The sequence below is a fragment of the Sciurus carolinensis genome, chromosome 5, assembly GCF_902686445.1.
Source record: "Sciurus carolinensis chromosome 5, mSciCar1.2, whole genome shotgun sequence".
Classification (NCBI taxonomy): domain Eukaryota; kingdom Metazoa; phylum Chordata; class Mammalia; order Rodentia; family Sciuridae; genus Sciurus; species Sciurus carolinensis.
The window spans coordinates 98,880,114-98,952,202 of record NC_062217.1 but is presented as its reverse complement, the minus strand read 5'-3'; the positions used below and the strand labels follow the sequence as shown (position 1 = coordinate 98,952,202).

General features: G+C 38.3%; 1 protein-coding gene and 3 pseudogenes across 1 annotated transcript; 1 reads left to right on the top strand and 3 right to left on the bottom strand.

The window, feature by feature from the left end:
* Positions 1–7,741: 7,741 nt before the first annotated feature.
* On the bottom strand, positions 7,742–16,835 carry LOC124985021 (dual specificity mitogen-activated protein kinase kinase 2-like; annotated as a pseudogene).
* Positions 16,836–21,677: 4,842 nt separating this feature from the next.
* LOC124985671 (TRIO and F-actin-binding protein-like) lies at positions 21,678–51,105 on the top strand (annotated as a pseudogene).
* A 14,032-nt stretch (positions 51,106–65,137) lies between these two features.
* LOC124985670 (protein FAM220A-like) lies at positions 65,138–66,090 on the bottom strand (annotated as a pseudogene).
* On the bottom strand, positions 66,055–66,520 carry LOC124985156 (small integral membrane protein 10-like protein 2A). Its single transcript, XM_047553607.1, has one exon. The coding sequence runs from the start codon at positions 66,331–66,333 to the stop codon at positions 66,127–66,129; it is 207 nt and encodes a 68-aa protein (XP_047409563.1). The 5' UTR covers positions 66,334–66,520; the 3' UTR covers positions 66,055–66,126.
* Positions 66,521–72,089: the final 5,569 nt, after the last annotated feature.

Below are 72,089 nucleotides of genomic sequence, written 5' to 3'. Positions count from 1 at the left end.
GGAGAGTTGGGCCTACATTTTCTTCTAGTAAGTGCAGGGTTTCTGGACTAATACCAAGGTCCTTGATCCTTTCCTGCTGAGTTTTGTGCAGGGTGAGATATAAATGTTCAATTTCAATCTACTATATATAGGTGTCCAGTTTTCCCAGCACCATATGTTGAAGAGGCTGTTTTTTCTCCAATGTATGTTTATGGTGCCTTTGTCTAACATGAGATAACTGTATTTATGTGAGTTTTTCTCTTGGTCTTCATTCTGTTCCACTGGTCTACTGTTCTTTTTTGTGCCAATTCCATGCTTTTTTTATTCTATAACTCTGTAGCATAATTTGAGATTTGGTGATGCCTTCTGCATTACTTTTCTCTGTGAGGATTGCATTGGTTATTGTTGTACTCTTATTTTTCCAAATGAATTTCATGACTGCTTTTTCTATTTCTGTGAAGAATGTCATTGGAATTTTAATGGGAATTGTATTAAATCAGTATGGAAATTTTGGTAGTATGGTCATTTTGACATTGTTTATTCTGCCCATCCAAGAACATGGGAGGTCTTTCCATTTTCTAAAGTCTTCTTCAATTTCTTTCTTTAGTCTTCTAGTTTTCACTGTAGAGATCTTTTACCTCTTTTGTTAGATTGATACCCAAGTTATTGTGTGTGTGTGTGTGTGTGTGTGTGTGTGTGTGTGTGTGTGTTTGAGGCTATTTTAAATGGAATAGTTTTTCTGATTTCTCTTTCAGCTGATTCATAATTGGTGTATAGGATGAAATTGATTTATTGGTGTTAATTGTCTAGCCTGCTACTTTGCTGAATTCATTTATGAGTTCAAGAAGTTTTTTTGGTAGAGTTTTTTGGGTCTTCTAAAGATAGTCATGTTGTTGGCAAATGGGAGCAGCTTGAGCTCTTCTTTACCTATTCATGTTCCTTTAATTTCTTTCTTTTGTCTAATTGCTCTGACTAGACATTCAAGAACTATGTTGAGTAGAGTGGTGAAAGAAAGCATTCCTGTTTTTTTCCAGTTTTTAGAGGAAATGATTCCAATTTTTCTCCATTTAGAATGATGCTGGCCTTGGGTTTATCATATATAGCTTTTACAATGTTGAGGTGTATTCCAACTATGAATTCTTTTAACTTTTGTTTATCATGCAAGGTTTTTATTTCATCATCAATTCTGAAGATTAATTTTTCTGGGTATAGTATTCTTGGCTGTCATCCATTGTTTTTTCAGGACTTGGTGTATATTATTCCAACACCTCCTTGCTTTGAGGGTCTGTGATTAGAAATAAGTTGAAATCTGGATTGGTTTCCCTCTTAATATGACTTTTTTTTCCCCCATCAGCCTTTAAAATTGTATCCTTATTCTGTATGTTATGCATTTTCATAATAATGTGATTTGGAGTGGGTCTGTTGTAATTTTGTTTATTTGGAGTTTTATAAGCCTACCACATTTGGTTTTCTATTTCCTTCTTAAGGTTTGGGAAATTTTCTGATATTATTACATTGAAAAGATTGTGCATTCCTTTAGTTTATATGTCTAAGCCTACATCCATCCTGATACATCTTAACTTGGTCTTTCCATGTTTTTTTGGAAGTTCTGTTCATGGTCCTTTTATACCTTTTCCCCATGGTCAACTTTATTTTCTAGATTACATATTTTGTCTTCATTGCCTGAACCTCTGTCTTCCACAAGATCTAATTCAATGTAAAGATGCTTTACATTCTTTACATTGAACTTTTAATTAGGTTTATTGAATCCTTCATTTTGAGGATTTCTGACTGATTCTTCTTCAGGATCTTTATCTCCTTGTTGAAATTATCTTTCATTTCTTGTATATTCTCTCTGATTTTATTTCTTACATTATCTTTTCCCTTATAGATCAGTTTAACCATGAACTTTCTGAATTCTATCTCTGACATTTCTTCCACTGTGGTGTCAAAGGAGTCTACTGTCTGGGTAGTCTGGGTTATTTGGTATGGTTTATTCCCTTGCTTTTTTCATATTGTTTGTGTGTCTACCCATCTATTTGGATGGATCTGATGCTATAGAGTTTCTACCTTATTTGTTCATAGTGTTCCTCTAAGTTACCAGTATCTCACAGATTATGGGGTGGGAGCCCAATGACAGCAACAATGTAAGCAAACAATATATAGCAGTAGACTAGGTCCTTAGTTCCTATTTTGACATCTAGTGTGAATTGGTACGATGCATAGGGAAGTGGGATCAGCATTTTCCATCAGTAAAAACAGTATATAATCATATATTTCATCTGGCTTAAAATCAAGAAATAGGTATTGTCTATGCCTTCTGCTGAATTAATTATTGCTGTGACATTGGTGGTACGGGTATACATTATGTACCTCAATTAGTATTTAGAAGTGTTAAAGATAGAGTTGAGTATGTGTAAAGAAGAAGGCATAGAAGGGCAGAAAAGTGTTTGCAATTTCAAAGGATGAATAGGGCAGATACAGTGCCTGGGATATGTTGTTAGTTTGAAAAGGGAGAAAAAAATAGAAGAATGTAAAGGAGAAGAGAGAGAATGGAATTTAGTGTCAGGAATTGAGAAATGAGAGAGCGAGACAAAGGAGTTAGAGTAGTGATAAAGATGATTCAAAACAAAATCATGGTAAGCTAATCAGAAATCGTTACCCTCAAAATACAGAGCAAGGGAAAATAACATTTTCAAAAAACAAAACAAAACAACAACAAAAACTACAATAACAAAAAATTGAAAGAAAGAAAAAGAAAAGAAATTAAAAAGAAAGAAAACAAAAAGAAAGAAAATAAGGCTCTACATGAGGAGAGAGAAACAAATATGAATATTTACAGGAGTCCTTAAATCAGTCAGTACACATTCAATTAAAACAAAAATCCAATATGAAAACCCAAAATCAAGCAAAACAGAACTATTGCCACAACAAAGAAGCAAAACAATGACAACCACACACAACAAAAGAAAAATCTTAGTGAAATATTAAGAGACTAAGGAATTGTAGCCACTATGGTGGACAAAATAATCAGTGAGTATATGCATTCACTGACTGTGCCCTTCTGGTTTTCTCTTCATTTCTTCTTGGGGTATTATCTCAGCTTGTGAGTATGGGCCATGATTTTGTGTGTCCTTTTTATTGTTTTACTCACCCTGTTAAAGATTGGGCTTTAAGACTTCTAATTTTCCTTCTTGAGATATTAGTGTGGGTGGGCTGGGTGTAGGCCTGGAGGAGAAGTGATGTGCTGGGTAAGCTGGGTAGCAGGCTGGTGACAAAGACCCTGAACATGTTCAGGTGGCAGGTGGATCAGGGCCTAGTGCTGGATCCTGTGAGTCTGCCACCAAGCTGTGTACTAGACCCAGTAGTTCTGGTAGTGAAGAGGTATGTGGGGCAATTTGGGGTCTGGTCATTTTGGGTGCCCAGCTGCAATGCGCTGGGTGGGTCAGGGCTGACCACTGGGACCTGCAGGCCAGCTGCAAAGCTGTGTGCTTGAGCTGGTGGAGGTCTGGTGGGGAAGCAGCAACCTGGCATACAGGACTATGGGTCGTTGGCTACACTGTGTTCTTAGTCAGTGGAGGGGGCTGGGGATTGGGAGATTGGGGGACTGGGGAACTGGAGGGCCCTATTGGGTGCCTGACTGGTATGGGACATGGCAGGTACCAGGGACTGGTGGATGCCAGACTGGGCCCTCCAGACTAGGAACCAGGGACCAGATGAATGCCAGCTGAGTGGGGCCTGAGAACCTTGTGAGTGCCTGACTGGCTGGCTGTTTAAACTGAGAGCAAAATACTCTCCCATCGTTCCAACCCACTATAGCTGGCCCCATCAGTCCCTGTGAGCTGCAGGACTCACAGAGTTAGTGAGAGCCCTGCTTTCTTAAGCCTCTTTAACCTGTGTTCTGCTAGTAGAAATGCTCCTAACTTTTGACTTTCTATAGGTTTTTTAGGCTCATACAGGCTCATGTAGACCTAGCTGCAAACTCATGGATCTGGGTTTTGAGTTTCCATAGTCTCTAACAAGATGGCTCCTAGATTGACTCCCCAAGGAGGATTGATAAACTCTGGTAGAGAGGTTTTTTGTTTGTTTGTTTGTTTTTCTTTTAATATCTGATTATTTAGTCAAACAATCTCTGGTTTGAATAGGGCAGACTACCCTTTCAGTCTCAGGAGTTTTCATTCTAAACCTTGGAGAAACATGGTATTCACACTTCTTGAGTTCTGGGTAGCTGTTATGGTTTGGATGTAGAAATGATTGGTTACAAGAGCTTTCACCCAATCAGTGAATTAATCACCTGATGGAATTAATGAGTGGTAACTGAAGGCAGGTGGGGTGTGGCTGGAGGAGATGGGTCATTGAGGGCGTGGCTTTGGGGTATATACTTGTATCTCACAAGTGGAGTCTGTCTCTCTGCCTTCTAATCATCATGTGAGCTGCTTTCTTCTGCCATAATGATGTTCTGCCTCAATTGAGCCCCTAGGAATGGAGCCAGTCTCCTATGGACTGAGACTTCTGAAACCATGAACCCTTAAATAAAGGTTTCCTCCCCTACAATTGTTCTGGTTGGGTTCTTTAGTCACAGCAGAGAAAAAGCTGACTAGAAAAGTAGCTGAGCTAAGATAAATGCTGCCTCACACTAATCTGCCATCTTGGATGTCCCCTGTGGTTCTATTTTTGAAAATATATCTTGCACCCAAAATTTAGCATTAATGAATTTCTCAGAATAGAAATTGTGTGTTATAAATTTTGACCCAGATTCAATAAAAATTGATGTTAATAACTCAAAATTCTGTAAAGTTTGAATTATTACAAAGTACATAAATGAATATTTGTTCAAAGAGGACCTATAAACTGTTGGTATTGAGTTGCTAAATAATCACAACCTCTATATTTATACAAAAGTATCCAAAGCTATATTCAGAATGAAATCCATAGCTTAAAAGTGCTTTATTATTAAACAAAAAAGAAAATAAGTGAATTTTAAATTAAATTAAAAAGCAAAAGTGTCCTACAAAATAAAGAAAAACAAAAGAATAAATCAAAGAAAAGAAGAAATTAATATAATTAGGTATATACCCACACACATATATACCCACTTAAACACACACTGACACATAATCTGAATATATTCTGAATATACATAATATGTATCCAGAAAGTGTGTGTGCACATATGTGTGTACATATATATACACACACAGACACACATATATATGTATCTTAAGAAAACTTTTTTTGAGAAAAATAAAAGAAGGAATTATAATAAAAAAAACATTTTGGAAAACTGCTGGAGAAATAGAAATAGAGTCAAAAATATAAACCTAAACAGTTTGGAAGCAGTTAAAATCACATATATATACAAGGGACTGAAATGGATGTACATTTGGAATTAGAGGTATATTTGGAATTTTTGACAAAAGGTAGAATTCTATGAAATTAAACATTATCAGGACTGACCAAAATGGAGGAGTAACCCAGACAGATTTAAATTAGTGCAAGAAGTTGAATTTTAAAATTCTACCTACATTTTCATCTTTAGCAGTTTTAGACTATTGTTTTAGAATCTTACCAAAAGAAAAGAGAAAATAAAGTAACAAAAAGGAGACAGAGAAAATAAAAGTTAATTTTTGGACTCATTAAATTTTCTATTGATAGGGAAATGAGAAGGGATTTTATTTCTAGTTTTAAACATAATGCATAAACACCATTTTACACCTAATAAGTGAGAGTTTGAAAAATGGAATTCAAGTATATGTTAAAAAAAAAGTATTAAGCAATCAGTAAGATTTTTACTTGTAAGGCAAGGAATCAAATAATCCAACTATAAGGATGTCTTATGATATATTAATAGTTATAGTTACTTAAAAAGGTTGCATAAAATCTAGCTTTTATACCTGTTGAGTTACATATGTTTGCAGATATTTTTAATCCTCCCATGTTGAAATTGAGAAATGAAATGGATTTTGAAACAGGGAGTAATAAAGCTCTGCCAGGTGAATATAAAACTGGATGCCATGGAGTTAAAATCACAAGAATGCGTGTTGACAGGAGATAGGTCAAACTGGGGAACAGGAATCCAAAGGTGTAAGAATGTAGATAACACACCAGACAACAGTGCAGGAGTCTGCCTATGCTTTCAGCCTGGAAGCCTAGATAATTCTCCAGTTGATCACATTTTCCCCTTAATAATAACAATTGTTTTTATTAAGTTATGATCACACTGACATTTTCTAATATGTATACTCCAAAACAGGAAACAAATGTAAATACATTTATGAGTATATATTTTTTGTCCTGTGGATTGAACCCAGGGACACTTACCCACTGAGACACATCCCCAACCCTTTTTATTTTTTTTTATTTTGAGACAGAACCTTCATAAGTTGTTGAGGTCGGCCTCCATCTTGTGATCTTCCTGCCTCAGCCTCCCAGTCTCCTAAGTAGCATGCCATTGTGCTCTGATTGGAAAGTTATTTACTATAAGTTTTATATGGACATTATGCAGATTTTATGCAAATTGAAGGCATTTAAAACTTTTATTATAAAAGTTTCCCAAAGGCTTTATGGATTCAAAATAATATTATGCACATCATTGTCATATATTCTTCAGAGTAGAATTGGTTTTGTTAAATGTAAGTTTTTAAGTTGCTTAGTAGGACTAGTGTTTCAAGACACCATTCAGGAATGATAGGGTAAACTCTTCACCAAGTAATGTGCTGTTATAGGAAACTGACCACTAGATGGCGATCAGACATTGACAAGATAAAGCACCCTTTGAATTTACTCGGAAGACTGATGAATTAGTTGTTGAAAGTGATTCATCAGCTGTTGAAAAGGAGTGGAACAATGCAGGGACTGTGCATAGACACTAACTTTGCACTATTAAAAGTGTGAAATGTATAGTACCCAAAAAAAGAAATGTAACTACAACCCAGTCCAAGATAGAAGTCATACTTTAAAACAACCCATGGAGCCAAAATTTCAAGTGACCTGTGCTGGAATCCTAACTTCACCTTTGCTCATCAGTTTTCTCACCTGTGAAATGGGAATAATACATTGTAGGTTAATTTTGAAATTTAAATACTATACCGGAAAACCACAAATGCTACTGCCTGCACACATACACTTAGTAAATGTTACCTACTATTACTTTTTATTTCTTAATAAGAATTTTGAGAACTCAGAGATAGTTCAAAAATTGTCATAAAATTGTTAACCTTTTATGCATTGGGCTAGGAAAGAAAGAATCCGTTGTTATGTCTGAGTTACACCAAGTTCCATTAGAAAAAAATATTATGAAACATAAGTTTGTAAGGTCTATCTCAAGTTATTACTAGGTTAAATGTGGGAAAATAGTTATAAGGTGAAAAACAAATGAGTATAATTAATGTAAAAAGATATATGCTATCCAACTGTTCTTGACTCTTTTTAATTAAAAAAATTTGCAGTGGTATATGAACAGCATGCCTTATTTATGTTTCTAAAGATTGAACCCCAGTGCCTCACATGTACTAGGCAAGCACTCTGCCACTGAGCTGTAGGCCCAGACCAGTTCTTCTTTTTTCTTTTTTTCTTTTTTTTCTTTCTGCTTTTCCTCTCCCTGTTTTGTGTTTCATTTTAAAACTCAGTAAGCAGGTCCCTAGACGGTGACAGGAGTAGTGTCCCTCCTGGGCCAGGCAGCAACCCAGGGGATGTGAGGACACAGATGTTCCCAGGGCAGGAGGGGCCGAAAGCCTGGCACAGATAAAACTGGCAGGTGGCCATCACACGGCAGTGCGTGTGGGTGTGCTGGGCTCGTTCAGATGCAGGGTGCTGCACACCCAGCCCGCAAAATCCACTTCTTCGGCCTCTGAACGTTTTATGAAGGCATGCCCTGTCGCGCTCCCTGCCCGCAGAGAGACACAACACCTGGTTCTTTTCAGCTCTTTATTGCGCGCGTCTGCCGTGGTTTGTTTCTCGCTTCTTCTTCCTCTTTTGGGGGAAGCTACACCTCGATATATGCCCCCAAGCGACCAATCATCATACAGAGCAAGAGGGGAGAGCGTGGACAGATACAGGCAGCATATACAGGCATGCAGTGTCCATGAGGGGGCCTCAACCAATCACTGAAACTTCCTCAAGCGACATCAGTTGTTTGCGCACAAGCTAGCTACACTCAACCACACTGGCATCCTGCCAGGCGCCATCTTGGCCTTGCCACACCTAGGGCCAGGGGTCCGGCCGAAACCCCGACAGTTCCCCCTTTTCTCTTTTAAAAAGAAAAGGAAAGCTCGGGACCGTGCCTGTCTTAGGCGGAGTGGTCAACCACCGTCCTTACCCGTCATCGGATAACTGCAGAGCATGCTACAGCTCCTGTCTTAGGTTGGTACGGTGGTCACCTCCTTCCTTACCCGTCTGGCTAGCGATCCAGCATCGTGAGCCATACTTGTGGGGAACTGCCGGCCTCTAGGGCAGCCATGGCCTGATGGAAAATGATACGATCTCTAGCTTGATCTCGGCGCATGCGCATGATAAAGCATGTGAGGAAGACAACAGCAACAACCATGAACATACAAAAGGCTCCCATACCTGCCCATTGTTTTACAAAGCTGAAAGAGGAGGATAACCAACTTAGCACTTCGGACATAGGGGCTACATTAACTCTAGTAGCATTAAGGCTAACAATTTGAGATCTAAGAATAGCAGTAAGATTATCGAATGTATAAGACCAATTTGTTTGTAGCTGAGCAGACAAGATTCTAGACAAGTTTGCTGCATAACTGAAATTATGGTAAGCTACAGGTGTAACGCACAGTCCCGTCAGACGATAAATACATCCCACGTTTAACAGTTCCTGTAAAATGTCTATTTGTTCTTGAAGCAAGTCCACTCGCTGGTTTACTAAAAGAATCCCTGCTTTTAAGTGTTGATCCACTGTCTGCTGAGTAGATAAAGCAGTAGCAGTCTGTTGAACCACCTTATTGATTGTGGCTGCAGATTGTACAGACGTAGTTAAGGCTACAGCTGCGGCAGTGGCGGCTGCCGCTGATGCAACCACGGCGGTGATGACTGCTGCGGTGATTCCAAAATCTCTCTTATTTCTGGAAAGCAATACTGGCAATTCATCATCTGTAACAGAGACTGGCATGGGCAAGAAAGTAGGGATACGCATAATGACAGCTCGGGAATATTTTGTTGCGTTCCAACACTGAGAAAGATAGCAGTTAGTTCCAGAGCAGCTGAGGGTCGTGCCATTAGAAACATTAGTCAACAGGAACATAAAAGGAGGGTAGACACACACAGGAGTGGGATACAATGTTATAGTATTGTTACAAGCTATCTTACTGGCCTGGGAAGGGCCTGTGCCAGTATGATCTGAAGTGAGATTCCAATAACAGGCCTTAAACGAACCTCCTTGTAGAGCAAACAAAGGCTGAAGATTAGTATATCCTGCTTGGGAGGTAAATAGGAACCAATTATCAAAAGGATTTATACTTTGACAAAAGCCAAAGTAGACGAGGTTTTGGATAAAATTGTTCACAGATCGCTGGTATGTAAAGTTTGGGGTGAAATAAAATCCATGTTGAATAGGAGCTGCTCCTTTAGCATGTTGACAACCTGTCCAAATGGGAGGACTAGAAACTTTGGGGTCACAAGGAGGGAAAATACGAGGTGTATGAAATCCAGTGGATGGCAGTTTCAGTCGCTTTGGAATTAATCCTTTAAGAAAGACAACTTGCCCTGAAGTAGTAATCTTACTTGTCCCTGTATCTTCACCCTGGGTTATAGTCATACTTTCTTGGAAACCATTCCCCTTGGTAGGCTGTCTTGAAAACAACCCTTGCACTTCACGCTGCAATTGAATGCAGGGCCTAAGAGAAGTGTCATTAACAAATTTGTTATTGGTAGAGATATCAAAGCAAAGGGTACCTGGCAGAGAAAGGGTAGAAAAATTATAAGGTTCTTCCTTGGGATCCATGATGACAGTTGGCAATCCAGTCCTAGGTCCTGTAGAAAACAAAGGTGGAAGGGTAGAGGAGGTGTTAGTTAGCGGCAAAGGATATGGCCAAGCCTTAACTATTGCCCACAGGTTTCGAGTCTTCACCGGTGTCATTGTCATCATCAATAGGATGTTTATCAGCACGATGTTCTTCATCGTTGTTTTGATGCACCAGTCTCGTCAACCTTTCAGGTATCCAGATCGGTGTTTGCTGATCCTGCGGGAAAACACAAACAGACCCTCGGACCCACCGAAGAACTGGATCTGGGCCTTTCCATGTTCCTGTGAGAATATCTTTCCATCTTACCCACACTTGAGTACTTGCGGGATTAGCATGTCTTTCTGCAGCCGTATGTCCATTCTTATCCACATTTAAAAAATTTAAAATAAAAAGTACTAAATTTAGTTTATCTTTAGGTGCTCTAAAGTCAGCACCTATTCCCCCTTTTTGTTTTTGTAAGCAATTTTTTAACGTTAAATGAGTGCGCTCCACTATGTCTTGTCCTTGAGGATTATAAGGAATTCCTGTGATAAGTTGTATATTAAAAGTTTGTGTAAATTGTAAGAAACTTTTGGATGTGTAAGCCGGTCCATTGTCAGTTTTAATGATTTTAGGAATGCCCCAGGCTGCAAAGGCCTGTAAACAATGTTGTATGACATCTTTAACCTTTTCACCTGTGTGAGCAGAGGCCATGATCACTCCTGAGGCAGTGTCAACTGACACATGAACATATTTAAGTTTTCCAAACTCTGAAAAATGAGTAACATCCATTTGCCAAATATGATTAGGTAAAAGTCCCTTGGGATTTACTCCAGTAGACTGAACTGGTAATAATGGAGCACAATGTTGACATGTTTTAACAATTTGTCTGGCAGCATCTTTAGAAATATTGAATTTTCTTCTAAGGGTAGTAGAATTGACATGAAACTGTGAATGAAACATCTGGGCTTGTTTGAATGCTGTAAAAGCAAAAACAGTTTTTGTAGTTTTGTCAGCTTTAGCATTTGTTTTGGCGAGTGGCCCCGGCAGATTAGAATGAGCTCTAATATGTCCTATATAAAAGGGATACTTGCGGTCTAAGATTAATGCACGCAAAGTTCAAAAATAAGGAGCAACTGCAGATCCATCAGGAATATAAGGAACAGTTTCTAAACAGGGCACGGATTGTACTATATAATGACTGTCAGATAATAGATTGAAAGGCTGTTCTATCATAATGTTAAAAGCTAAAACTACTGCAGCAAGTTCTACTACTTGGGCAGATGAAGGGGGGAGAATAACAGTTTCTACTTTATCATCAATTATTACTGCTCCCACTCCATTTTTAGATCCATCAGTGAATATGGTTTGGCAATGAGGTAAGGGCTGCGTTTTGGTAATTTTTGGAAATATAATTGGAGTATTTTTACAGAATTGTATCCATGGATGTTTAGGATAATGATTATCAAATGTTGCTGTGGTTGAGCAATACAAAACAGCCCAATCATCATCATGTTGAATCAACCATTGTATTTGTAGTTTAGTATAGGGGATAATAATGACCTCAGGATGGCTTCCAAATATAGTAACGCAGGCTTCTAACCCTTTATATATTAATTGAGCTATTGCTTTAGGAAATGTTTGCAATTGTTTTGTAGGCGATGCTGGGAGATTAATACTTTGTAAAGGTCCTCCTTGCCATATAATTCCATATGGACTATGTTGTTCTGGAATAATGATTAACATTAGAGGCTGGAATGGATCACATCTTTCTGTGTGATCTGACTGTAATCTTTGTTCCACCAATGTAAGAGCTCTTCGTCCTTCTGGAGTAAGGATCCTCAGGGAACAAAGATCAGGATCTCCCTTAAGTATATCAAATAAAGGTTTTAATTCTCCTGTGGTAATTTTTAAATATGGCCTAATCCAATTTATATCTCCAAGAAGCTTTTGAAAGTCATTTAAAGTTTTAAGTTCACTAGTTCTAATAGTTAGTTTTAGAGGCTTTACCATAGTAGCCGTAAGTTTAGTGCCCAGATATTCTTGAGTTTCTCCCATTTGTAACTTTTCTGGAGAGATGTTTAAACCATATTGCTGTAGAGTAGATATTAAGAATTGTAAAGCCTTTTCCAGTAACTGTTTATTGTCATGACAAAGAAGAATATCATCCATGTAATGATAAATCAATAAATCTGGGAAGGTCTCCCTAGTAGGTTTTAAGGCTTTATCTACATAAATTTGACATAACGTAGGACTATTAGCCATGCCTTGAGGCAATACAGTCCATTCAAATCTTTGATCAGGCTGTGCATGATTGAGAGAAGGTAAAGTAAAAGCAAATCGCCAACAATCCTTGGCATGTAATGGAATTGAGAAAAAACAATCTTTTAAATCTAAAATAATGGTGGGCCAATTTTTAGGTAAGGCTGTGACTAATGGCAATCCACGTTGTAGAGGACCCATAGGAAACATCTGTGCATTAATAGCCCTTAAATCATGTAATAGTCTCCATTTTCCAGACCTTTTTTTTTTAATGACAAAGATGGGTGTATTCCAGGGAGAAGTAGAAAGTTGTAAATGTCCTGCCTGTACTTGTTCTTGTACTAATTTATGAGCCGCTTGTAATTTTTCTATAGTTAAGGGCCACTGTGGAATCCATTGCGGCTTATCATCCTTCCAAACTATTGGAATAGGTGTAATAACAGTGGCCCCTACATAAAACCCAGCCCTTCGAAATCGTTTTTTGGAGGAGGAAGGGGGATGGGTTGTGAAGGCCCTTGTTGTTCCTTCCCTAATCCCAAACCTTCTGTATACTTCATTTTTCTCATCATACGTGCTGCAGGTTTAGAATTAATGTTTGTTGTCAACTTAGCATTCATCTGAGTTAAGACATCCCTTCCCCATAAAGAAATAGGTATTTTACAAATATATGGTTGGAACACCCCTGAATGACCCTCATTATCCCTCCAAGACAGTGAAGCAGCACTCTGGTTAGGCGATTGAGCCACTCCCAACCCTTGTAAGTTTTGATTAGCTGTAACTACAGGCCAACCTTTGGGCCAAACTGCCTCACTTATTATACTTTTATCAGCTCCTGTGTCCAGTAATCCTATAAAAGGTTTATGCCCTACTGTTAGTTGCATAATGGGTCTATCTTGGAGGTCCATAGTAAAATTAGCCCAGGGTCCACCTGTAGACCCGAATCCTTTATCTCCTCTTGTTGTCTCCCTACTAGGCCATAAAGAATGTTGGCTGGGCAAAATTAACATTTGTGCTATTCTGTCTCCTGGAGAAATGACTGTAATCCCTTTGGGTGAAGAAATCATAGCCCTAACTTGTCCTTGAAAGTCTGGGTCAATTACTCCTGGGTGGACTATAAGACCTCTTAAAGTAGAAGAACTTCTGCCAAGGAGCAACCCTACTGAGTCTGCAGGAATATTGCCATCCCAGTCTGTGTCCACCATTTGTACACCCATATCAGGTGTTAGTACGAGTCTGGAGGTGGCACAGATGTCCAATCCTGCGCTTCCTGTTGTGGCCCTCTGCTCCTGGGCAGTGTCCCCTTCTCTGTCGGGGGGTACCACTGCCTGGGCACTTGTTGGATTACCCCGTATATTTGTGGCGGGCCCCGGGGCGGGCCCCTCATCACGTTTTTTGTCATCCTGGTATTGGGTGGCAGAATATTACCCTGTTTGTCTCTAACGGATTTACACTCACTGAGCCAGTGTGGACCTTTTTGGCACCGAGGACATAAGCCTGGGGCTTGATGAGGCGAAGCTGGTTTTTGTGGGCATGTTGCTTTTAAATGACCCGCTTGTCCACAGCTAAAACATTTCCTTGGTTCTGGTTTAGATTTCCCTCCAAATCCCTGAGAAACAATATTAGCAAGTGTCTGGGTCTGTCTGTCTATAGCAGCAACAAATGCCGCATTATTTCCTGTAGATTCATTAATATCTTTACATACTCTCAGATAAGTAGTAAGATCTTTATTTTTCCAAGGTCTAATTGCTTCTTTACACCACTTATTAGCCTGTTCATAAGCCAATTGTTTTACCAAAGGCATTGCAGAGTCAGCGTCCCCAAAAATTCTTGAAGCAGTCTGTATTAACCTGTCTACAAAATCTGCATACGGCTCATTGTTTCCTTGAGTAACTTTAGACAACTGTCCCTGTAAGTCTCCAGTTCCTTGTAATGTTTTCCAAGCCTTAGTTGCGGCTACTGCTATTTGAGCATAAACCGCTGGATGATAATTAACTTGAGCCTGTACCCCTTCATAAGGCCCCGTTCCCATTAACATATCTCTGTCTACTTGTGGATTTCCTGCAGCTGCGTTACGCCTTGCAGTATCTGTTGAAAGTTCCTGCCAAGACGTCTTCCACATAAGGTACTGCCCTCCTGATAATGTGGCTCTAGCTAAATTAGTCCAATCTAGAGGTAATAAATTTAGAGACATCATGGTTTCCACCAGAGACACCGTAAAGGCAGATTGAGGCCCATAAGTACTGACAGCTTCCTTTAGCTGTTTGACCATTTTAAAATCTATAGGTTGGTGATAACGTTGTTGCTGTGCGTCCTCAAACACTGGATAAACGCTATCTTCCTGTACTGTAGACCATCCTGTATGTCTACTAGACCCAGTAACAGGAGGGAGATCCATTGGGGGTGCAGAGGGTGTAACAGGCACCAGAGGGCGCTCCTTCCCCAATTTTAATTTTTGTACCCTTTGTTCCAGTTCCTCTCCTGAGAGTTCCCCTTCAGAGTCAGAACCCATTTCACTTCCCCCTCCTATTTCACTTCTCCTTCCTGAAGTACATGACTGTTCCTCTTTAATTTCTTCTAAAACTTGACTTCCCTCTTCTAAAGATTTTTGTGAACTTGGCTTTTTACTTTGTAAGCAAGATCTAATCAAAGACCAGATGGCTAGAGTCCCCACAGGGAGTGATACCTGTTTGTCTGCTACGCGCAGATCTTCTCCTAGCTGTTCCCATTGAGGTATGTTTAACAACCCCTCCTCCAGAAACCAAGGGGATACCTTTTCTATTGTATCTAAGAATGTACGTGCTGTCTTTGCCTTTAATGGAGTGCCGCTGCTCTTTAACAGTTCCCGGAGGGGCTGTTGCATCCTAGTCTTAGATAGTTCCGTTCCCATGATGTAATAATCCACTAGCACTAAGACTTAAGAAGACTACACACACAAACCAAACAAGGAGAACAAAAGAAAAGACAAGAACACACATCAATCGCTTATCACACATTGACAAAGAACTACATATACTTCTGTTTTAGCTCAGGCTCGCAGCCTCTTTCCTGTTAACTCAGGCTCGCAGCCTCTTTCCTGTTTTCCTTTACACTCAGGCTCACAGCCGTTTTATGTGTCTAGAGATCAGGTTCGCAACCTCTTTCAAACTTTATACTTTACCTGTTGATTGCTTACCTATCGTGTTACTGAGCTCCCGGGGTTTCGGCACCACCTGTCGCGCTCCCTGCCCGCAGAGAGACACAACACCTGGTTCTTTTCAGCTCTTTATTGCGCGCGTCTGCCATGGTTTGTTTCTCGCTTCTTCTTCCTCTTTTGGGGGAAGCTACACCTCGATATATGCCCCCAAGCGACCAATCATCATACAGAGCACGAGGGGAGAGCGTGGACAGATACAGGCAGCATATACAGGCATGCAGTGTCCATGAGGGGGCCTCAACCAATCACTGAAACTTCCTCAAGCGACATCAGTTGTTTGCGCACAAGCTAGCTACACTCAACCACACTGGCATCCTGCCAGGCGCCATCTTGGCCTTGCCACACCTAGGGCCAGGGGTCTGGCCGAAACCCCGACAATGCCCTGTGAGCATCTTCAGACTTTCGTGTTCTGCTGGGTTCTTAATGAGGCATTTGTGCATGAACTCCTAGAACTGTGGGCTGAACACACAACTGGGCAGCTTGGGAAGTGGCTCATTGACAATGTAGTCCAGCCACTCCAAGATGGCCATGGCTGGCCTGCTGTTCATCCCAGGTGAGATGCTGTGGGGCTCTCCTTCTGCACATCCACCACGGTCCTGGTCCTGCAGAAGATGGCCTCCAACTCCTTGGCATTGGACGGGATGATGGGGTACCTTCCGATGGACAGCTCTACCAGTTCAGGCCCATGCTCCAGATGTCTGACTGCACCGAGTAGTGTGTGCCCTGCAACCGCTCTGGAGACACATAGGACCACGTTCCCACAAAGGAGTTGGCCATGGAGTCAATGAGCTGCCCGCTCACCCTGAACTCACACAGCTTGATCTCCCCTCTGGAGGTGACCAGGATATTGGAGGGTTTCACGTCTCCGTGCATGATCTGATGCTTTTCTAGAAGGTACGCCAGGCCCCAGAGAACCGCAATGCTGACCTTCCCCAGGATCTCTTCAGGAATCCGCCTGGCTTCCTTCAACACCTGTCCAGGGAGCCACCATCCACGTGCTCCGTGCAGATGCTGATCTCCCCATCGCTGTAGAAGGCCCCATAGAAGCCCACGACTACGGGAGTTGCACTCGTGCAGGACCTGGAGCTCATGGATGATCCATTTCCGGTTGGCTGGCTTGATCTCCAGGTGGATCAGCTTTCTGGTCATGGTGAGGCCCCATGGCCTGTGGCCTGTGCTGGACCTTGGTGACCATGCGGCCATTGACGGCTCCCAGCTTGGACAGCCTCTCGAAGTCGTCCTCCTTGAGCTCGCCAGTTTTGGCCTTCTGGGTGAGGAAGTCCTCCAGCAGCTTCTTATGCTGCTCATCCAGCTCCAACTCCTCCAGCTTCTTCTGCAGGTCCAGCAGTTTGCCTCAGAGATGCCCTCTGGTAGGGACCGGCCCTCGGAGATGGTGGGGTTGATGGTGAGCGCTGGCAGCACTGGCTTCCTCCTGGCCAGCATAGGGGCTCCAAGGGCTGCGGGGGGTGGTGCCTCAGCCGCTGCCCATATGGGGCGGGTGTGAGCGGGCAGGGGGAGTGGGGGATTATGACCGCCCACCGCCCACAGGCGGTGGGCAATCACAACGCTATGCTTTTCTTGATCACAGGAACCAAAAAAGGGCTTTATTCCACAAGTCTCAGACTTATATTGAGAACATCAGCCTATCAGAGAGTAGACTACCAGGAAAGTCAGCCTATCAAGGAACAGTCTCCAGGCAGATACCAGGATCGCCTCATGTACAACAGCCAACCAGAGTTACTTCCTAAAACTTGTATATGAGTGCAGCTATGTCTGGCAAGCTGCCAGGCGCCATCTTAGGATCAGGCCACGGTGCGGCTCTGGGGCCCTCAGAGCCAGCCCCTGACATCTCCCCCTTATTCTTTAAATAAAGAAAAGATGACTTGGGACCATGCCTGTCTTAGGTTGTCCATGGCAAATTACATCCTTACCCGTCATTGGAATTCTGACCTCCAGGCGTCAGAACCCTGTCTTAGGTTGGTATGCATTTCCACGGATCTTACCCGTCTTTGACTACTGGTCCAGCATGCTTAGCCATATTTGGGGGGGTGTGCCTGTCTCAATGGCTGTCAAAGCCTGTACTATAGCCCATCGATGATGTCGGGCATCTTGGCGAGCTCTGATTTGGCTGCGTATAACATAGGCTATCCCTAAGCAGATAATAATCAGAACAGCTACTGTTCCAGCCCACTGTTTTGTCAATCCCAGGACTTTAGATAACAAAGAGAACATCTCAGATACCGATGTAACTGAACCCTGGTGGCGTTGACTCTGAGTATCAAATGTAGATGACCAATTTTTAGATAACATAATCACAGAGCTAAGGTAATTATAAGCAATAGGGGTGACACACACTGCTCTTAAAGGATAAACACATCCCAGTCCCAAAAGTTCTTGCAAGATATCTACTTGTTCTTGTAGTAAGTCCACTCTTTGATTTACAAGGAGTATGCCTGCTGTTAGATGTTGGTTTAGGGTCTCTTTAGTCTGTAAGGCTGTAGCTGTATTTTCGGCCAAGTGATTGACTGCTGTTGCTGTAGGTATGGCAGTTGCTAGTGCTGCTGTTGCAGGAACCACTATTGCAGTGACCATAGCCGCTGTGATGCCAAATTCTCTCCTGTTTCTTGATAGTAACACTGGCAATTCCACATCTGTAACAGAGACTGGGACTGGTAGGAAGGTAGGAACACACATTAAGACTGCCAGCGGGAACCTAGAAGCATTCCAACATTGAGAGAGATAGCATAAATCTGAAGTACAATTGAGAGAAGCGGTTGTTTTGTTAGTTCAGAAACATAAAAGGGGGAAACACACAAACTGGGGTAGGTGGAAAGGTACATAATTGAACTGTTCCTCCTAAGAAACTGAAAAGAGGTTGTAAGTTAGTTCAAGGGGGGAAAGGCTCTTTAGGGGACCTGAAGGTCTCCCCTATTCCCCCTTTTTGTTTATAAAGAGTATTTTTGAGGGTGAGATGTGCACGTTACAAGCATCATGGTCATCAGTACTTGTTGGTAGCGTTGGCACTGGTAAAATAAAGAGGCAAAGAGAAAGTTTATCAAATTTAGTAAGAAATTGGTTAAAAGAGGTTGAAGTATAAGCAGGGCCATTGTCCATTTTAAGTAGTAGAGTTTGAGGCAATGAGCCCTGCACATTCTAAGTTACTGAGAGCTTGAACTACTTATAAACTATCTGAGTAAACATTGAATGGAATATTAGGGAACATTTTAAAAACTTCAAGAACTGTTAAAGAGTTCTGTTTGTTGAGCAGAAGAGTTAGGGAAAAGGAATGTTTGGACTTTATCTTGATAACAAATAGCTCCAGTCCCTGTTTTGGATCCATCAGTGAAAATCACAGGAGCCTTAGGAATAGGTTGTTGTCTGGTAACTCTTGGGAATATTACAGAATTATTACTACAAAATTGTATATAAGGATGTTTAGGATAGTGAATATCAAAGTTAGCTTGAGTGGAGCATCTAACAACAGTCCAAGAATCCATGAAATTACATAACCAAGAAAGTTGATGCTTATCATAGGGAATAATGATAGTAGCTGGATGAATTCCAAACACTGTGATAGATGATTTAAGTGCCTTTAGGATTACTTGAGCTACTGCTTCAGGGTAGGGTAAGAGAGTTTTATTGGGTGAACAGGCTAGATGGACCCAAAACAAGGGACCCTCTTGCCAAAAGACTCCAGTGGGTAGTTTCTTGTTAGGAATAACAATGAATTGTAATGGCTGAGAGAGATCAATACGATCTACTTGAGCCTCATCTAATCTTTTTTGTATAATATTCAAAACTAGACGTGCTTCAGGAGTGAGCTCTCTGGGAGATGTGGGATGGGGATCCCCTTGTAAGATATTAAAAAGAGGAAGTAGTTCTCCTGTGGAAAGCCTCAAATATGGACGAATCCAATTTATATCCCCTAGTAGCTTTTGAAAATCATTTAATGTTTTTAGATGATCTACCCTGATGACAGTTTTTAGTGGCTTTACTACAGCCCTGTTTAATTGGGCTCCTAAGAATTCTTGTGTAGTACCAACTTGAATCTTTTCAGGGGCTATAATGAGTCTCCATAATTTGAGTTGTTCTATTAATTCAGAATAAATATCCTTTAAAATATCTTCCTCAGAGTGGCATAATAATATATCATCCATATAATGATAGATAATAAGTTTGGAGTATTTTTGTCGAATGGGCTTTAACACCTGATCAACATAAATTTGACACATAGTGGGGCTATTGGTCATACCTTGTGGCAAAACAACCCATTCATATCGTTGATTAGGTTGTTGATGATTTAGAGATGGGAGAGTGAAAGCAAATCTCTCACAATCACGAGGATGTAATGGAATAGAGAAAAAACAGTCTTTTATGTCTATAATTATTGTAGGCCAATCTTTTGGTAAAGCAGTAAGGACTGGAAGCCCTAACTGAGTTGGCCCCATAGACTGCATAGTAGCATTAATAGCTCTTAAGTCATGAAGGAGCCTCCATTTTCCTGATTTCTTTTTTATGACAAAAATAGGGGTATTCCAAGGAGAAGTTGAAGGTCTAATATGATTTGCTTCTAATTGTTGTCGTACCAGTTCTTGGGCCGCTTTAAGTTTTTCTAATGTCAGGGGCCACTGAGAGACCCACACTGGTGCATTGGATTTCCAAGTTATTTTTACATACTTTTGTTCAGTGGCCCCAAGGAAAAACCCAAGCCTTGGCGACCTTGATTGCCCTTAACACTAATTGGCTGGGTATTTCCCTGGCCATAGCGGCCAAGCCCCTTGTCCCATTTATGACCTTGTTTTACCATTAGATTTTGAGCCTCTTGGCTATAATGGCCTTCTGTAGTGAGTACTAAATCCATTTGCATGAGAATATCTCTGCCCCATAAATTAACAGGTAAATGGTCTAAGACATAAGGTTGAAATGTTCCCTGTTGGCCCTCATCATTTTTCCATTTCAATATAGAACTACTCCTTTGTGGGCTAGTAGCTACACCCAATCCCCTCAGGGTTTGTTCGGTTACTTGTAGAGGCCATTCTTTTGGCCAATCTTTTAGGGTAATAATGCTAGTATCAGCTCCTGTATCTAGGAGTCCCGAAAATTCTCTATTTTTAATCTTTATTTTAAGCATTGGCCTATTTTTTAAGTCCATGGTAAGACAGGCAAAATCAACTCCAGAAGATTCCAAACCTGCAGTTCCCCTGGTTGCTGTGGTTGATGGAAAATTATTATGAAGGCTGGGAATAATCAAAAGCTGAGCTATGCACTCCCCAGGTGATATGGAGATAATTCCTTGAGGAGAATGTGCAAGAACCTTAATTTCTCCTGTAAAATCAGAGTCAATAACTCCAGGGATAACTATAAGTCCCCTGAGTGCACTAGAGCTCCTACCTAATAAAATTCCAACAGTATCAGGAGGTAAGGGACCTTTTAGGTCTGTAGGGATAGGTTGGACTCCCATTTCTGGAGTTAGTATTGCTCTGGCAGTGGCACAGAGGTCCAATCCTGCACTCCCTGTGGTGGCTCTCCTTGGCTTGTCAACGGTTGGTGAGTCCTGTGTACCTGTTGAATCACCCCGTATACTTTTGAGGGGCCCCGGGGAGCTGGGCCCCAACTCCCGTTTTTTTGTCTGTCCATGAGGGGGCAGAGGAACTCCATCTATATCTATCATAGATCTACATTCAGATGCCCAATGATTACCTTTTCTACATCTAGGACAACGTTGAGGCTTAGGTCTTCTAGGGGGTCAATTAGGGTCCCTTAATTGTGGACAGTCCTTTTTGAAATGTTCAGGTTGTTTACAATAAAAACAAGTTCCTGGAGGCCCTCCTATAGGACCTTGTAATCCTTGTGCAATGGCTGCTGCCATAACTTCTCCTTGAATCACAGTCTCATTGATATCTCTACACACTTTGATATATGTACTTAAATCCTTATTTTTCCAGGGACGAATGGTGTCCATACACCATTTATTAGCCTGTTCATAAGCTAACTGTTTTACCAAGGGCATAGCTTGATCCACATCCCCAAAGATGCGGCCTGCTGTTTGCATCAACCTCGCTACGAAATCAGCGTATGGCTCATTTGATCCCTGAATAACTTTTGACAGTTGACCTTGCAAGTCCCCACTCCCTTGTATACTTTTCCATGCTTTTACAGCGGCTGCAGAAACCTGAATGTACACTGCAGGATTATAGCCAATTTAAGCCTGTTGTCCTGTGAATACTCCCATTCCCATAAGCATCTCTAAATTCCACTGAGGATTTCCTGTTGCAGCATTGCGGCATGCAGTATCGTTGGAATGCTCCTGTCATGCCGTTTTCCAAACCAGATATTGCCCCCCTGACAACGTGGCTCATGCCATGTTACCCCAATCATCAGGAGTAAGATTCATTCCCCCTATGGATTCTACAAGTGATAAAGTAAAGGCTGCTTGGGGGCCATAGGTCATTACAGCCTCTTTTAATTGTTTTACTAATTTAAAATCTAAAGGTTGATGATATCTCTGATTATTTTGATCCTCAAACACTGGGAATGCTGTTGCATCTTGTTGTAGGAAGTCCCATCCTGTTGAATTGGAATTAGGATGGCTACAATAACATTTTTGTCCCCCTAAATGCTCATAATTATATGGTGGGGGAGCAGACGGCATAAGTCTGTGAGTTCTCCTTTTAACTGCTACATTTGATTTAGTAGATCCTGTAATAGCAAGATTTTTTGTTCTATATAGTAAATCCTCCTCTTCATCTGAACTATCCTCACACCCAGTTTCATTTTCCTTGTCTGTCTCTGATCTTATTGACGCCCTTTCTGATGCTTTAGACCTTTCCTCTTTTATTTCCTCCAAAACCTCTTCCCCTTGTTTTATTGCCTCTCTGCATTTGGTATTAGGAGTATCTAAACACCCTCTAACTAACATCCATATGGCCATGGTTCCCAGGGGTAATGGTTTTACTCTCTCTGTTGCTCTCAAATCCTCCCGTAGAAGCTCCCATTGAGGGATATTCAGTAATCCCTCATCCAAGAACCATGGCGCAATATCTTCCACTGTGCGTAAAAAGTTTCGGGCTGTTTTAGTTTCAAGAGGAATTCCATTGGCCCGGAGCAAATCCTTTAAGGGACCTTCCATGTGCATTTGTGACATTTCAGTGCCCATATTTCTCTATTAAACTAACAATGCAAAGCACTTTAACTAGCAAAACAAAAGCAAAAGCACTTACAAACACTCAATCTCCGTCGCTTATCCTGCGAACTTTAACTCGTCGCTTCCCACGAACTTTAACTCCTCACTTTTCCCATGAACTTTACCTGTAAACTTTAATTTGTTGCTTTTCCTGCGAACTTTAACTTGTCATTTTTCCCACGAACTTTAACTCCGTTGCTTCCTGCCAACTTTAACTCCGTTGCTTCCTGCGAACTTTAACTCCGTCGCTCCCCGAAAACTTTAACTTGTCGCTTCCCGTGAACTTTAACTCTGTCGCTTATCCAGCGAACTTTAACTCATCACTTATCCAGCAAACTTTAACTTGTGGCTTATCGAGCAAACTTTAACTTGTCGCTTACCCTGCGAACTTTAACTCGTCGTTTACCCTGCGAACTTTAACTCATCGCTTATCCAGCGAACTTTAACCTGGCCAGACTGTACTTTACTTTCCCTGTATTTACCTGATCAGTTTCTTCTTTATAACTCAAGGGTCCCGGGTTTCGGCACCACTTATGACCGCCCACCGCCCACAGGCGGTGGCCAATCACAACGCGTACGCTTTTCTTGATCACAGGAACCAAAAATGGGCTTTATTCCACAAGTCTCCGACTTATATTGAGAACATCAGCCTATCAGAGAGTAGACTACCAGGAAAGTCAGCCTATCAAGGAACAGTCTCCAGGCAGATACCAGGATCGCCTCATGTACAACAGCCAACCAGAGTTACTTCCTAAAACTTGTATATGAGTGCAGCTATGTCTGGCAAGCTGCCAGGCGCCATCTTAGGATCAGGCCACGGTGCGGCTCTGGGGCCCTCAGAGCCCGCCCCTGACAGGGGATCTGGGCCGGGGCGCCTGGGGTCACCAGGCTAAGGTGAGGGGGCTGCCACCAACAAGGCCCCAGCAGGCAGACGCCACAGCAGTGCGGGGGCATCTGGAATTCCATCCAGTGCTTGACAAAGATCCTCTGGAGGATGATTGCAAAGGCTCATCCTAAAAGGAATTGCCGGATGTTTTGCTCCGAAGCATGGTGTTTTCTCTGCTGTGTTTTTTTGATAATATATTACTCATTTCAATCTGAACGGATTGCTTAAGGGGATGAGGGGAATACAACAAAAATTGCCAGAAAATATTACCTACAATCTGAAAAACAATGGGTCTTTACCACTAACAAAATTAAAAATAATTTAGCAACCATGCAATGAGTCCCTGAAAGCCTCTGGAGAAAATAGTTGTAGATCTGCCTTTGTCTCCAACAGGCTGGTTAAATTTTAAGGATGGTTTTGTTCATGTGTGGTGGTGAGGTAAGAGAATAAGGTTTCACAACATTCCTTCCTTCCTACAAAGAATATGTCACCCCTATAATAAACGTTGGTACACAATTACAATTGGGACCGCTGCCCTCCTGTAACCCTTAACTCAGCAATTTAGATATTAACCAGAGGGACCTAATAGAAATGGTCACATGAGATTACCTGTCTATCACTTTAACCGTGAGAATAATAAGAATAGTCTTAGGTCACATAGAGTTTAGATATTAAGGAAATAAACATTGTATTAGCTCATCGACGTAGTTAGATATTCTTAAAACAATCGTGATTAGGTAAAGATGATCTGTAAGGTTGTTGTTTTCTGCCTATGCTTTGGAAACTTCTTTAATATTAACCACAAGACTGCCATTATAGTCTGAAAAAAAATGTATATAAACCCAGCCTTCCCCAGAATAAAGTGGGATTAATTGCACCAGAACTAGAGTCTGTGTCTTTCATTCTCTATCCATCGCCGACGCTGTCTCCCCGTGACCCGTTTACCAGTGTGGAACCCATGGACTCCTGCTAGGGCTGGACCCCGGCACAGCAGGACCCGGAAGGCCACCCAGCCCAGTTCTTAATGCTTAAAAAATGTAAATATTAGCTTTAACAATTGTGAACTTATTATAAATACACACTTTTTTTAACTGACAAGGGACGGAATTCTGCATATTTTCCTTTCTTCCTTTTCTTTTTCTTCTTTTTTTGGCTTTAGTTTATATTTTAGAAGGAAAATCACTTTTTTTTTCCAGAAACACGAACAAAATCCACTTTTAAAATGGTCATTTATGATTTTTATTTTTATTTTTTGGGGGAATATAAAGTATATAGTGCATGACCTCTTTTATTCTCAGGCATGTTCTATTATTGTTGACTTATTAAAAGTAGCATTGTGAAGCTGGATCACAGAGTTGCAGATCAGTTTCCAAATTAGCATTAATAACTCTGAGAAGCTTGTGCTATACTACCTTAATAATATATTAGTTGGTCTTTACCTTTATCAGGGAATGGTTCCATAACAGAGGCACAGCATTAAATGTAAACATAAGGTCCAGATGGGGTTGCGTTTTCTTCTGTATGCCATAACTTATTAGGTGGAACAGCATGTGTCTCCCCAATTATCTCTATAAATGAAAACAGCAGGATTAGTGGTTTAAACAATTTCACAGTGCTGTATTTTATCCTGAGTTCACCGCCTGAGGCAGAAATAGAGGTGACAGCATTCTGTTAAACATAACTTCTTCCCTTATCAGCTGATTTATGAATTGTGAATAAATGGACCTCTCCAAAATAACCTGTACTCTCTCTTCCCTGCACAGGCTGCCTATTCATGTATTTATGTAGTGCCTAAAACCATAGTCTGAAAACTTCTTGACAAGTATATCATTTAGTTATTTAAAAGCAGAAGCATAGATAACCTTTTTATTTGGTGTAACCATTAACCTGAGTGTTCAGATTACAAAACATAATGAAGATATTGCTAAATCATCTCCCTAAGATGTGATGTTCATCCTGAGCTGCAGACATAGATGCTTCCAGAATCTGGAAAACTCACTAGATTTTAGAAAAGATTATTTTGACATCTACTTTTAAAATAATCATTCTACATTATATTCTTTAAAGAGGTGTATGTTATGCTTCTGTTCTTAATGTAGTTGTCACCTATTAAGGGGTCAGGTGTTGAAATTAACAGTGCATGTCTTTAAATAGTTATTTTTTTTGTTTAATTATAAAACTAATGCATGATTACCATGGAAAAAGGTGGTAAGAAGAAAATAAATATTTCAATAGTTCCACTGCTTAGTGAAAACCACATTTTCTCTGTGGAACCAATCTTGCAAGTATTAGTTTGAACATCATACATATTTGCAAATACTTTAATTCCACTTGTGTCATCAATTATTCTTTTACAGGCTACATCTTACTCATCTTTGCTTTCTTTATAAAAATGTTCCTGTATGTATGTGTGTGTGTGTGTGTATACACATATGCATATATGTGTTGTGTTTTTAATGTTTCATCAGTTAATATTGTGGAAGGAAATATAAAGGGAGAGTTCCTGTAACTCTGTGTCCTGGAAGTATTGGCTTGAATGTTGACAGAGGTTATCCTTTAAAGAGTATCTGCTGGGTGTCACTTATAGGAAGTGCAAGTAACAGTGGTAATGCTGTGTATTTACATTCTGCTCCCTCTTCCTCTGTACATAGGATAGTACATTACTGCCTCCTCCATAGTTGAATTGAGGCAGTATGACTGACTGAATTCTGGTCAATGAAATGTGAATGGAAATGTCACTTCCAGCTGTGGCAGATTGAAGAGCAAAGTTTGAGTCCTAAATTTTCCCATTCCTTTTGCTCAGGACCACATGGTCCAGTGGCATAAATTTTATGAATGGGTACGGCAGCTCATTCTTCAGTTGAAATGTGATATGGTCAAGACAAACCAAGACATCTGTATTGATTTATTAAGCCTTGGAGATTGAATGATTTGGTATTGTGGCTGCTGGTGTTAATTACCCTCCAAAGTAAAATTTTATGAACCATATAGAAAGAAATAAACTTGGAAAGACTGCCTCAAAGTGTTCATTCAGTAAGCAACCAAATCTGGTTGAATGTAAGATGTAACTTTTAAAGTTAGACTTGTTTTTAAGTATGAATGTGATAAAGTATCTATTATGTCATTTTATTTAACCTATGAGAGGCTCAGTTGCTCAGTTGAAAATGGGGATAAGCTGCTTCATAGAATTTTCATGAAAGTTACATAAGAAACTCTTATATAAAGCATTTGGCACAGTCTTGGGCTTAAGCATTCAGTAAAAGTAGCTTTATGGTTGCTCTTTGACAGAAGCAGGATACTACCCTGGTCTGGTTTGCTCTGAAAACAATATTGCCTCCAGGTCTATTGACCTTTCTTCCTCTGTCTAGCAAGAAAAATTTTTTTAAAAATCTGAGGAATTCTATAAGCTCATTAAGGGTAAAGTCTGAATTTTATCTCTTCTGGTATCCCTGGGACAAAGCTGATCAACTGAAACATTATGCAGAATGAGCAAATATTGGTCTAATTGAGATGAACTGAATTGAAGGTGCTAGATCAGGAATGTGGCCACTTTCAGACTTCTTGTAGGTAGCACTCAATTTTAGGATCACAAACATACACATGTGCACACATTCACATATACCACTAGTTATTCTTGGAATCACTTTACCAAAGAAACCTAAAACCTAATATTAGTCCTTCATTTGATAAAACATCTTAAAATTCAAAACATTCTATAAATTGTATTATAGCAAGAATAAATTTCAGTCGAAATGCAGTACAAGTGAGAAGTACTTCCAAAATGGCAGAATAAGGACTTTCAAAAATACACTCTTTTATCTAACTAGAATAAGCACTGGAGAAACTTGTCAAGTTCAACTTCTTCAGAACTCTAAAACTAATCTTGCACAACTGTTGTTAATTTTATTCCTAAGTATTTTCTTCCAAATACTATTGGATATAAAATAATTTTTTTTATTAATTTGCAGATGGTTCAATGTTAGGATGTAGCTATTTACTGCATACTGACTTTTATCAATGTACAACCTTAATGAGCTTATTTATCAATTTTAATGTGTTTAGTAGGTTTCCTAGACTTTTCTATATACAAGGTCATGACACCTTTGAAAAACTTTAATTTTTTTCCTAATCTGGATGCCTTTGAATTCTTTTTTTTAATCTTCTTTTTTATTCTTTTTTTCCCCCCCCTCTGGCAAAAGCATTTGATATAATGTTGAATAGAAGTGGCAAGAGTAGACATCTCTGATTGATTTCTGATTTTAGGGCTGCAGTGTTCAGTCTTTTCCAGCTATGGGGATTTTGTAGATGTCTTTATCAAGCCAAGAATGGTCATTTTCTCATAGCTTTCATCTTTTATTCTATCAATATTGTATATTGAATTAATTTTTATATGTTGAATCAACCTTGCAATACTGAAATAAAATCTAGTTAGACATTATGCAAAACCCATTTAATGTGCTACTGGATTCAGTTTACTAGTATTTTTTGAAAGATGTTCACATCTGTATTCATAAGATATTGGCTGTAGTTTTCTTGTTATATCAATGCCTAGTTTTGCCGTCACAGCAATACTGACTTCACAGAATGAACTGGGAAGTATTCCTTCCTCTTCTCTTTCTTGGAAGAATTTATAAAGAATTAGTATAAATTCTTTGAACATTTGGTAAAATTCACTGTTGAAACCATCTGTTCCTTGACTTTTCTTTGTGGAAAGGTTTTGGTTGCTGATTCAATAATAAGACTTTGTCCACTTTATCTAGGTTATTTAATTTGTTGTCACATTTGTTTCATGTTGTTCACAATTGTTTTATTATTCTTTATAGCTCTATAAATTTGTTATTGATGCTCCTTCTTATTCTTAACTTTGATAATTTGAATTGTATCTCTCCTTTTTGTGATGAATTTATCTAAAGGGTTGTCAATTTTATTGCTTTTTCAAAAAAACAAATGTTTATTGTTAATTTTATATATTTTAATTCTCTTACATTTGTTTACACTATAATATTTTCTGTCTTTAGCCTCATTTGGATTTAGTTTGCTTTTTTTCTGCTTTTTTAAGGTGCAAGCTTAGGTTATCACTTCAGATCTTTATTTGTTAATGTAGATTTATAGCTATGGATTTCTTTCTAAGCAATTCTGTAATTATCTCATAAATTTTTTGTATTTTTGTTTTCATTCATATAAAGGTGTTTTCCTTTGGTCAATTGGTATTTAGGAGTATGCTGTTAAATTTCCATATATTTGTGAATTTATCAAATTTTCTTCTGTTTTTGAGTTCCATTTTAATTCCATTGTGGTTGAAAAAATACTTTATATGATGTAACTCTGTTAAATTTACATCTCACTTTATATATGCATTAACTTGTTATCCTAAAGAATGTTCAGTGTGCATGTGTATTCTGATGCCCTTTAGGTTGAGTAGACTTGTAGTATTAAATCTTCTATTTTTGTTGTTGTTGTTGCTGTTGTTGTTGTTTCTTTTATGCCTAGTTATTGAAAATGGTCCTTGGAAAGTCCCAAATGTTATTGTTGAATTATATATCTCTCTCATTAATCCAATCACTTTTACTTCATGTGTAATGGGTTTTATACTAGTTTTTAATGCTACTGAAGCAAATTGCCACAAACATAGTGGCTTAAAACAACACAAAATTATTATCTTATAGCTCTTGAGATAGGTCAGAAATGGGTTTCATGGAGCTCACACTAAGGTATTAAACTGGGCTATGCTCCTTGTTAGAACTCTAGTAATAGATCCATTTCATCATATTTTCCAAATTTTGAACACTTCCTATGTTACTTAGAACAAGGTCCCTTTCTAACTTCAAAGCTGGAATTATAGCATCTTCTAGTTTCTCCACCCCCCTGCTCTGTCCTCTGTTTCTATAATGGCATCAGTTTTCATCTGTTTGATCTCCCCTTTCTCTCTAAGGTCCCTTGTGATTACATTGAGCCCACCAAGTAATCCAAGATCATTTCTACATCTCGAGATCTTTAATCACATCTGCAAAGTCCCTTTTAAAACAAAGTAATATTTATAGGTTGTGGTAGTTAGAATGTGCGTATCTGTGCAGGAAGGCAGTGCAGCTTTCAGACTACCACAATTTATACATTCTAAACTATGTGACATCACTGAAAGACACTGAAGAAGCCCTCCAGAAAGGCAAAAATAGGTCATGATTCAGAAGAGCATATTTGCAATACAACTCAAGTTAATCTACAGATTCAATGTAATACATATCAAAGCAACAGCTCAATTGTTGTTTTGCAGAAATTGACAAGTTGATCTTAAAATTTATATGAAAACAGAAAGACCCTGGACTAGCCAAAATAGTCTCGATAAAAAAGAAAAGGCATGGAAGTCCCATGTAACCAATTCTGTAACTTACTACAAAGCTATAGTAATCAGAGCATTGTAGTATTGTCATAATTGAAATTTAGAACAACATAGAACTGGAAGTTGAGAAATAAACTCTTACATTAAGAGTCATCTGATTTTCAACAAGGATGCCAAGGTGATTCATTGAGGGAAGGAATAGCCTTTTTAACAAATGGTATGGGACAACTCTATATGAATATGCAGAAGTATGAATTTAAATCCCTACATCACATTATAACCAAAAAGTAACTCAAATATCTCATACAATTAAAGGTAACAATGAGCTGGGTGCTGTGACACATGTCTGTAATTCCAGCTACTTGGGGAGGTTGAGGGCAGAAGGATCACAATTTCAAAGTCAGCCTCAGCAAATTAGTGAGACTTGTCTCTAAATAAAATTTTTTTTAAAAAAGGATTGGGGGTGTGGTCAGTGGTTAGGCACCCTTGGGTGCAATCCCTGGTACCAAAAAAAAAAAAAAAAGTAACAATAAAAATTATAAAGCCCTTAGAAGAAAACAAAATGAAACTTAACCAGAATTAAAGGACAGTTTCTTAATTATGATCCCAAAACAAAAGTGACAATAGAAATAAGTTCATACATACAAAAAAGTTTTATACTTCAAAGGACAACACAATCAAGAAATTAAGAAGATAAATCATGTATTAGGAAAAATTTTTTGCCAATGATAAAGGACTGTATCACAACTGATAGCAGACTTTTATCCAGATTATAAAGACAAAACTTTCAGTTTAATACTGAAAAGTTAACTATTAAAATGATGAAAAGAAATTACTGTAAAATTATTGACTAGGGAATTTTGTAAAAGGTCAATTAATTCATAAAAGATGCTCAACATCATTACTTATTAGAGGAATACAAACAGTAAATAGGATGGGATACCACTTTGGCCATTAAAATGTCTTTGAACAAACAAGTAAGTGTGACAGAGAATATGGAGAAATTGAAATTCTCATACACTGCTGATAGGATTTTTAAAAACTGCAGCTGTTTTGGAAATAGTTTAGCACTTCCTCAAAATGTTAAACAGTTACCACATGACCCAGAAATTCCACACCTAGGTGTACACCCAAGAGAACTGAAAGCATTTGTCTACACAGAAATCTCTGTTCAAATGTTTATAGTGGCATTATTCATGATAGCTAAAATGTGGAAACAATCCAAGTGTCTATTGCCTGATTATCAGATAAATAACGAGCATGTCACTGATGCTTAAAACTGCAATTATTGCAACTGATCTTTTCTTGCAAACTAGGCATTTGCATTTCTCTTTCTGAGTATCTTATTCAACTTTACTATTTTTTAAAAAAAATTATGAGTGTTTTACTTATTAAGTGTAACCATTTTATGGTATGTAATACATAAAGATTTCTCAGATAGTTAAAATATTTTTGCTACTGAAGCTTAATGGATTATCCAATAAGATTTGCTTATAGAATACAATATGAGCCATAGAATTGAAATAAATTACTATTTATTTCATTGCTTATTGTCAAGACTTGCCTATATATAAGATATTTTTAAAAACTCCATAGTAAGTTGATAATATCACTTTCTATGGATATTTTTAAACCAAGATTTTCCTAGTTTTAACTCCTTTTTTTTTTTAAACTTATCTTTGGATGATAATTTAAGCATAGATAAATAGTACTTTCTAATTCATGGATTTCTGATAAACACAAATTTTCTCATTATGAAAAAAAGTGTTGAATCTAATTTTTATATCTTCAATTCAGGGAATTTAATTATATTATTTTTATAATTAATTTTTTGATTTATCTTTTTGTTTCTCTTTCTGACATTCCTCTTAATCATATGTTTGACTTCCCAAAACTCTCCTCTGATTTTATGAACCTCAATTCATCTCTTTTCCCTTCTCTCAGGGGTGAAGTTAAAGAAACAATTTTTTCTTTAGTAATTAACATTTGTAAAATAACTCATATTTATAACAATTTGATAATTGTGTTTTCCACTGTGACATGGAAAGTCCCATTGTTTTGGTTCTTTTAACTGTGAACAAGTAAGTACCACACAAGTAAATCATCCCAGGGGGTCTGCCCATCATCTTGCCTGAAAGCAACCTCAGCTCTCTTCTTTTTCTAGGTCCCCACGTGGCACTCATACACACTATCCACCACTTCAGTGTTGGGCCCTTCTCTAAAGAGCTCTGATCAGGTCCACAGGCAAATATTTACTTCCTCAGAGCTGTCATGGAATGCAGTCTTGCTGTTTCTACCAGACAGCAAGATATGACTTCAATCTGACATATTGCATGTTAGGCGAATATGCAGTTTTCATGTATATATTTGGAGTACAGATTTATACTTGACAGAATTTATAGAATTTGGCATTTAATTCTACATTTATTTTTCAACTTAGGATATAGTGATGAGGCAAATTGGAAGAGATGCTCTTAGTACAGCCACTCTGAGTTCCCCCCACCAGGTCCTCAGTAAACTCCTGCTGCATGTTCAGGCTACTGTGATACTGTCCTTATCTGATCAACCTGAGAAGTTGTTCAAGGTCATGAAAAGTTTCTGGATAGGTGAACCACAGTGTACTTATTTATAAAATGACAGGAAAACATATCATCACATGTAACTGGTATAGTTAGCTTATATTCATTGCTTATAGAAATTGTGTGGTTTTCAGTACCTTCTCTGGAAGGACTTTATCATCCTATGTTTTATTTTTACAAACCCTCTACACCCACTGCATTATATTACCCTCATCTTCAAATTTTCCTACCGTGGTGCTTTAACTTCATGAATACTGAGTTGTTTGATGCTACATTGTCTTGAATCATTTGGAAACAATTTGGCAGCTAAAAGTTTTTCTCCTTGGTTAGTGAATGAATTTGAGAAGAGAGCTATTTTCTCTAATTCTTTAAAATGTTTTCCTTCTTTTGATTTTTAGCATCATTTCAAATATTTTGTGATTTAGGGAGATAGAAGAGGAAAAAGAAGAAATAACTCAATTGGAAACTTTCCTAAATATGTTGACTTTCCATTCATTGTATCTGTCCCTTCCAGAAAAAAAAGGCTTATGAATTGTTTGTTTTTGTGAGCCCTTTACCCAAAATTGCCTGCCTCTGAGGTTCTGTGATCTGTTAGACTTTTTACTTAAATTTAGAGGGAGCTGGATATTCTGTTTGTGTTTTAGCCATTTGTTCTTGAAAAACACCCCTTATTGCAGTTTTCTTTTCCTTTTCATGAAAAGCCCCATAAATTCTGGTTTTCTAGAATCTCTTCCTAATGCTGCTATTTTTTATAGGGAGGGAAACTATAAACCAAACCTTTAATCAATTTTTCTGTAGTATATTTAGCAGAAATTCCTTGAAATCTTGGCCATTTGTTGACAAATTCACTAGTTTCCAAGTGTAGAGCACTTACTCCTTGTTTTTTTTTTTAATATTTTATTGGTCATTTATATGTATATTGAGTGAGGAAAGAAACCTGAGTCCATGTCATCTTCTTACTTGGAAGCCCATATTTATTTTCAAAAGATGATTAAAATTGACCTTTAAGGTCATTTTCACTCTTGAGTTTTTATGTAAGCAAATTTTTCCCAAAGACTATTTCTGTTAGGTAAGAAGTTTCTCAGGTCAAATAGATGCTGTTAAAATAATGATTCCAGGAACTGTTAAATGTCATGAGGAACTAACATTTTGCCTCCAGTTAAACCAAGAATCATTCAACTGTATGTAAGCTATAAATAAATATTAACTTGTATGAGCTAACCTGGCTGATTGACGGCCTAATAAAATTAGAGGAAATCTTGGCAAGTTGCTGCAGTTTGTAGAAAATATTCTTCCTGCCCAAGAAATATCAATAAAGTTCAGCATGCTCACCTTAGAAATGCATTTCAATATATCTGAAGGCATTCAAATTGAGAGCATGTAACACCTTGAAAGACATCTAGCCCTCAGCTCAGGAATTCCACTCTGGGTCCACCATGTGTGTTGATATAAATGTACATTAGGGCCATGTCCATATAGGTAACCTGATGTATAGGATGGCTATTATATTTATTTTCCACTTTATAGAGAGTTCAAATGCTTAACACAATCTATCATAGAGTGATAATAAGTATAGGGAGAGAGTGACATGACAGCACCAACTTTTCATACAAGGTTTTACTAGTAAGACATAGCCAGGTTAGCAGTAACAAGGAATTACTAATATGCTAAATGTTCCATTGTTTTACTTTTATTATTGTTCTTGTCATTGAGAGCTAATGCTTTACTTGCAGATTGTTGACTCAGGTAAAAATCAGTGGCAAAAGCTAAAATAAATCATAACTTTCACAATGGACCAATTGAAATAAGGTGGGGCTACAGGTAGAACAACCAGAGTCACATTGCAATGGTCCAGGTGAAAAATGGGCATAGCCTACCAATCCTCTTCAACCCTGAATCTTCAGGGACAGTAAACCCTAAAAAATTGTTGGAGTGACACCTATCTCAATTCTCCACTCCTGGATTAAGTTAATGGATTACATTCAGCAGATGCTTTAGGACATTACAGCTTAATTCTCTTGCCAGAACCCTGACTGAGGAAGTCCAGCCAATCTTTAGTCAGTGATGACAGAAGAAAACAATGACTTACAAAGATACATGAGAGAGATTCAGGAAGAATAGCTCTCAAATTGGATTTGAGAAAGAGCAAATATTTAATATGGTCCCAGGATTTTAACTTGAAAGACTTATTAAGTTCAAAATGCCTGTGGGACAGTTTAGTATAGATAGTATATGAATCTGAATCTCAGAAGAGAAATTTGAGTTAGTGTGTGGGTTTTCTACTACAACAATACAATGTCATAATAAATCAACCTCAAGTTTTTAACATTGAGAATGATATATTTGGTTCATTATTCTTTAAGTCAAGAGTGTATATTGAGTTTAACTGGAAAAATCTTGTTTCTGCTGGCATCCTCCTTGTATGTGTTTTCAGGCCAAGTAAGATGGGTGGCTCACCTTTGCTGGTGTCAACTGTGTGCCGCCAACATCTTCCATGTGTCTCTTTCTCCATAAATCCCTTGCATCCTCTCACAGGCTGGGTTAGGTGTGTTTTCACAGAAAGGCTCAGCTGCAAGCACTACAAGTCAAACTATGCAACAACCAGTAGTGTGCACGTCCTCTTGCGGCCTAAATTTAGAATTGGCATAGCATCACTCCCTTCATCCCATTGGTCAAAAATCCAGGGGGAAGGACAGTGTGGGGACTTCAAACCTACAAGGTCACAGACTTGTATACAGAAAGAATGTGAAATTTAAACCATTTGTGAATTCTACCATTTCATATGCACAGGGAGGCTGTACATTCAGATTTGCCAGTTTTTTCCTATTATCCTTACAGAAATATTATTACCACCCTCTAAAAAGTACCCTAATTTGAGTGATAAATTATATGGAAACCCTCTTATTGTGATCAAGGTACATCATTAACATGGGCCAAATACGTGCATGTCTTTCTACAGTGTAAGACTTTGTTGAATAACAAATTCATAGACACCAGTTTGAGTAGTGGTGTCCACTGAACACTTGTGGGCCACCAGATAGTTGTTAGCTAGATAATCATGAGTTCTTTTCTTTCAGTCTTAACTACTATTATTAATAACACTAAAGTCACACATCAAAGTTTACACACATACACACATGTGTGTGTGTGTGTGTGTGTGTGTGTGTGTGTGTGTGTGTGTGTTAGGGAAAGGCTACAGAAGGGGTAAGGTAACCATAGGGTTTCAGGAGACTGAACTGAGAGCAAAGAGAGCAGACAGGAATGGGAAGAGTCACTGTAGGTGGTCAGGTAAGATTATGAGCCAGCCAAAGAACTTGTTTGAGTTCAGAAGAGTTAAAACTCAGGAACTTATTCTAGACCATATTCAAACAGATTTCAGGTTCATAGTGTCCAACTGAGATGTAAATTTGTAGTGGGTTATGTGTGGTCATCAGGAGTAGGAGAAACCATTCTGTTCTAAAGTCAGAGAATAGAGATTTCAGGTTCATTGCTATGGTGATTTTCCTGGGTAGGGCTCATGATAAGTGATTAAGTGATGGGATCCAGATGTTGCTGCATTTGATCTCAGGGTGCTTCTTCTTTTACCAGTCTTGAATGGCAGAGTGGCTTCATTTGGTGGTCAGGTTTTTCTAATATGAATTGAAACATCCATGCATCCATGTGTTTTTGATTCATTTGATCCATTCACAGGTGATCAATTTTATTAGCATGATTATTTTATTCATCAGGTTTTGTATTATGGTTGCACTAGGCAGATGGTGGTTGTTTACTTGTATAATCAAGGTGTTCTACCTCTCCACTTAAACTAAAAAATGGAGTAACTAATGGCAAACCACTCCTTTGTAAAACAGAGAAAGTCAGGGATAGGCATATGCTGAGAAGTACTATTCTGTACTTCATGGAGTAACTCAGAGCAGGACAGCCTACTCTGCACTCCTTTGTTGAGAGGAACTTTGAAAAGGAATAGATGAACTCATTGAAGCAGAATATGTGAAGTGAGAAGAATTAGGTTAAGATTAATGTCCTTGAAAGAGTGCCAGGGAGTAGGAGATGCACCAGGACAGAATAGTTCTGAAAAACACTGGAGAGAAGGCCTGCATGAAAAGGGCTAAATGACAAGGTCAACACCACCAAGCATGGAATACACTGTGGAATGAGGTTGTCTATTGCATTTGTCAACTAGAAACTTCTTTAGTGAACATGACGAGTGTTTTCAGAAGAGCCATTGCAGGGAATAAAAAGAGTTAACTGTAATTCTTGTTCTCACACTGATTTAATATTTGAACTTATAATTTAAGTAGTCTAGGTCTTAAACAATAGGGACTAGATTAATTTAGGTCTTCTGAGTACTAACATTCTCCATGTCTGAATACTAAATATAGATGCCAGACTAAAGCCAAAGATGTAAAAACTAAGACCTACAGCTTTTATTTACTAACTTTCCATCATTTTTGATACTAAATAAATATGGTCTGATGGGTATTCATTAGGAATTTTTCTAATTTTATTTTAAGACTATAAATTTATTTTCCTTCTGTATTTGATGTTTTTGGTTGATGAAAAACCTCAATATGATCTACTGTAGTTACACTAAATATTAACCAGGACATTATTTTCAAATATTTGGGAAACTGTGATATTTCAACCTGATCCAGAATCTTGTGAGCATATTAAATATGACAGTTTTAAGGCTTGCCAAGATGTTTTGACAATTGTCTTACTTTGATGAAATGAATAAGAAAATACAAATTTCCCTAGGAGAGCTTACTGTAAAATGCTTTGCAGATTTGACATTTTGTAAGAGTTTCCATCTACTAAGAGGTGCAGCACTAAGAGTAGTAAATGATATTAATTTTTTTAATAACAAAACTTGTAATTCAAAACTTAGAGGATAACCAATTGAATAACACATAAGAGAAAATCTGACTATTATTGACTTGACAACAATAAAAAAAAGAAAAAAAAAAAGGAGATGAAGCCTATAATCTTCATGTAGTGGAATCCTTTTCTTGTCTGCTACTTAGACTTTGCAAACCTATTTTGTGTAAATGGACATCAAATTTCCTTTGTGATTTTCAATCTCATTTCTTTTATCAATAAAAGGAGCCTTCTTGTGGAGAAAGGAATAAATCACACTTAAATGAAATACAAGAGATTACACCAGTAGCTGAGTTTTCACCCTGACTAATCCAATAGCTTCGACCAAATATCTCAATGTCAAAAGCATTTTAAGTATTCTACAAGGTAAGTCTGGCAAAAATAAATCAATAATGAGGTATATTGGATTTGATTAAAATGTTTACTTTCTCCCTCCCCCTCATTCTTCTTAGCTAAATGGCCATCTCTCATACTAATCTGATTTTTGTTAGAGTTATTGTCTGACTTTCTGTCATAATGCCATGTAGAATTCATTTCTAAGTCATATACTTTTCTGCCTGTCCATGATTTCTGTATTAGGGTTCTTGCTCTGATGTCATATCATGTGTCACTGAACTTAATGGACTTTGAAGAGCTTTTACAAGCCCTGTTGCACAAATATTTATCTTGAGTCAAGTGACTTTAAAATTCTTTATATAATTTTCAGAGGAAATCATGTTTAGCAGTGTGATTCTGCTGTCAATTTTAAAGCTTAGTGATAACTAAGTCTTCTTAATCATTTTACTCATAAGATTTTTGGATAGTATAGAAAATTCCAGAAAACTGCTCTTAATATTTATCTTGAACCTCAGTGATTTTTACAAGTTCTACTTCTGCCTAGAATAGTCTCTAAACTGTCCCTTCCCTCACCTTTTACATAGTTAATTCTTGATCTGTCTTTCTGGCTTAGCTTTCAGATTTACTTTTTAAGGGCATTTACCTGATCTTCCTAAATTCGGAAAAGTTCCCAACTTTTCATCTCACATCTTATTAGCACCCATCACTCAAGGTGTTTTTAAGAATGGAATGTGATGCTGTTACTCCATGTACAAACAGAAACAACATGTATCCCATTTGTTTACAATAAAAATAAATTAAAAAAATAAATGAAACTAAAAAAATTCTGATAGAAAAAAAAAAGATTGGAATGTGAATGCTGGCAGATGAGAACTGAGAACCCTAATGTTCTCTTCTGAATTCCCAACACCTGATGGCACTGAAAAATATTTGTCATTTGACTACTGATCTAGATGCTCTTTAAGATTTTATAATCTCATTTATGCATCATGATACATTGCCTTACTTTTCTGCTTGTCTCTCAATACTAGTCCATGCCTGATTAATTTTGCTATCATAAAATACTGCTTACATCATGTTACATTCCAGCACAATCACTCTGTTACTTTTGGTATTTATGGAATAAAATGATGCTCCTTTGAGTAACATTCAAGTTTCTCCATAAATTGTCCCAGATCAGCTTTTGACCTTATCACATCTTGTTCTCTCCAATACAAGCATTTAATCCTACACAGAGTAACTTAGAGATGGAGCACAGAATACTTCTTCCTGCTCTTAGGTTTGATTTGAACTTTCTACATTATTTTCTTCCTCACCTTCAATTATTTTCTTCCTTCACGTTCTTACCTGTTCAGTCTGAACCTTTCCCATTGTGTTCATCCAGACCCTTACATTCTGCAGTGGTTTCTTTTCCTTTCAATTTCCATCAAGTACCACTGTTTCTGTCATGGTTCTGTCAGGTTTTATTATTCACTATGAAGGAAAATTTTATTTTTCCTTTATCGTCTCCATATTTCAATAGTTTGGAAAATTCAAAAATAAGCAAAACTAGAAACAAAATGATTTAAAATGAACAAATATTCATAAAAATTAATTAATAATTTATGACTGAATATATAATTTTGAACAAGATGTGTCAACCTAGTATAACAACTTAATTGATATAAATGAATAAAAAGAAGACATCAAAGAGTTACTTGGGATATTATAGATCAAGATAGATCAACAACATTTCTTCACTTTATCCAGTTAAAAATTAATAGAAAATGATAATATGGGAAAAATGCTAGATATGAAAAAACATTTTAATAAAGGCATAGAAATTCTGAAAAAGAATCAAACAGAAATCAAAGAAATAAAAAAGTAAATAAATAAAAATTCAATCAAGAATCTCACCAATAGGTTATCCCAAGCAGAATAAAAGGATAGCAGACCTAAAAGACAGATAAGTGAAGTAGAAAATTCAGAGAGTAATAAGGAAAAAATGAAGAAAGAAATGAAACTATGAACAGAATAAGCAAGATCTCTGGGACAACACTGAAAGAAAAAATTAAAACTCATAAGTCTTAAGAAAGGAGAGGAGGTAAAGACAAATGACACAGAAAACTTATTCACTGAAATAATAGCAGAGCATGCCTCTAATCTTGGGGAAAATATGGATATGCTGGTACAGGAAGCATTTATAAATGGAAGAAGAATTGCTCCATGACATTTATAGGTAACATGTCAAAAATTAATAACAAGGAAGGAATTTTAAAAGAACCAAGAGAGAAGCATTGAGTCATTTATAAAGGTAAACCCTTGAGAATAACATCAGAGTCCTTAGCAGAAAACCTAAAGGCCAGGAGGGCATAGAATAATATATTTCAAGAACTGAAAGATAATAACCACTACCTAGAGTGTTACATACATCAAAACTATCCATTAGAATCAAAGAATAAATAAAAACCTTCCAAGATAAGCATGAACTAAATAAATTCATCACAACTAAGCCAATGTTGGAGAAGATACTTAAAGGAACCATACAAACAGAAGAGGAAAATAAAAATAACCAAGACAGTATAGGAAGAATAAATCTCATTAGAAGATTTGATAAACAAATGAGAATTATCAATAATTCTAACATTGGAAATAAAATGACAGGAAGTAATGCATAGCTCTCTATAATAGTGCTAATTGTACATGTTCTTAATTCTACAATTAAAAGACATAGACTGGCAGGTTGAATTAAAACATAAGACCTAACTGTATGTTGCCTCTAAGAAAAACTCATCGCAAAAGCATTCACAGATTGAAAGGGAAAGGCTGGAAAATAATATTCAATGCACATGAAATCCAAAAGCAAGCAGGATTAGATCCTCACATACCCAAAAAAAAAAAACTGACTTCAAACCAAAATAAGTGAGAAGAAACATTACATCATAGTAAAGGGAAATTTAAAAGGAAGATATAATGCTTTTAAATATTTGTGCTCTGAACAATGATGGAGATAATTTCATACAACAAATATTACTTGATAAAATGAGATAGATAAGCTCCAAAACAGTAGTAGTGGGGGCCTTTATAATACCACTGTCACCACAAGATAGATCTCCAAGACAGAAAATCAACAAAGACACACCAGATTTAATGTACTATCAATCAAAGGAACTTAATAGATATCTGTTGAATATTTCATCCAACTACAGTTGAATACACTTTCTTTTCAGTCTCTTATGGAAAGTTCTTCTAAATTGATTATTAGTACACAAAGCAAGTCTTGGCATATACAGAAAAATGAAATGATCTCTTGCATCTTTTCAGACCATAACTTAATAAAATTCACAATGAGTAGGAAGAAAAATTGCAGAAACTATATCAAAACATGGAAATTAAACCAAACACATTTGAATGATATAAGTGCATCATTGAACAAATTGGGGGATATTATAAAATTCTTAGAATCAAAAATGGAAATTCGATATAACAGAATCTGTGGGATATGGTATAGGCAGTACTAAGCAGAAAATATAAAACTCTAAGTTCCTCCACAAAAAAAGGTGCAAATAAATAATCTAATGTTGCATCTCAAGCTCATAATGGAACACTCCCAAAATCAGTGGAAGAAATAAAGATCTGAGCTGATGTTAATGAAATACAGTTAAAATACAATACTTGGGATCAATAAAGCAAAGTGTTTGTTCTTTTAACAGATAAAATTGATAAACCCTTATCCAAACTAACCACAGAAAGAGAAAGAAGACCCAAGTTAATAAAATCAGAGTTGAAAATGGGGGATATTATGAAAGATACCACTATAATTCAGACGATCATTAAATTCTATTTGAAAACTTATATTTCAGTAAATTGAAATACCTCTAAAACATAGATACATTTCAGACACATATGACCAACCAAAACTGAAGCAAGTGGAAACAGGAAATCTGAAAAGACAAATAACAAGTAACGAGATGGAAACAGAAACAAAACCCCGCCAACAAATAAAAGCATAGGCCAGGATGAATAACAGCTAAAGATCTGATTTTATCTTCTTTAACTTTAAAGAAGAATGAAATTATAGCATTTGCTGGTAAATGGATGGAGCTGGAGAATATCATGCTAATCAAAATAAACCAAAAACAAAAAACCAAAGGCCGAATGTTCTCTTATATATGGATGCTAGTTCACCATAAAGGCGGGTGGCTAGGGAAGAACAGAGGGTAGAGGGGAAGGGGTATAGGGTTGGGAAAGATAGTAGAGTGAAGCAGACATTGTTGCCTGTACACGTATGACTGAATGACTGCTATGATCCTATAATATGAATCAGAAGAGTGAGAAATCACATTCTATTTGTATATGATCTATCAAAATGTGTAAATGCATTCTACTGTCATGTATGGCTAATTAGAACAAATAAAAAATAAATTTAAAAAAAGAAGTACTGACATCAATACCCTTCAAATTATTGAAAAAAAGAGGAAGGAGACATTTGCAATCTCATTCTACTAAGCTAGTATTACCCTGATACCAAAACTACATAAAGATACAACAAGGGAAAAAAAGTTATAAACCAATATCCTTGAACATTTTTTTAGTCAATTTTATCATTGCTGTTACCAAAGAATCTTACAAAAATATTAAGAGGAAAAGTTTATTTGGGAGTTCATGGTTTCTGAGGTCTTAGCATACAGACCCTTGACTTCATCGCTCTAAGGTGTGGCAGAACACCATTGTGGAAGGGTGTGGTGAAGGAAAGCAGCTGGGGACATGGCACCAGGAAGCAGAGAGAGAGAGTTCCTTTCACAATGGACAAAATATAAGGCCCAAGAGCATTCCCCTATAGACCCACTTCTAGTAACACTTACCTGTGTACAGTTACCCTCCAGTTAATCCTTATCAGCAGATTAATGCATTGGTTAGGTTAAGACTTTCATAACCTACTAATTCCACTTTCTTGCATTGTCTCACACATGAGCATTTGGTGAGCATATTAACAAATATAGATGTAGTAATCCTTAATAAAATACTTTCAAACTGGATTCCTTATCACAACAAAAAGATTGTACATAATGATCAAGTTAGTTTCATTTCATGAACACAGTTGATTCAATATGTGCAAATAAATGCAATACAACACATAAATAGAACCACATGATCATTTCAATAAATACAGAACAAGTCTTTGACAAAATTTAACACTAGATCATGATTTAAAAACCCTGAAGGAACTAGGGATAAGAGAAACTTAACAAAATAAAGGCTATGTACAACAAACACAAAGCCAACATCATATTTGATGTGGAAGAACTGATTAAGGAACAAGGGTAAAACATCCACTCTCACTATTCCTACTCAATTCTGTACTTGAAATTTTAGCCATAGTAATTAGACGAGAGAAAGAAATTAAAGAAATACAAACAGAAAAATGTTGAATTATCCCTTTTTTTCAATAACATAATCCTGTTTTTAGAAAACCTGAAAACTTCCATCAGAAGACTTCTATAACTTATAAACAAATTCAACAAAATAGTTGTACATAAAACCAATATACAGCTGGGTATGGTCCACATACCCATAATCCTAGCAGTCTGGGAGGCTGAGGCATAAGGATTTTGATTTCAAAGCCAGTCTTAGCAATTTAGTGAGGTCCAAGAAACTTAGCAAGACCCTGTATCAAAAAAATATATATATAAAAAAAAGAGCTTTGGATACGGCTCAGTGGTTAACCATTCCTGAGTTCAATACCTGGTACAAGAAGAGAAAAAAAAAAAAAGAAGGAAACAATAATTTTTATACACTTATAATGAATCTTCTGAAAAATAAATCAGAAAACAATTCCATTTGTAATAGCTTAGAAAGAAAGAAAGAAAGAAAGAAAGAAAGAAAGAAAGAAAGAAAGAAAGAAAGAAAACAGTATGGTCCTGGCATTAAAATGTATAGATAGACCAACAGAATAGAATAGAAGACACTGAAACAAGCACATAAACCTGTAGTCACCACATTCTTGACAAAGTGGCAAAAACATACAGCATAGAAAAGACAGCCTCTTTAATAAATGATTCTGGGAAAAGTAGCTATCGATATGTAGAAGAATGAAACTTGATCCCTGTCCCCACACACAGTACAAAAGTCAACTCACAGTGGACAAAAGATGCAGGTATGAGACCAGAAACTTCACAACTGCTAGAAGAAAACATAGGGGAAATACTTCAACATAGAGGGACAGGCAGTGATTTCCTAATAGGACTCCTATAGTTCAGGAAGTAATAACAAGAACCAATAAATGGAATGACATAAAATTTTAAATCTTCTGCAGGTAGAGGAAATAATAGTGTTAAGACAACTGATAGAATGGGACAAATCTTTGCCAGGTGACTCTTCCAGTTGAGGATTAATATTCTGAATATATAAAGAACTCAAAAAAATTAACATCAATAAACAATAACCCAACCAATAAATGGGCACATGAACTAAAGAAGAAAGGCAAATTGCCAACAAAAAATGTGAAAAACTGTTCAGCCTCCTGAGCAATCAGGGAAAAGGATATCAAAGCTATACTGAGATTTCACTCACCCCAGTTAGAATGGCAAACATCAAGAATATAAATAATAACAAATGCTGGTGAGAATGTTGAGAGAAAGGAACTCTAATACATTGTTCATGGGAATGTAACCTAGTGCAGCTACAGTGGAAATGAATTTGGAAGTTCCTCAAAATGCTACAAATTGAACTACTCTCTGATCCAAGTAGTCTAACCTTTGGTATTTATCCCAAAGGATTAAAGTTAGCATAGTTTTGTGACACATGTACACATGTTCATCACAGCACATTCACAATAGCAAATTATGGAATCCAGTCTGGGTGTCCATTGATAGATGAATGCATAAAGAAAATTTGGTATGTATATACTGAAGTTTTACTCAGCCATATAGAAAAATGAGATTTTGTAATTTGCAGGAAAACAAATAGAACTGGAGAGTACAACTTATTTAGGGAAAATAAATCAGAATCAACAAGAAGAGTATTGCATTTGTTGCATGTTTTCTGTCATATGTGCAAGCTAGAAGAAGGTAGAGGGGAGGATGTTATGAACATACAATGAAGACTCTTGATGTAGAAGAGGATTGTGTTGGTTGTAGGGAAGGTAGGGGGGAATGAATTTGATCAAAGCATTTATGAATATGATACAATGAAACCCATAATTCTGTATCATCAATATGCACTGAATAAAAAATAGTATTAGGACTCCTCAAGAGTAATCCACAATTTGGAGATGTAGAAATTAAGGGAGAGTCAAGGCAGCCAAGGAAAACTAAATGGAAAGTCCTCAGAGCAGAAGTAACTTCCAAGCATCACCGTTCTCTTTAAGTGGCAAAGAGATAACTAGCATATCTGATCTTCCAAAACTCCGTATAAATCAATGCCAAGTCCCATTTCCTCAAAATAGCCTTAGGGGAAAACAATATTCTTAAGGAACCTGAATACTTATAAGGAATATTTTTAAAAATCAGAAAAAATGAGCAATTCGCAGTTTATCTCACTTCTCAACTCTCAAAACAAAAATTCACATAATCCGGTTAAGCTGCTCTTCTCCAGCTTATATATATATATAAGATATATATATCTTATGCACACACATGCATACACTAATGGTATAAAAATGAAAGACATAAAAACTTAATTGTAGAAGTGAAGACAAACAGATTTTAGGTAAATAACAGCAGGCATTAGGGATAATTTAACGCCATGCTATCAAAGCCAAATAATTCATAAAAACTAATTGCTATCTGTGAGCAAATTCCACAGTGGCCCGCACATATACCAAGATACAGCCTTGCTAATGACTGAACTTCAGTAATGAAAGAAGAATGCCTCAAATAAGCAGAGAGAAAAAGAAATTACTTACAAAAAAGACAAAACAGGTTGTTCTCAGATTTATTCATGTATTTGCCAAAAACAATAGAGTAATATCTACAAAATGTTCAAGGGAAGAAAATTATTATTCATGCACATCATGTCTACCCAAACACTGTAAATTAATCCCAAATACTGAACAACTAAGGAAATAGGGAGTCCGCCTGCTTGACCTTGTTGAAGAAAACAACACCACGGCAGTAGCAGAAAAACATGAGAACAAAATCCATCCTCACAAGTGATGGACGAATGGAAATGCAGTGACAAGGACTGTCATGATAGTCTACACCAGAAAATCCTGGATCAAATGAATCTTCTTAAATGTGCTAAGACTCCGTGGCATAGAATTTGTAAGCCCTTCTTGAAAAAAAACAAATACCTGGCAACATTTATTCAACAACAAATAAATAAGTAAATTATTTAATTAATTAAAAATGAAAATATTGTAAAAAGAAATGGGTTAAGTACTGAAAAAGATCATAAAAATCATTAAAATTAGGACTGTGTGTGTTGGTGTTACAAAACTTGGGGAAAATCATAACTATCAGAATCTAGTAAGAAATAGAAGTTTAGTGATTCTAACTCCTGTGTACTTCAGGGCTGGGTATTTGCAGAATTGTATAGAAGTGAAAATTATTTTTCATTTTTAAATTTAGTTTCCTATAATTTTAGACTCATGGAAGTAGCTATATAGGGTTCTCATATTGTCTTCATTCTTACTTAAATGTTAATATCTTATATAATTATATACTTACTTTAATGTTAACACCTTATATAATCATGGTGCCGATGACAACATAAGAAGTTAATAGTGGTATAATGCTCTTAACAATAGAATTTAATTGGAATTCTCCAGTTTTCCCACTGACGTTCTTTATCTGTTCTTGAATCCACTTCAGGATCCTTTGTTGCATCTGGTGGTCAGGTCTTTTTCATCTCCATTCTGTGACAGTTCCTTCATTTTTTCTTGTCACTTATGATCCTGGCATTTTTGGAGAGTATTGGCTATATATTTTGTACTCAAATTGCATTTGTCTGATGTTTCTCCTGATCAAATTTAGTGATTTCTGAGAAGATAACACAGAGTTGATGTGTCCTTATTATATAGTATCAGCTGATAAAATATGGAACTTAAAAAATTAACAACTTGGATTTTTCTTTCTTATTTAAAAAAATTAATTGGGTTGTAGAAAAAAAATTTTCTTGAAGTTCAAAAGTCCCTGCAGTTTAATTCATTTTTTCCTTAGGAGAATTCATAAAATGGATGGTGAAATTTTATCTTTTTCACTTTTTCATTGTACTTTTATAGTTTTTAATTTTTTTAATATAACTTTTATTTTAAAAAGATACTCAGAGATGGGGTGAAGTTTAATGGTACAGTGCTTGCCTAAGAATGTAAAGCCCAGGGTTTTATACCCAGCAACACCTTCTTTCACCTTCCCACTTTAAAAGAGAAAAAGAAAGTTATAGACTTTGGTTATTTAGTAGATTGCCAGTTTCTTCTATCTTATAACTGACTTGAGATGAAGGACAGTTGATACCTTATTTCTACTGAACTTTTTCTAGCTAGCAAGTGGCTAGCTCAGTAAAGGTATTCTTTTTATTTATGTATTTTAATCAGAGCAGTATGGTTATAAATAATAGTTGGGTTCATTTTGACAAAATCATACATGCAAAGAATTTGATTTTAATTCCCGTCACTTCACCATTTCCCTCCTCTCCTCCCTCCCACTGTTCTCCTACCTCTACTGATATTCCTTTTCATTTATTTATTTATTTTTGATTGGTATTCTCTAAATATACATGAAGGTGAAATTCTCTTTAGTACATTTATGTTTGCGGGTATCATGATTTTGTTAAATTTATTCCATAGTTCCTTTCTTTTTCTATCCTCCCTCCCTCTCTCGTGTTCTCCTTTTTCAACTTTCTGATTTTGCCTACATATTTATGAAACACCTCAACCTTCTTTCCCTTATTTTGCTCTAGCTTCCATGTGAGAGGAAAAACTCAATCCTTGATTTTCTGAGTTTGGCTTATTTCAGTTAGAATGACTTTCACCATTTACAAACATTTATTGGCAAATACCATTATTTTATTCTTCTTTATGACTGAGTAAAGTTCCATTATGTATATATACTGCATTTTCTTGATTCATTGATCTATTGATGGATATGTGGGCTGATTCTATAATTCAGCTATTATGAATTCTGCTGCTATAAACATTTAAGTGGCTATATCACTATAATATGCTTATTTTAGTTCTTTTGGATAAATACTGAGAAGTGTGATGGCTGGGTCATATGGTGGTTCCATTTCTAGTTTTTTGAGGAATCTCCATACTGTACTGCTTTCTGGAGTAGTTGTACTAATTTTCAGACCCACAAACAATGTATCAGTGCACCCTTCCTCCTCATCCTTGCTACCATTTGTTATTATTTGTGTTCTTGATAATAGTTATTCTGATTGGAGTGAGATGAAACCTAACTGTAATTTTGATTTGCATTTCCCTGATTGCTAGAGATATTGAATATTTTTCATACATTTGTTGTCCATTTGTGTTCCTTCTTTTGAGAAATACCTGTTGAGTTCATATGACCATTTAATGATTGGGTTGTTTGTTTTATATATGTTGAGTTGTTTGAGTTCTTTATGTATTCTGGATATTAATCCCATATCAGAGGATAGCTAGCAAAGATTTTCTCCCATTCTATAGGCTCTCTCTTCACACTTATAATCATTTCCTTTGCTCTACAGAAGTTTTTATTTGATGGCATCCCACCAAATTTTTTTTTCCATGATGTTTAAGCAAACATTTATTGAGCACCGAAAACTAGGAACATCAAGCAGACTTGGGGCACATTTGTCCCCTCCCTTAGTAAAGAGATCACCTCCATAGACCCAACCACTCCATGAAGATTTTCATGGGGTTTTAGAGTCTGACTTCATCTAAATTAGCAAGTGGAGAGGGAACGGGCAGGGGCAGGTGGCTCAGGGGCCGAGCATGTGTTCAGCATGTTTGAGACCCTGGGTTCAATGCCTAGCACCTCGAAAATAAATAAGGAAAATAAATTGATACGTGGAGTCACATCTCTGGTGACGGAACTGAACTAGGAGGAGAAGCCTGAGCCCAGAGTGAGCCGGTAAGAGGAAGTGTGCTCCCCAGGGGGATCGCTCTGTGTGGCCTGCAGAAGCATGTGGAACACTGTAGAAGTTTTGCAGAGTCAAAAAAAGTGCAGGTTTGGGTTTCTGGTCACATGGTTTTTGCCAATGTCACTAGAACCAGATCCATGAAGCAATCTGAGTTTGAATATGTACGTATTTATTTATTTATGGTCCTGGGGTGGAAGCCTGGGCCTTAGCAAATGCTAGGCAAGAGCTCCATCACAGCCCACACTGAGTCCTCAGCAGCTCACACAAAGAAGAACCCAGGTGCCCGGGGATTTCTAAGCTAGGGGCTCCCTGAGCAGCTTCACGTTCAATATAATTGGAGGGTCAAGAAAGTGAGCTTTCCCCAGAACTGAGGTCTGGGCGCTTCCGTGAAGCACAGCCCCAGACATGACTGGCAATCGTTCCTCCCGTGGGGGTTGGGGGAGTGGGAAATGGCCACACCAGGGAGCAGGACAAACCTGCCTTCTCTTTTCTGTGTGTGCACTTTTCAGACTTCTGCTTGCAGGTGGGCATTCCTTCTGGGAATTCTTTCTTCCCCCATGAGACATTGAGAGAGAGGACCTAGGGATTCTAGAACATTCTGAGGCCCCTCCAGAGAACCAGCTTTCCTGATCTGAGGCAACCCTGTCTGTAGGGGCCCCTGTTCCTGAAGGCTGGTGTGGCCACATGGAGGAGGGCAGAAGAGTTTCCTTTGGAAGCATAAATGGGCTCAGTGACCTCTAACTACTGTTTAAAGAACTGAAGTCATCAAGCCTAGCACACCCAAGAGAGGCTGTTTTAAATGTGGGTGACAGCAGAGTGTTTATATGGTTCTAAAATAAGAGAGTTCAAAGGCATCTGATGAAAAAAGGTCAAGATATCAAACTAAAACTCCCGATGCTTTGATGTGATAGCCCTTCCAGAAAAATGTCCCAGGCTCAGAGCAATGCTTAGACAGAGTAGATGCTCAATAAACACATGCCGGATGGATGAAAGGGAGACAATAAAATACAGCTCTGCTGCTACCCACCCATAAATTCCAGTCTGTCCCTTACACAAATGCATAGTCTAAAAATTTGTCTTCAGAGAACAAGTGGTATTCCATGTGGAAAAATGTACCAGATGGGAGCACCTCAGAAACGTGTGCACCCAGCAGGACACCCCACACTCCTCCTCTCAGCGAGATGGCCCTGGAACTCCCACCTTTCAGAGCGGTGTCAAGGACAACCCTGGACCATCATCACACGGAAGCAGTCCCAGGAACCCTTCTCCCCACCGCACCAACAGAGACATCCCCTGGGCTTCCTTTACGTTCTGGCCAACTCCCAGCGACGGCCCTTGAACCTCTTCCCCATTGCGCTCCAAGCAAAGTGAGGTGCCCTAGGCATCCATTGCCCTCCTGCCAACCCAAGGTAACAGGCCTCAGTCCTCATCTCCCTCCAGACCAGCCCAGCGTGAGCCACCCCAGGCCTCCTCTGACCCCTCAGGGGCCACCTCGGGGCCTGGCAGACCTCCTTGCCTCTGTACCCCATGGCCGGCGGGGTGCCCCAGTACTTCTCCGAACCCTTCCAGCCAGACTGTGCCATGTGCATTGGGCACTGCGATGCCCCTCAACCCTCTTCCCTGCTGGGCCATTTGCAGCACCACCCCTTCCCCTAAACCCCAGGCCACTGAGAGTGAGCTGCCCCAACATGACACCTCCCACCTGCCACCGGCTGTGTGCATCGGCCACTGTGATGCCCCCTGGGTGTCCTTGCTGCCTTGCCAGACCCAGCACGACCTCTTCCCCTTCCTCCCAGACAATCGGACTCCGAAAATGAGCCCCCCCACCACGAGCCTCCCCAGATGCCCCCAACCGTGTGCATCGGGCACCGGGATGCGCCCCGGGCCTCCTCCCCACTGGGGCAGCTCCCCGAGCCCTCCTTCCTGTTCCAGGACGTCCCCGGGACCAGCACCGAGAGCCTCGTCTCTTCCACGGACTCTCTGCACGAGGCCCCCCGCCCACGCCCATGTGCATCATGGCACCGGGACACCCCCTCCTTCTCGTCGCCTCCACGCGAGGCCCCTGAGCCCTCCCTCCTCTTCCAGGACCCCCGGGGGCTAGTATGGAAAGCCTGGCCCCCTCCACCGACTCTCTGCACCGATGCCCTAGCTGACCCCCAGGTGTGCATCGGCCATCGAGATGCACCCCGTGTCCTCCCCACCCCGATTCCCGCCCAGTGACCTGGCGCTCCTGGCGCCTTCGCCTCCTGCAGGCAGCTCGGAGGGGTGCTCCCGGGGCTCGGCAGCCCTCTGGGAGACCAGGCACAACCTGGAGAGGGAGGAGTACACTGTGCTGGCTCACCTGCCCTCCTCCCCCCAGGAGGCTGGCCCAGAGGGAGCCAGGGCCCCAGGCACAGGTCAGCAGCGCAGGCCACACCTGCAGCCCTGGCCACGCAGAGGTGGAGCGCCTCTTCGGACAGGAGCACAGGTGAGCCCAGGGCAGGGGCGTCCAGTGGGATGGGGAGGCTGGACAGCAGGGCAGGTGGACTCAGGGTTGGCTTGCCAGAGCAAGGTCAGATTCTTCAAGCTGCTGGCTGTGTGACCTTGAAGCTACTTTATCTCTGTTTTTCCATGTTCGGTTTTTGTTTTGTTTTGTTTTGTTTTTGAGGATTAAGTGATATCCTGGTGGTCAGACCCAAGGACTAGAGTCCGGCAGGCTGGGTTCAAATCCAGGGTCAAATCTGCTTATGTCCTGTGTGACCTGCTAACATGTTTCACCCGCCTGAGCCTCAGTTTCCTCATCTGTCAAATGGGGAGAACACATTTATTTAAATGAAGTTAAATTCTCAGACTTTGTATTTGATCCAGTCAGGGATTTGTTTTGGTTTTTCTTTTCCTTGTGTGAGGAAGGGCATGATTCTTTTCTACCACAGAAAACTCACAGGCCCTTTTGCAATTCTAAAACCAGAAAATATCCAGCCAGAGCCATGTATTATTTATTTGGTGAGGCTGGGGATGAACCTGGGGCCACACCCCCAACCAGGAGCTCTGTGTTTTATATAAGTGAGCTCACAGACTAACAGTCTTCTCAGAGGTCGCACATTATTTTCCTGGGACATGATACTAATACCTGGAGTCCCAGTGTGTGGTGAGTTCTCTTGGTCAGCAGTATGGTAACTGTGCTGGAAGGGGAACTCTCCCCCTCATTTCCTGGCTGAGATTTCTTTCCCAGCAGTGCTGCCCACTGAATTTTCAAGGCTTGGAGCTAAAATTCCATTAGTGAAGGTCAAGGGGATTGGAGGAGGAAAGTAGGTCTGGAAGCCTCAGAACTTCCACTGAATTTCAGCATATTTACCAAGTCGTAGGACCATTACCACAGCCTAATTCTAGAACATATTCTACTCCCTAAAGGGGCATGTAATATTTGGTACCTAAAATTCCTCTTTGCTGCCCCCTGAGATAGTTCTCTGAGATCTAAACCTGCCTGAGAAATCTTATCTCTTATTCTTCAAATGTCCTTTTCCAGTACACTTAATACATTTGATATCCAAGTAACAATCTTTGGGGACTCCAGCATTGGTGTCATCCTTCTCATCCTTCTTTGTCCTTTTTTTTTTTTTTTTTTTTTGGTCCTAGAACTGAACTCAGGAGCACTTTACCACAGAGCCACATCCCCACCTCTTTTTGATTTTTAAATTTTGAAACAATGTCTCAATAAGTTGCTTAGGGCCTCACCAATTTGCTGAGGCTAGTCTCAAACCTGCAAGCCTCCTGCCTCAGCCTTCAAATGCTGGAATTACAGACATGTGTCATGGTGCCTGGCTGATGCCAATTTGTATACCTTTGTTTTAACGATAATTCAACAGAGACTCTGAAATCTTTAAACCAAGTTAACTTTTTTTCTAGTTCCCCCTCGGATAACTGTTGGAGAGAGAAAGGGGTTTATAACAGAAATCAGGAATTTGTTTGCCCTTGCCATTTAATTGTTCTTATACAATCCTACAGGTTTTATTCTGCTCCTTTTCAAAGTAGATTATTTACCTTTTAGTCAAGGTTTTAGAACAACTGGGTAAAATTTCCCCTTATAGGGCACTTTTTCCACATGGAATACCCATCAAATTATTGATTATTGGTTTTATTTCTTCTACTTCAGGGGACTTGTTGAAGAAGGGTCAGTGTCACACCTATATGCTGGAGTGTTGACCCAATGCTCTTTTCTAGCAGTTGCAAAGTTTCTGGTCTACTTCCCGGGCCTTTGATACATTTTGATTTGACTTTTGTGCAGGGTGAAAGAGAGGGATCTAATTCCAATCTTTTACATATGGAAATTCAGTTTTTCTAGCACCATTTGTTAAAAAGACTATCTTTCTCCAAAATATATTTTTGATACCTAGTAGAGATATTCTTTAATAATGTCTAATTTATGTTCTGAGAAAATGTGCACTTTGAGAGACTCACTGCAAAGTGCCATGCTTCATTTCAAGGAATAATTTATTTTCCCTTGATAAATTTTAACATCATATATATTATTCTAGGCCAAAAACTCAGTACAGTAAATTCCATATTTGAGAATTTCTATAAAATCTCCTGATGTATAAACATGATTATTGTATTAAAGAATAACTACCAATAATTGGATTAAAATAATCATTCTGTAAGCCATTTTGGAACCAAATTTATGACCTTTAACCTCCCAAAATTAATTAGTTTGAGTCATATCCTATTACACTGCTGATGGAAATTGGAAAGATTTACCTGGAAAGTAATTAATGAAAAATACTATAAATGAAAACAATCTTATTTATAGAAACTTGTCTGTGGAAAGTGTATGTGAACAGAAAAAAGTGTGTTCTTCATAGAGACAGTGAACCAAGAACCAAGAATATTTCAGCGTTTCAAACTTCACCTAGAGTAGATGATGTGTGATGGGAACTCTTATATAGGAAAGATGATTGTATCAGTGTATCACAGTTAATAAATTAGGCCTCTTTTAGCCTAATTTTAGGACCATAAAATAATATTCTAACTACAAATTTGATTCCACTTCAGATTCTTAAGGTTGGTCGAGAGAACATGAAAATTTGAGTGTTCTGGTGCTTAGTAATTATACTTCTTTTTATATATTATCATTTGGCTTTCTTTTTACCTGTGTCCTATGAGATTCTTTAAAATGAATTTGTCTTCTGTATCAATCTCCCTTTGATCTACCACAGTGTTTTCCCCATCCAATTCCTAATCCCAATGGATGCTGCATTGAGAGGCTGCCGGTAGCCTTTCTGTTTCTCTCTCTCTTTGACGTATTTTCCATTTCAAGACATCACATGACACTGAAATTGAAATTTTTAACCTTTAATCAACCATTTTTTTGGTACAAATATTTCTGGTTAATTAATACTATAGCTAGAAGCAAGTCTCTTAGCCCTATCCCTAGGTTTGTTTATCTGAAACATGAAAGCAGTAGGGGATTTATAGTCCTTTTAAACTCTATGATATGCAAAGGTCCTTGAAAAGGTTATCATCTGCTTCTCCAAGTACCAATTGATAGGACACAAATTCATGAACCCAAGCCCCATTGTGATTCAGGAAATTCAGGGTGGAGTCAAAGAGTTTGAATTTCTCTCAAGTCCCCCTATTATGCTGATACTTTTTTCTGTGACTACACATTAGGAACTACTTGTCCAGAAAATTGATCATCTCTCAGAAGATGGAAGGACTGACCTGCATACTATTCATGATTTTGGCACACTATTCAATAATCTTTCCCCATGGTTACTTGTATAATCTCCATTTATAATTCTTTTCTCTTCTGATTATAAGACCATTGGTTTTTCTGGACTATTTTAGTTTAATTTAGTTGATTATACTTTTACTCTTTTCTATTAAACTATCAGAAACAGATACATGTCTACCCTTTAAATAAGATAAGTAATTTAAAAAGACAAAAATAGCTATGTTAGTTTTTTGTTGCTGTAAACAACTTAAATGAGGAAAGATTTATTTTGGCTCATAGTTTCAGAGGTCTCACTCCATTGTTGGCCAGTTGTATTGCTTTGGGCATAAGATGGAGGAAAGGCATAGCAGAGGAAAGTTTTTCAGTTCATGGCAACTGGAAAGCAGAGGGAAGAAAGAAGGGAGTGGAAATGAACTGATTATGGTGGTGGGGTGTGGAGAAAGGGACTGAGCACAGGAAATATGGTTTGAGTACATACTCCCAGTGATGTACTTCCTTCAACTAGGTCCCACCTCCTAAAGTTTTTATCACCTCTCAATAGTCCACTCAAATTATTTATCCATGAAATAAAATAATCCATTAGAACTCTCATGATCCAATTCCTTAAAGCCCTACTTCTGAACATTGTTGCACTGGGGACTGAGTCTTCAACACTTGAGAAGTTGGTGAACATTCCAAATCCAAATCCTAACAATAGCCATCTACTTACTGAAATAGTTAGTGATTGAACATACCCTAGTGTTTTACCCTGTCGTGCTTACAACTCATCTTTTGAAGTCATGACTGATCATAGATTCAGCCTGCTTCAGTTTTTCAAAATGTGTAATGACACCACTTACTTATTAGCAGTCCCGTTCCCCTAATCTTTCAACACTACACGAGATATTATTATTTTTTAATATGTGCTCATTTATTTTTTAAATGACATAAAAATTTACATTTATTAATATTTTCTGGCTCCAATCACTCTCCCCATTGAATCAATGACTTCTTCACTGTCAGCCTTTCCTATATTGTTTTTATTTATTTATTTATTTTTATTTATCTTTTAATTTTTTACAGACTGCATTGTGATTCATTGTACACAAATGGGGTACATCATTTCATTTGTATGGTTGTACATGAGGTAGATTCATACCATTTGTGTAATCATACATGTACATAGGGTAATGATGTCTGTCTCATTCCACCATTTATCATATCCCCCTCACTCTCATTTCCTTCTACATAATCTATATTTCCCCAATTCTCTTACTCCCCAACCCTTCCACTCCCATTATATATCATTCTCCACTTAGCAGGGAAAACATTCAGCCTTTGTTTTTTTGGCATTGACTTATTTCACTTAGCATGATATTTTCCAATTCCATCCATTTATTTGCAAATGCCATAATATTATTCTTCTTTATGACTGAATAATATTCCACTGTGTATATATACCACAGTTTCTTTATCCATTCATCTGTTGAAGGGCATCTAGGTTGGTTCCACAATCTAGCTATTATGAACTGAGCTGCTATAAACATTGATGTGACTGTGTTACTTAGTAGGCTGACTTTAAGTCCTTTGGGTGTAAACTGGGGAGTGGGATAACAGGGCCAAAAGGTGGGTCCATTCCAAGTTTTCTGAGGATTCTCCACACTGCTTTCCACAGTGGCTGCACCAATTTGAAACTCCAACAGCAATGTAAAAAGTGTGCCTTTTTCCTCACAATCATGCCAACATCTATTATTGTTTGTGTTCTTGATAATAGCCATTCTAAATGGAGTAAGATGAAATCTTAGAGTTGTTTTAATTTGCACTTCTCTAATTATTAGAGATGTTGAACATTTTTCATATATTTATTAATTGCCTGTATGTCATCTTCTGTAAAGTGTCTCTGCAGTTCCTTGCCCCATTTATTGATTGGGTTCTTTGTATTTTTGGTATAAAGTTTGCAAGTTCTTTATAAATTTTGGAGATAAGTACTCTATCTGAAGTGCATGTGGAAAAGATTTTCTCCCACTCTGTATGCTGTCTTTTCACATTCTTTTTTTTTATTTATTTTTTTTATTGTAAACAAATGGGATACATGTTATTTCTCTGTTTGTACATGGCGTTAAGGCATACCAATTGTGTAATCATAAATTTACATAGGGTAATGTTGTTTGATTCATTGTTATTTTTTCCCTTCCCCCCACCCCTCCCACCCCTCTTTTCCCTCTATACTGTCCTTCCTTCCTCCATTCTTGCCCCCCTCCCTAAAACTAACTCTAACTCTAGCACTAACCCGTCCCACCCCCCAATATGTGTCATCATCCACTTATTAGTGATATCATTCGTCTTCTGGTTTTTTGAGATTGGCTTATCTCACTTAGCATGATATTCTCCAATTTCATCCATTTGCCTGCAAATGCCATAATTTTATCATTCTTTATGGCTGAGTAATATTCCATAGTATATATATACCACAGTTTCTTTATCCATTCATCAATTGAAGGACATCTAGGTTGGTTCCACAATCTGGCTATTGTGAACTGAGCAGCTATGAACATTGATGTGGCTGTATCTCTGTAGTATGATGTTTTAAAGTCCTTTGGGTATAGGCCAAGGAGTGGGATAGCTGGGTCAAATGGTGGTTCCATTCCAAGTTTTCTAAGGAGTCTCCACACTGCTTTCTAGATTGGCTGCACTAATTTGCAGCCCACCAGCAATGTATGAGTGTACCTTTCTCCCCACATCCTCACCAACACCTGTTGTTGCTTGTATTCTTGATAATCGCCATTCTAATTGGGGTGAGATAGAATCTTAGGGTGGTTTTGATTTGCATTTCTCTTATTACTAGAGATGTTGAACATTTTTCTATGTGTTTGTTGATTGCTTGTAGATCTTCTTCTGTGAAGTTTCTATTCATTTCCTTAGCCCATTTGTCGATTGGATTATTTGCATTCTTGGTGTAGAGTTTTTTGAGGTCTTTATAGATTCTGGAGATTAGTGCTCTATCTGAAGTATGATTGGCAAAGATTTTCTCCCACTAGGCTTCTAATTCCTCAGAGTAGGATCCCCATCCACACTCACACTCATGCTGTTTCCTAACCAAAAGTCTCAGAATGCCTTGACAGCTCTATGATCCAGAAAGATTCATCACTTATGTATAAAAATGCATAGGCTCTTTCTTCGCATTGCTGATAGTTTCCTTTGCTGAGAGAAAGCTTTTTAGTTTGAATCTATCCCAGTAATTGATTCTTGCTTTTATTTCTTGTGCTATGGGAGTCCTGTTGAGGAACTCTGGTCCTAAGCCGACGTGTTGAAGTTCTGAACCTACTTTTTCTTCTATAAGATGCAAGGTATCTGGTCTGATTCCGAGGTCATTAATCCATTTTGAGTTTGGTTTCATGCATGGTGAGAGATATGGGTTTAGTTTCATTCTGTTGCATATGGATTTCCAATTCTCCCAGCACCATTTGTTGAAGAGGCTATCTTTTCTCCATTGCATATTTTTGGCCCCTTCGTCTAGTATGAGAAAATTGTATTTATTTGAGTTTGTGTCCGTGTCCTCTATTCTGTACCATTGATCCACCTTTCTATTTTGGTACCAATACCATGCCGTTTTTGTTACTATTGCTTTGTAGTAGAGTTGAAGATCTGGTATTGCGATACTCCCTGCTTCACTCTTTCTGCCAAGGATTGCCTTAGGTATTCTGGGTTTTTTATTCTTCCAGATGAATTTCATAATTGCTTGCTCTATTTCTGTAAGGTACATCATTGGGATTTTAATTGGAATTGCATTGAATCTGTATAGCACTTTTGGTAGTATAGCCATTTTGACAATATTAATTCTTCCTATCCAAGAACATGGGAGATCTTTCCATCTTCTAAGGTTTTCTTTAATTTCTTTCTTTAGTGTTCTGTAGTTCTCATTGTAGAGGTCTTTCACCTCTTTTGTGAGATTGATTCCCAAGTTTTTTATTTTTTTTGATGCTATTGTGAATGGGGTAGTTTTCCTAATTTCTCTTTCTGAAGATTCATCACTTATGTATAAAAATGCATTAGATTTATGTGCATTGATCTTATATCCTGCTACTTTACTGAATTCACTTATGAGAACTAAAAGTTTTCTGGTGGAATTTCCTGGTTCCTTAAGTATATAATCACATCATCAACAAATAGGGATAGTTTGAGTTCTACTTTTTCTATTCGTATCCCTTTAATTTCTTTGGTCTGTCTAATTGCTCTGGCTAGAGTTTCAAGGACGATATTGAAAAGAAGTGGTGAAAGAGGGCATCCCTGCCTTGTTCCAGTTTTTAGGGGGAATGCTTTCAGTTTTTCACCATTTAGAATGATATTAGCCTTGGGCTTAGCATAGATGGCCTTTACAATGGTAAGGAATGTTCCCACTATCCCTATTTTTTCTAGTGTTTTGAGCATGAAGGGATGCTGTATTTTATCAAATGCTTTTTCTGTATCTATTGAAATAATCATGTGATTCTTGACTTTAAGTCTGTTGATATGTTGAATTACATTTATTGATTTCCGGATGTTGAAACAACCTTGCATCCCTGGGAAGAAACCCACTTGATCATGGTACACTATCTTTTTAATATGTTTTTGTATGCGATTTGCTAAAATTTTGTTGAGAATTTTTGCATCGATGTTCATTAAGGATATTGGTCTGAAATTTTCTTGCCTCCATGTGTCTCTTTCTGGTTTAGGTATCATGGTAATATTGGCTTCATAGAATGAGTTTGGGAGGGTTCCCTCCTCTTTTATTTTATGGAATACTTTGAGAAGTATTGGAATGAGCTCTTCTTTAAAGGTTTTGTAGAACTCGGCTGAGAACCCATCTGGTCCTGGACTTTTCTTTGTTGGTAGACTTTTGATGACTTCTTCTATTTCATTACTTGAAATTGGTCTATTTAAATTGTGTATGTCCTCCTCGTTCAGTTTAGGCAATTCATATGTCTCTAGAAACCTGTTAATATCTTCAAAATTTTCTATTTTGTTTGAGTATAGATTTTCAAAATAGCTTCTAATTATGTTTTGTATTTCAATCGTGTCTGTTGTGATATTTCCTTGTACATTCTGAATTTTAGTGATTTGGGTTTTCTCTCGTCTTCTCTTTGTTAGTGTAGCTAAAGGTTTATCAATTTTCTTTATTTTTTTGAAGAACCAACTATTTATTTTGTCAATTTTTTATATTGTTTCTTTTGTTTCAATTTCATTGATTTCAGCTCTGAGTTTAACTATTTCCTATCTTCTACTACTTTTGGTGTTGGTCTGTTCTTCTTTTTCTACGGCTTTGAGCTGTAGTGTTAGGTTGTTTATTTGTTGAGTTTTACTTCTTTTATTCAATGCACTCCATGAAATAAATATTCCTCTAAGTACTGATTTCATAGTGTTCCAGAGATTTTGATATGATGTTTCTTTGTTCTCATTTACCTCTAAGAAATTTTTAATTTCTTTCCTAATATATTCTGTTATCCATTCATAATATAATAGCATATTGTTTAATCTCCAGGTGTTGGAGTAGTTTCTGTTTTTTACTCTTTCATTTATTTCTAACTTCAATCCATTATGATCTGATAGAATACAAGGTAGTGTCTCTATCTTCTTGTATTTGCTAACATTAGCTTTGTGGCATAATATATGGTCTATTTTAGAGAAGGATCCATGTGCTGCTGAGAAGAAAGTATATTTGCTCTTGGTTGGATGGTATATTCTATAAATGTCTGTTAAGTCTAAATTATTGATTGTGTTATTGAGATCTATGGTTTCTTTGTTCAATTTTTGTTTGGAAGATCTCTCTAGTGGTGAGAGAGGCGTGTTAAAATCACCTAGTATTATTGTGTTATGGTCTATTTGGTTTCTCAATTTGAGAAGGATTTGTTTGACATACATGAATGAGCCATTGTTTGGGTAATACATGTTTATGATTGTTATATCTTGCTGATTTATGCTTCCCTTAAGCAGTATGAAATGTCCTTCTTTATCCCTTATGACTAACTTTGGCTTGAAGTCCACATTATCTGAAATGAGGATGGATACCCCAGCTTTTTTGCTGAGTCCATGTGCATGGTATGTTTTTCTCCATCCTTTCACCTTTAGTTTATGGGTATCTCTTTCTATGAGGTGAGTCTCTTGCAGGCAACATATTGTTGGATCTTTCTTTTTAATGCAATCTGCCAATCTATGTCTTTTGATTGATGAATTCAGGCCATTAACATTCAGGGTTATTATTGAGATATGATTTGTATTCCTGGTCATTGGTTCATTTTTTAAATTTTATTTATTTATTTTTTTGACACACCTTGGTTCCTCCTTTATTTGATAGTTCCTTTAGGATAATTCCTCCCTTTACTGATTTGCTTCTTTGTTTTTTATCTCTTCCTCATGGAATATTTTGTTGAGAATGTTCTGTAATGCTGCTTTCATTTTGTAAATTCTTTTAGCTTTTGTTTATCTTGGAAGGATTTTATTTCATTGTCAAATTTGAAGATAAGTTTTGCTGTGTATAAGATTCTTGGTTGGCATCCATTTTATTTCAGAGCTTGAAAAATGTTGTTCCAGGCCCTTCTAGCTTTTAGTGTCTGGATTGAAAAATATGCTGATATCCATATTGGTTTCCCCCTGAATGTAATTTGATCCTTTTCTCTACAGCCTTTAAAATTCTGTCTTTATTTTGTATGTTAGGCATTTTCATTATAATGTGCCTTGGTGTGGGTCTGTTGTAATTTTGTGTATTTGCAGTCCTATAAGCCTCTTGAACTTGATTTTCCATTTTGTTCTTCATATTTGGGAAATTTTCTGATATTTCATTGAATAGATTGTTCATTCCTTTGGTTTGTTTCTCTAAGCCTTCCTCAATCCCAATAATTCTCAAATTTGGCCTTTTTATGATATCCCATAGTTCTTGGAGATTCTGTTCATGATTTCTTATCATCTTCTCTGTTTGTTCAACTTTGTTTTCAAGGTTAAATATTTTGTCTTCAATATCCAGGGTTCTGTCTTCCTGGTGTTCTATCCTATCAGTTATGCTTTCTATGGAGTTCTTAATTTGGTTTATTGTTTCCTTCATTTCAAGGATTTCTGTTTGTTTTTTTTTTCAATATCTCTAACTCTTTATTGAAATGGTCTTTTGCTTCCTGTATTTGCTCTTTTAACTGTCGATTTGTGTGATCATTCAATGCCTGCATTTGCTCTTTCATCTCATCATTCAATGCCTGAATTTGCTCTTTCATCTCATCGTTTGCTTCCCTGATCATTTTAATTATGTACATTCTGAACTCCCTTTCTGTCATTTCTTCTGCCATGCTGTCATTGGATTTTATCAATGTAACATCTAGATTTGTTTGGGGCATTTTCTTCCCTTGTTTTCTCATATTGTTCAGGGATCAGCGGATCATTAAGATATTGCAGATTTCCTCTATTGACTTATAATGTCCCTGAAGATTGCTAGTATATCTCTTCTTATCCTTCAGTAGTCTGAAGTCTTGGATGAATTTGATAATGCGGTGCTCCACAATTAAGCTTTCTCTCTAGGGTTGGTGACCCTCAGGTGGGGTATATTCCCTGATAGTGGGCAGAGGTGCCTCCACTTGTTGTCCAATGGTCATCCAAAGGGGAACTAGGGTGCGGGCTGAGGCAAGGCCTGTTTGTGCCTGTGTTTCTTGTTTTACCGTCCTTGTGGGAAAACCTCACCCCGCAGGGAAGCCTCACCCAGTGGGGAGGTCTCGCTGGTCAGTTCCCCTCCTAGAGCTTCCCCTCAATCTACAACTACCACCTGGGCTGGACTGCCTTCCTCTGCAATGTTCCCAGGGGCCCCGACCTACCTCCTGGGCATGGGAGCCTCACCCTTCGCAGACAAGTCTCCTTAGGCTGCCTCTCCTCAGAGAATCTGCCTGCAGTCCTGGAACCTTCGCTCTGCCCTATACGTGTCTCTGTGCAGCTCTTCCACCAAGAAGCCGCCTAGGTCCTGCGACCCTGCTCTGCACCTAGTCGCCTGGCTATGCAGCCCCTCCTCTGAGCCACCACCTGGAGCTCCGTACAATAGCTCCAAGTCCCAGAGACCTGCCACACACCTCTTCCTCCAGACAGTCTCCCGGTGTTCCGACACAGTCACTAGGAGTCCAAGCAACTCAATTTGCGTCTCCTCCTCCCGCCAACCGCCCGTAGCCCTAGGCAGTCACTCCGAATCCATGTGACCCGCCCTGTTCCTCCTCCTCCCCAGGGTGGCCCCCCGAGTGTTCAAGAGCGGTCACTCCCAGACCAAGCGACCTACTGCGCTCCTCCTCCGGCCAGGCCACCGGTGTTCAGGAGTGGTCGCTTTGAGTCCAAACAACTCACCACTCGCCTCCTCCTCTGAGCAGCCACCCGGAGCTCTGATGCAGTCACTCCTAGACCAAGCGACCTGCCACATTCCTCCTCTTCCTTTGGACAGCCCCCCAGTGTTCAGAAACGGTCGTTCTGAGTCTAAACAGCTCACCACGCCGCTCCTCCTCTGGCAACTGCCTGTAGCTCTGATGCAGTCCCTCCGAGTCCAAGCAACCCGTCGCGCTCCTCCTCTTCCTTCAGGCAGCCCCCCGGTGTTCAGAACTGATCACTCTGAGTCTAAACAGCTCGCCACACAGCTCCTCCTCAGGCAGCTGCCCGGAGCCCCAGTGGTTGCTCCGAGTCCAAGTGCTGTGCTGATCAGCCACCTCTTCGATGTTCCCAGTTGTCCGTGTTTACCGCTCCCTCTTTTCACATTCTTGATTGTATCTTTTGCTGGGAAAAAGCTTTTGAGTCCATCCCATTTATTGATTCTTGCTTTGATTTCTTGTGCTTTGGGAGTCTTTTTGAGAACGTCTGATCCTAATCCAACATGATGAAGATTCGGGCCTACTTTGTCTTCTATTAGGTGCAGGGTCTCTGGTCTAATTCCCATTTCCTTGATCCATATTGAGTTGAGATTTGTTCAGGGTGAGAGATAGAGGTTGAATTTCATTTTACTGCATATGGATTTCCAGTTTTTCCAACACCGTTTGTTGAACAGGCTATCTTTTCTCCATTGCATGTTTTTGGCTCCTTTGGCTAGTATGAGGTGACTGTATTTATGTGGTTTTGTCTCTGTGTCTTCTATTCTGTACTATTGGTCTGCCTGTCTATTTTGGTGCCAATATCATGCTGTTTTTGTTACTATTGCTCTGTAGTATAGTTTAATGTCTAGTATTGTGATACCTCCTGTTTCACTTTTATACTCAGAATTGTTTTGGCTATTCAAGGTCTCTTGTTCTCCCAGATGAAGTTCATAATTGCTTTCTCTATTTCTATGAGGAATGTCATTGGAATTTTAATTTTGCATTAATTCTGTAGAGCACCTTTGGTAGAATGGCCTTTTGATAATGTTAATTCTGCCTATCCAAGAACATGGGAGATCTTTCATCTTTGAAGGTTTTCTTCAATTTCTTTCTTTAATGTTCTGTAGTTTTCATTGTAGAGGTCTTTCACCTCTTTTGTTAGATTAATTCCCAAGTATTTTAATTTCATTTTGAGGCTATTGTGAATGGAGTGGTTTTCCTAATTTCTCTTTGAGAGGATTCATCACTAATGAATATAAATGCATTTGATTTCCACGGATTTCTTTTATATCCTGCTACTTTGCTGAATTTTTTATTAGTTCTAGAAGTTTTCTAGTGGAGTTATTTGGATCTTCTAAATATAGGATCATGTCATCATCAAATAGTGACACCCTTATTTCTTCTCTTCCTATTTGTATCCCTTTAATTTCTTTGGTCTGTCTAATTGCTCTGGCAAGTGTTTCAAGGAATAATGGAAACATATGATCTATTCAATAAAAGTAGAAGTGTTATGAGTTGGTGTAGAATAGATGTACAGCTTTTTAAGCTCCATGTACTTACAAAGTGGAAGTAGCATTAAATGAAGTGTTTGTGTGATAAAGGAGATGAGCATAGTATTTTATAGGACATGATATCTTTGTTTTTTTTTTTTTACACACGTAAAATAAGACATTTATTATGCTAAAGAACAGATTTTATTCTCTATTTTCCCCAACACTAAAATAGCACATGGCATAGTAAAGTAGCACACAATATAAATTGATATATGCAATCAGTTATCCCCCAAATAGCTGTTTTAAGTCTTGCTTTGGGAGTCCTTAAAAACTTACACTTTTAAATGACCTTTATTAATAAAATCATCAATGAACAACAAAACGGGTCACTTCAGAAAAATCTTAGTGTAAAAGACCTCAACTCTTAGGACTTTTGTAAAGGAGATTCTTGATTTGCCTCTCTACAAATGAGCCACAGCAGAGAGTCTCCAGTTCCTTTTCACTTAGGGTAACACTGCTAGGGTATCCTAGTTTGAGATGATTAAATTTAATATTGCAACTTTCACCATAGGGCCTCCATTTAAACAGCACTTCAAGTGGAAGGAGTGTGAGAAATCAAATATTGCTGCAGACCAGAATTATTCTATGAGATGCAGAAATGGCAACTGCTTGCCATGAGCTCAGCAAGGTTTAATAAAAATATAGTGGGTAGACTTTACAAATATTCACTTTCAGGAGGTGATCAGAGACAAGCTAAGGAGACAAGACAATGTCTGGGACAATAGCCCTTTGGAATGGGTAGAGATCTCAAGATACATAAAGAATTTCATGTTAAATCACCATATGCTCATCTGATATTAAACTGGATATATAAATAATCACCCGAAAGGTTTCCCAATTCTAAGTGTCTTTTAAGCACAATTTAAAACATGCTAAAAATTTTTCTTCTGCATCCATCAGCTTTTGGTGAGTGAACTCAGTTTATTCTCTATCTGGTCACCCGAACCAAAACAGGATCTGAGCGGCTGAGCTGTCTGCATCCAGACTTAATGGGAAAGAAATCATCCTAAGTCAACTTGTAAAATTAATCTACTATTTTTATTATTCTGCTTGTACCTTAACTATGGCATATGGGATCTGCTAACTGAAAAGGCTGTAGAGCCAGTAACCCCAGTGTTATCTGCAGACCATTTGAGGTACTTTTTACACATGAAAGCATTTTCTTATATTCTGTTGTTTGTTCTGAAAACATGGGCTTTAAATGGTCAAGGAAAACACATCTTGTCTCGTCCTGTAGGAGTACTTCAGGACTGGAGTGCAGTGTTGCAGGCAGCACAGAATGCAGGCAAGACAGTTCCGACTCAGAGCCTACTCCTTCGTGAAGAGCACTTGGTGGTTCACCCTTAAAAACTCCCATTTCCCACAGTTTTGGATGGACTGGCTGTCCTGACACCCAAGGCTCTCTTTTGGGGCACTGTCCTTTGTGGTTGTCTATGGCTCTGGGCCCGCTTCTTAGCCAGTCCCTCCCCAGAGCTTCCCTGACAGGAGGAACACCCCAGCAAGATGCTCTTCTGCAGGAGCAGAGAACAGACCCATGGCCTTGGTTGGAGCAGCTGCAAGAGCTGAATTTCTTCCCATTGATTTCTTCAAATATGGAAGCTCTTTGTTGTCATTTTGAAGCAAAAGACCAGTGTCACTCAGATCGTTTTTCCTTTCCAATGATAACACCTTATTCTGTGAATTTCCATTTACGTCAGCCGCAAACTTATCCATCCAGAAAGGTACATCTGCTGGGCAAGGGCTCCCCTTCTGCGTTCTTTTCTTAAGGCTACATAATTGTTTGTCCCAGTCATCTCCTCCCTCCCCCTTTGCTTCTGTCAGGCAGGTGCTGAGGGTCCCTCCTCCGTCCTCATGCTTTGTGTTCTTTGATGCAGTGAGCCTGGGGTGACACCTTTTTCAATCAGGGAAGGGCCTTCAGTGGATCTCAATATGAACCTGCAGGCGCACGTTGAGCATCATGGAAGCCACGATGTAGAGGTAGGGGAAGTTGATGCGCAGTCGCCAGGCCAGGTCGAAGAAGATAAGCAGTGTGCGGGTCAACCCCTTGCAGAAGACCCCATAGGAGCGGGCGGCGGCCGAGCGCGAGAGCCGGACAGCCAGGCCCGACAGAGCCGCCGCCATATAGAGACCGGCGCTCCCACTGCCCGCCCGCCCGCCTTCCCTCTCCGCGCCGCGTCGTCCTGGGCCTCCGCCCCGGCCGCTGGCCTGCGCACGGCGCGCTCAGGGAACGAGGGAGGCGGCGGTAAGGCCGGCGGGCGGGCGGGCCACTGGGGAGCCGAGTCCGCGCGTCACGCTCAGGAAGCGCCTCCGCGAGCCGCTGCCTGGTCCCGGCCGGGCCGCCCGGCCTCAGGACATGGTATCTTTCCTCCTATATTATGAAGGCTATTAAGTAAAAGAGAGATTTTTGAATTCCAAATAAGGTCAAACATTACATCTAACTTCAATGAGGAGAAGGCTTGTATAGAAGAAAATCATCTAAAAATTAAAAAAAAGGAAGATTATGTAACAGATCTGCTGAAAACCAAACAAACTGAGGATCCAATTACTGGATATTTTAGAGATTGATGTTGAAATGAAGGAATAGATAGCATATTAGTAGAAATAATTAAAATGAGGGCTATATGGCTTAATTAGATGAATTTAAAGATTCTTCCAGACTTAAAATTCTAGAATTTGTGATACATGAACATACTTTTAGGAAGCTTGCTTCAGATGTTTCCCAATTGTTGCTATAATAGCATCAGTTATGGAAAGCATTTAACTTCATGCCAGAAAGAAAGGCAACTGTTGCTTTTGGGACCACAGTGATATATAGCTCCTATTCATTGGAACTTTCAGATACTATGCATTTGACAAATGTGTATCATGAATAAATCTACATTTAATGTTCCTCAAATATGCAATGAAAAGTATTTTCTGTTTCCACCTTTTAGAGGGGGATAGAGAATGATTTTTTGGAAAATATTGTTCCTAATTTTACTTAGAACTTTCAAACGTTTGTAAAAAGCAATGCACTTTACTGTTATGCTTGTTTTATGCAGCTTCATTCAATAATTCTTCTACAAAAACAGAGACTGTTAATAAAGTATTTCATTCCATATTTAGTTTAGGCAGGTGATTCAAAAAGCATCCTTCTTCTATTCACCTAGAATATAATGTCAAAGCAATTCTCCTAAGACTTGAACTTAATATCACACTCATATTTTGCTTACCATGTATTCCTGAAAGTCAGAAAAAGGTACATTGAGAAATTCTTCAATTCAGATTTTACAAACTCATCTCAGAGGTCCAAAGAAGGTATAGAAGCAGCAGCCCCAGAGGAAGGCTTTTCATTGCAAGACATCTTACCTCCCATTCATTACAATTTACTTTGCAAAATCCTGCAACTGAATAAAAAAGACAAGTATAAGACTGAGACCTTGACTTAGGACTCATTCACCCAAATCTTGGAAAGACTGTGACTATGCAAAACACACATAATTTAGTTCAATAACTAAGGACAAGTATATATTAGAAATTTTTATCAAATCTTTGGCACAGTTAGTATTACCCTATGCATATTTATATTACATGAATGGTGTGAATCTACTTTGCGTACAACCATAGAAATGAAAAGTTGTACCCCATTTGTGTACAATGAATCAAAATGCATTCTGTAAAAAAGAAAAACATTTTAATAAAAGGAAAATCTTCAGTACAGCTTCTGCCTTCTTCCTGCAACAAACCTGGTCTTCATCAAGCCTGAGAGTTATCATTTTGAATGTAATATCTGATTACCTCACCAAACTCTTCTTAAAATCCTGTAATCACTCCTCATAGCCTACTGATTGAAATTCCTTAGGACTGTTGGAAAGGCCTTTTTTATTTGACTGTTGTTTATCTATTCTGATCTTCCATTGCTTCCCTTAAATGCAAAATACTTTAAAATTTTCCACATGCTTCATGTTCACCCTTTTTATTCCCCATTTTTACATTGTGAATGTTTGTTTATGAATATAGATTTTGTTCAGATGTTTTTGCCTTTTTAAAGGCTTCATGACTACATTCAAAAATTAGAAAATTGTGCTCTTCTCTGTCTTTTCACTTATATCCTGTATATTCATCTATTAAAATACCTAGGAAAATATTAAAATTAATTAGTTATATATTTATATGCCTTAATAGACCATGAGGTCTGTTTTAGTCAGTTTTATTTTTACCACGGTGACCTGACAAGAATGACATAGAGGAGGAAATGTTTATTTTGGGTCTCACAGATTCAGCGGTCTCAGTCAATAGACAGTCAACTCCATTGGTCTGGGCCTGATATGAGGTAAAACATTAAGGTGGAAGTATGGGATGAAAGAAAGCAGTTTGGCACTTAGCACCAGGAAATAGAGAGATGGAGATAGCTTCTCTCACTAAGGACAAAATATATACCCCAAAGGCAAACCCCCCAATGACCGACCTCTTTTGGCCATACCCTACCTACCTAGTTACCACCCAGTTAATTCCTATCAGAGAATTAATGTACTAATTTGGTTAAAACTCTCACAATCCAATCCTTTCACCTCTAAAATTTCTTGTATTATCTCACACATGAGCTTTTGAGACTTTTGGGGACACCTAATATCTAAACCATAACAAGGTCCTTGAGAAAAGTGTTCATTTTATTCATCTTTGTATCCCTATGACATAGTACATTTTATTTTAAATTGTATTTTATATTATTCATTTTCCAAAAGAACTAAGAGGACATGCAAATTTGAGGTTTTAAAAAAATTATTATTGAGCTATATGTAAGATGAAGGCTTATTAGAGATAGGTAAAATAAGCTGAAATCAGAAGTCAGGTTAATACTTGAAATACATATTATCTGCCTTAAATCTTTTTTTATTAAATGTGTCCCTAGGACTGGGGATGAAGTTCAGTGGTAGAACCCTTTCTTTTTTCTAGCATATTTAAGGTCCTGGGTTTGATCCCCACTACTGAAAAAATTAAAAAAAAAAAAAAAAAGTGGAGACCTCATCAGCTATGTGGTTCTCATTTTCAAGAGAAGAAATCACCTCCAACTGTTGAACAACTGTGTCATGATTCCTTTGAGTAACACTTGAAAGCATTTTGTCACTGGGTTCTTTAATAATGTATGATATGTAATTATAATCTATTAAGCAAGAGCCTCAACAGTCACCTTTTAACAATATAGATTGTGTTGTACCTTATAACTTCCCTTATTGCAGGGCTGAGAAACACCACCATAGGTAATTCAGTACAAATAATTCTATGGCAGTGAAGGAAAGGTGGAATAATTTCTTCCAATCTCACAAATTAATCCAAGAGAAAAAAATGTAAAAATGTATAAGAATGTGCATACTTTAAATGCTTCCTATCTTTTGTATTCTTAATAAGAAGCTGAAATTCAAGAGGAATTGAATAAATTCATAAATTTAAAACTATAATAATGCAATTATAATACACATCAGGTTGGAGGAGATTCCAGCACCATAGAAGTTGAGGTGAAGACATTGCCTCAGTTATGGAAGCAGGCTCCATGGTGTGAGGGCTGAGACTGAGTGTTGAGAGGCCTGGTATGCATGTCAAAAACAACAACCAACCCTCCACCTCCAAGTATCATTCATCATAATGAGTAACATCCCTATCCTATCAACCATGCGAACACAGAACAAGAAGCAACAAGTGGCTTAGAAATGGAGAGGTCTTCCTCTTGGACTAAGAGAAGAAAACCTGAACCCTGCTCTAGTAAGAATGAGGCATCTCCCAGTACAGTGTGAGAAGCAGGAGCAGTAGCTGGGTCTTTGCATTGTAGACCTGGAGAGATGATAATTTAAAACTCGGCACAGTGGTGGGATATAAGCTTTTAATAATATTCTCCAAAAACTGGATTCAGGAAGCGCATGGAGTTAACTTAAAGACATTATCTGTGGGTATACAAAGGAATAAAATCTAGGTTAAAGCAGAGGCCCACAATAGTGTTAGAACTTAAGGACAGACATAAACTAAAGAAATCAGTAAAACACATACAAAACCCCCAAACCAAACCAAACAACAAAGAAAGTAGAAAAGGCTCTAGTGTTATGGGTGAAATAATGACTGAGTCAGGCTTTCCTGATATGTTTTTCTATAAAGGTCTAAAGAAAAGAGGAAAAATATCATTAGTTTTCTTGGAAAGAACATTCCAGAAATAAAGTGACTGCAAAGGTTTTGTGTGGATTGAATAGAGATTAAAGATGAGCAGGAGGAGAAAAAAATCAGGGAACAACTAAGACCCTGTGGGGTCTTATTTTGTGGTTAAGGCTTTAATTTCACTCTGGGTGTTAAACCATTAGAGAGTTTATAGCTGAGCAGTACTATGAACAGGGTCTTTTAGGCATCTATATTGAAGACAGATGGTATAAGGACAAGGGCATAAACAGAAAGACCAGTTTGGAGGCTACTAGTATTACTCAGACTTGGAATTTGGTGTATTAATATGAATCCACAAGATCTAAAATCACAACAAGTTTGACTTTCCATGGAGAATAGAAAACACATTATTTTTATAACTTTCCTTATAGGAATTAGTTGTTTATTCACTAAATTATTTTGTATGTCATATATCCATAAAAAATGAGATGATAAAAGAAATGAAGTGTTTGGGATATGCTGATTTCCTGAGGTTGTATGATGACAACATAGTCTCACCTGGTCTAAAATTTTATATGTATAATAAGTAGGGAAAATTTCAGAAGGAAACAATTTGTTGTGTCATGAAATAAAGCTTTTTTAGGAAAATAAACATCCAAATTAAATATTAATTGTTATAGGACCCACTTGCTTATGTTTTTGTTTGTATTTTAAAACCTGAAGAAGTGTTTGAATTACCTCTTAAAAATAGGAATTTAGTGCTGGTTGTGGTGGCACATGCCTGTAATCCCATCAGTTGCGGAGGCTGAGGCAGGAGGATTGTGAGTTCAAAGCCAGTCTCAGCAAAATGAGGTGCTAAGCAACTCAGTGAGACCCTGTATCTAAAAAAAAAATACAGAGTAGGACTAGGGTGTTGCTTAGTAGTTGAGTGTCCCTGAGTTCACCCCAGGTTGTCCCACCCCCCCAAAAGAAAACCACAGGAGTTTAGGGACCATGTTATATTAAACAGTAGTTTTTCATCTATTGGTTCATTGTTTCAACAGTTATATCTTGAAAGTGTGTTGGCATCAAGCACCAGCTAAACATTAGGGATACAGTAGTAAATTAAAAAGTAAAAGGTTTTTTCTTCATAAAAGTTACACTCTATTGGCAGGGAGAGAGAGACAATAAAGTGACAATTTCTCAGATGTTGATATGTTATAGAAGGGGAAAAAAGCAATGAAGGAAACAAAGAGGCAAAAAGTTGGGGAGAGAGAATTTTAAAGGGGTTTTTAGAGATAACTTCCATGATCAGGTGAAGTTGGAAGAAACCATGGAAATGTCAGGGGACTATATCAGCATACTAGAGGAATAGTGTGTACATATGTCCTTGGGGGAGCATGCTGGTGTGTTAGAAGCATAGCGGGTGCTGCATTGAGTAATCTAGCACTGTGCCTGGAGCATTGTAACTGGCTAAGAAATGAACATATGAATCGCCTGTGTTGAAATCTATTAGCACTCAGGTTAAATTCCAAAAACCTTACCCCTGAGGGCCTGCATGGTTCTGTGTTGTCTGCTTCCTCCTAATTCTCAAACCTCTGCTTTGACATCTCTGTCCTGACCTACTCTGCCTCCCACACTCTGCTTCTTTGAGCAACTCATACCCACCTCAGGGCCTGTATGCAAATATTGTGCTCTGTTCCTCCTAGGACATGGACTCTGGCTTTTGATGTGGCACCTCATTCCTGTCTTTCAGGTCTTAGCTCATACAGTCC

Excerpts from the sequence above, each read along its gene's own strand:
- LOC124985156 (XM_047553607.1), bottom strand. The coding sequence starts at position 66,333 with ATGGCGGCGGCTCTGTCGGGCCTGGCTGTCCGGCTCTCGCGCTCGGCC.